This window comes from Microcaecilia unicolor, chromosome 1 (assembly GCF_901765095.1).
Source record: "Microcaecilia unicolor chromosome 1, aMicUni1.1, whole genome shotgun sequence".
Classification (NCBI taxonomy): domain Eukaryota; kingdom Metazoa; phylum Chordata; class Amphibia; order Gymnophiona; family Siphonopidae; genus Microcaecilia; species Microcaecilia unicolor.
Window position 1 is genome coordinate 750918252 of NC_044031.1, and position 72089 is coordinate 750990340.

Sequence of the window (72089 nt, forward strand, 5' to 3'; positions counted from 1 at the left end):
TTTACCCCTCGGTCATCCAGCGGCCCAACAGATTCTTTTGCCGACTTCCTGCTTTTTATTTTTTTTAATCATTTATTTATAATTTTTTCATTTTACAAGGATCACTTGCAAAACAGTAAAACAGAGATGATTGTACATTAAAACAATATTAGAAGAAAACAATCTCAACAAGATAAATGGATTTTATACAATCTTTCTCTTTCTTAGATCACAAAATAAATAGGGAGAGTGAAACAAGACAAGGAGATCAATTTAAACAACAACAAACAAAGAAAACGTGGTATTAACCCGATTATCCCCGGTTATTATTTATCTAAATCATTATTCCACATTGATCATCTGGTTGGTTTCTTCAAGACCATAACGGTGCATAGTCCATCAATTTCATTGGAAACATACTTATTGTCCAATATTAGTGAAAGTAATACACCTGATTTCATTTTTTTTCCCTTTTAAAACCAGAAATTGTTTAACAATACAAACCCTTGAATCTCCAATCCAATTCCCGCTGATTAAAGTAATCCCAGTCTCACAGGCTCCACTCCTTTTGAATTAATATATTAAGAGGAATCATTTCAGAGGAAAAAAAAACATTAGGAGTCATACCAGGAACTCTGGGAAAACAACAATCTCGATATTAATCATCTGTAACAATATTCATTTTGTTCAAATTTTTCTGGTCTTTTATCATTTTCAAATCTTAACCGTTTCCTACTTCAGTAGAACTTCATTTGCTGTATATTCTCAATGGATTCGATTAGATTATCCATGTGGCTCATTAACAAGACTATATCTGAAGCAAAGTCATTCTCTACCACCGTCAGGTCCTGGAGCACCCTCCAGATGACATTCAATGCAACCTCCACGGGAGCCAAAAACTCCAAGCTGATAACTCTTCAGGGTTTAGGAGTAGCACCGCCGACACGGGTTCAGCTGTAAACGACTTCCGTTTCAGCATACACTCCTGACTCACTCCTCCACTCCTTTGGGCATGGTGGTTAAATGATTTTTGAGCGATGAAGTTGTTTCCAGGTCCAAGAGCATCGACGCTCCTTCGTCGGCGCTAATCAAAGGACTCATCAACCCAATCATCTATGGGCAGCTCATCACACAGCGGTCCCACATTTGCTGCACAGGGGACAAAACGCTGGTCATCGGCGGCTGACCCCTTATTGTCCCCTTCCTCTGTTAAGGCAACTGCAATGCAGAGAGGAAATTTCAAGTGAACAAAAACTGAACTTCAGAGGACAGCTGGGCCGTTGAGTGTACGAGCTTCAGGTCACCATCTTTCCCCTCTCCCTAATTTGGGACACTCTTTGTCTGGTTTCTCCTCAGAGGCCTGTCTGATATGAGTAACCCTTCAGCATAGCCCTCTGAGTCATTGAAACACGGAAGCCCCTCCACCACTTACAAGGTGGTGTCCCTTCGGAGGGGCGGCTTCCTGCTTTTAATATACCGAAAAAATTTTTTACTATATTTTTTTGCCTCTAATGCTATCTTTTTTTCGTAATCCCTCTTGGCCTTCTTTATCTTCGCCTTGCATTTGATTCGATACTTCTTATGCTGCTGCTTGTTATTTTCAGACGGTTCCTTCTTCCATTTTCTGAAGGCGTTTCTTTTAGCTCTAATAGCTTCCTTCACCTCACTTTTCAAACAGGCCGGCTGTCTTTTGGACTTCCGTCTTTCTTTACTAATTCGCGGAATATGTATGGCCTGGGCCTCCAGGATGGTATTTTTGAACAGCGTCCACGCCTGTTGTACAGTTTTTACTCTCTCAGTTGCCCCCCTAAGTTTTTTTTTTTACCGTTCTTCTCATTTTATCATAGTCTCCTTTTTTAAAGTTAAACGCTAACGTATTTGACTTTCTGTGTACAATTACTTCAAGGTCGATATCAAAACTGATCGTATTATGATCACTGTTATGACCCTAAGTGTGGCTCCCTAACTCTTCGCTCAATGATCCATACATTCCCCTACCTAATTCAGAGGCTTTCTGCTAGTACCATCTCCAGAACAACTGATCTGTTTCATTCAGGACTGTGCACATACTACTACTACTACTTAGCATTTCTAGAGCGCTACTAGGGTTACGCAGCGCTGTATAGTTTAACAGAGAAGGACAGTCCCTGCTCAAGGAGCTTACAATCTAAAGGACAAATGTACAGTCAGTCAAATAGGGCAGTCAAATTGGGCCAGTCTAGATTTCCTGAATAGAGGCATAAAGGTTAGGTGCCGAAGGCGACATTGAAGAGGTGGGCTTCGAGCAAAGATTTGAAGATGGGCAGGGAGGGGGCTTGGCGAATGGGCTCAGGAAGTTTATTCCAAGCATAGGGTGAGGCGAGGCAGAAAGGGCGGAGACTGGAGTTGGCGGTGGTGGAGAAGGGTACTGAGAGGAGGGATTTGTCCCGTGAGCGGAGGTTTCGGGTGGGAACGTAAGGGGAGATGAGGATAGAGAGGTAATGAGGGGCTGTGGACTGAGTGCATTTGTAGGTTAGAAGACGAAGCTTGAACTGTATGCGGTACCTGATCAGGAGCCAGTGAAGTGATTTGAGGAGAGGGGTGATATGAGCATATCGGTCCAGGCAGAATATAAGACGTGCAGCAGAGTTCTGAACGGATTGAAGGGGGGATAGATGGTTAAGTGGGAGGCCAGTGAGGAGTAGGTTGCAGTAGTCAAGGCGAGAGGTAATGAGAGAGAGGACGAGAGTTCGGGTGGTGTGCTCAGAGAGGAAAGGGCGAATTTTGCTGATGTTAAAGAGAAAGAAGCGACAGGTCTTGGCTATCTGCTGGATATGCGCAGAGAAGGAGAGGGAGGAGTCGAAGATGACTCCGAGGTTGCGGGCAGATGAGACGGGGAAGATGAGGGTGTGGTCAACTGAGATAGAGAGTGGAAGAAGAGGAGAAGTGGTTTTGGTGGAAAGACGATAAGCTTGGTCTTGGCCATGTTCAGTTTCAGGTGGCGGTTGGATATCCAGGCAGCCACACTAGTCTCGCAAGGTTGTAAGAACAACAAAGGAATATAGACACCATGGGGGGGGAGGGGGGGAATTTGGTAAATGGTGCTCAAAGTTAGGTGCCGGGACGATCTGTGCTAAGATAGCATTCTGTGAAGAGCGATCCACACAGAGCACCCTTTGCTGAATACTAGCTTAGTGTCATTTCATATAGGCAGACGATGTCACAATATATATTCCTTACAAAACCAAACTGACAGAAATCACCAACGAAATCAAGCTCGGCCTGAACATCATGGATTCATGGGCAAATGCATTTCAACTAAAACTCAATAAAGAAAAAAACTCATTGTCTCATCCTCTCATCCCAACACAGCGCGGAGATCCCCACAAGTATCAGCAGCCCAGATCACACCCTTCCTATCTCAGACAGCTTGAAAATCCTCGGCGTTACAATGGACCGTAACTTAACACTAGTAACAGTAACATAGTAGATGACGGCAGAAAAAGACCTGCACGGTCCATCCAGTCTGCCCAACAAGATAAACTCATATGTGCTACTTTTTGTGTATACCCTACCCTGATTTGTACCTGTCCTCTTCAGGGCACAGACTGTATAAGTCTGCCCAGCACTATCCCCGCCTCCCAACCACCAGCCCTGCCTCCCACCACCGGCTCTGGCACAGACCGTATCCACAAGAAAGAAAATGTTCTACTCAATGTGGAAACTCAAACGTGTGAAACAATTCTTCCCAAGGGGAACATTTCGCAACGTGATACAATCAATGGTACTAAGCCATGTAGACTACTGCAATGGAATTTATGCAGGATGCAAAGAACAAACCTTAAAGAAACTTCAGACCGCTCAAAACACGGCAGCTAGGCTTATATTTGGTAAAACGTGATTTGAAAGCGCAATACCCCTCCACAAAAAACTACACTGGCTCCCAACCAAAGAACGCATCACCTTCAAAATCTGCACCCTGGTTCACAAAATCATCTACAGAGAAGCCCCAAGTTATCGACTTACCAATTAGAAATACATCCAAATCTACACGATCTTATCTAAATCTGCACTACCCAAGCTGCAAAGGACTTAAATACAAAACAACTTATGCATCTAGTTTTTCCTTCATAAGCACACAAATGTGGAACATATTACCAAAAGCCTTGAAAACGACGTAAGACTACCTAAACTTCCGGAAATCACTAAAAATCATCCTGTTAAAAGGCATACCCTACCGATCCAACTTAAATGCCTAATCTCTGCAACACAACCAAACTAAAGCACGTAATGGGCATAACACAACTCTTCCGTTCTCCGATTCCCTAATGTGGCTGTGCCACATGAACTTGATCTTACCACAACATCACCCTGTATTTGTTCACACCGGAGCCTGCAAAGGCCTCTCCTGTACAATGTAAGCCACACTGAGCATACAAATAGGTGGAAAAATGTGGGATACAAATGTAACAAATAAATAAAAATAAATAAATCTTGCTCGTAACTTTGGGCATGATACTTATTTCTGCTGAAACCTGGTGTAAATGCTGGTGCACAACAATCCAAATCAACGTGCCCAATGCTCAACTCAGTCCTTAATGTTTTTATTGTCAATATGTTCTTCATGATATCCAATAGACCGACGGTCTACCAGAAACATTATGAAATACAAAACCTGAAAAAATCCCAACTCAAAAATACATGTAGTAAGCCTACCATACAACAGTAGTACTAATTCCTATGATTCAAACAACATGAACCCTACTTAAGAACAGGCAGCACTACAAATATTACACAGGGTCCTAGAACACTAGTACACTTAATATTGGTAAAACAGAACAAGCGAGGCTGCTACAGAGTTCAACACAGAAAGTACATGCAAACCGAATACTGCACCTCAGTCACACGCAAAACACAGACAAATCCTCACCAAATAGAGAACAAGGGATCAGAAATTAGAAATAGAAATGTAAAGACAAAAATTGAGCTGGGAACCCTGAGATGTTACACTAGGCATGTACCACAACACAGGAGCAATAAAAACAGAAATGCATTTCTTCTTGTACTGAAAAAAATACAAAGACATCTGTGATGCACATTTACGAAAGCTAACATATTCCACATAATAAATTCAAAATTAAAATGACTTCCTTTCCACCTAATAAATTCAAAATTCAAAATCATGTCTTTTCTACCTTGGTTGTCTGCGCATTTTATTTTTCTAAGCGTGCTGGTACCAGTGTCTCTTTTCTGCTTTCCTGTCTTAGGTTCTCTTTCTAGTGGGTGTTGTCCATTTGTTCTTTCTCTACTTTCCTGCTCTCTTCTTCCATTCCCTCACTTCATCCACCTCTGACATGTTTCCCCTTCCTCTCTTTTCTGTCTGCACACTCAAATTTCACCCTCTCACTCTTCAGTCCTCTACCTATATTTCACTTACCTATCAACTTTCCATCTCTTCCTCTCACCTCATAGTTCCTCTATAGTGTCTTCCACGTGGTTTCACCATGCCAAGCATCTCCCCTCATACCCTTGTAGCCCAGCATCTCCTCTCTGTTTCTCCACCCACACTTGTATTATTTTATTATTTATTGCATTTGTATCCCACATTCCCCCACCTATTTGCCGGCTCAATGTGGCTTACATAGATTTGTTAACATTGTCATAGCAGGATATCAGATATATTTAGTAATGTGTAGCGATCAAGGAAGGGAAGGGAAGAAGGAGGGTAGTGCTTAGGATCATTGGAGCCGACTCTGTGGGTGCTGTGGGTGCTTGAGCACCCCCAATATTGAGAAAATTCCTTCTATGTGTCCAGGGAGGGGTTATTTTCATTGGGCTTAGCACCCCCAATAATTTTGAAAAGTTGGCTCCTATGCTTAGGATTGTTGTATAAGGTGCTCTTTCATGTTTGAATGGGTTGGTGAGGTGACTTAGTGAGGTTATAGGTGTTCTTTGTAGGCCTTGTGAAAGAAGAATGTTTTCAAAGATTTACGAAAGATAGTTGTTTCGTTGCAGCTGGGGTAGTGCAGGTTGAGAAATTTGTGAGATGATCTTGTGGCGTTTCTGGGAGGTAGGTCCACAAGGTTTACCATGTAGATTGGGGCGTCTGCATGAATGATTTTGTGTACAATCGTGCAGATCTTGAACGCAATACGTTCCTTCAGTGGGAGCCAGTGAAGTTTCTCTCTTAGTGGTTCTGCGCTTTCATATTGTAGTCCCCTCATGTCCCTGTCTCTCTCTTTCTTCCATCCCTATAATCTAGCATTTCCCTGTCCCCTTTCTCTTCCCCTCAACGCCTAGGATCCAGCAACTACCTGTCCAATCTCTTCCCCTCCACACCTATGGTCTAGCAATTCCCTGTCCCCTCCTGCTTCCCCTCCACCCTATGATGCAGCAACTCCCTACCCCCTCCCCCTCAAAAAGCGTGCAGCTTCAATGTTCAGCAGGGCACTGCTCAGAGGGGAGAGCGACCGCAGGAAACCCAGCCTGGTAGCAGGAGATACAGCTACATAAATCCCGATGCTGTGTTTCTTTCTGGGTTATGTAAATGGCAAAACATGTACCAGTAGTGAAAGCCTGCTGTATACAGTTTACTGCCTATAGAACCTGAGAAGGAGCCAGAGATGGGTAGTAACGACGTACTTGTACTTTGTTACAGTACGTAAGTAAACTGGCAGTACTTTTATCATACTTTTTACTTGGAATGAGTTACGTTTAAACTGTACTTTTGTATTTAGTAACAAAGTACAAATTTGGAAAGTAGTTTTTTAAAAAAGTATTTTCCATCCCTCTGCTTCTCCCCCTCTGCAGGCTTTCCGAGCGGTGTCAGACATGGCTAACAGCTGATTGGGCCCGAAGTTCTGGTCCCAAAAACAGCCGAGCTGGGTCCAGAAGTTTGACCCAATCAGATGCAAGCCAGAATCTGACATCTCCTGGAAACCCTAGTCCCCACCGTCTACACCTGCCCAGAACAGCTGTTGATTGGCTGTTACTTTGTTGTTGTTGTTGTCAGGCTCAGCTGCTTCCTCAACCTGAACTGCACCTTCACTGTGTGCAAGGCTCAATCCCTATCCCCTTCCATCCACCATGGTCCTACAGAACAGTATTTCTCCCTCCCTCCTACTGCATCTCTGCTGGGCTCACATTAAAACTACCATGGAAGATGCACAGGACCTGCCAGGCCCACCTCCTCTGATGTAAATTTCCAGGACTGGAGCAGGAAGCACTAGCGTTGCTGTAGAAAGCTGGGTCCCGCATGTTTCCCATGGTAGTCTATTAGTGCGGGCCTGGTGGAGGTGCATGGGAGAGAGGGAGGGAGACTGTACTGCAGGTCCGCAGTGGATGGGGGGGGGGGGAAGAAATAGGCAAGACTGGATGGGAGGGGAGGGAGAGAAAGAGAGTGACAGAGAGATGGGGTGATACTGGATAAAGGGAGGAGGAGACAGAGGCTATGGGCTGGGGACAGTGAGAGTAAGAGAAATTGGACAAGACTGGATAGGTGAGGCTATAGGAGTCAACTTTTCAAAATGATTAGGGATGCTAAAACCAAAATTATGCGGGACAGTGGCTTCTGGGTAGCAAGTGGCATAGTCCAAAAATAACCAGGATATATTTGTTGCCACAGATGGTGCATTCTAGGGGTCCCATGAAGTCCATCGATACTCAATGGAATGGGGTGTTGACAAAGGGCATTGGCACAAGAGGGGCAGGTGAAACCCTTGCAGAACTACTCAGCTGGCAGGTTGGGAAGGATTGACAGAAGAACTCAACTTGCTTGAATACGCCTGGCCAGAGAAACCAGGCCAAATTCCACTCTCAGATCTTCTCCTCCCTCAGGTGTCCTAACAGGTGACTGTGGATTAATTGCATGACCTGCCTACGGTAGGGTTGAGTGACTAACAGTTGCTCTACTTCTTCCCCCTTCAGGGTTCCCTTGGCCACCCTATAGAACAAGTCATTCTTTATTATAAAATGCGGGACTGTTACCTTAGTTGACCATAGGATTCCCATCTACCGTAACAACCCTAGCTCGTGCTGCTCTAAAGGACTCATCCTCTGACTGTGCTCTTTTAAAATTCCCTGTAGCTCTTTCATTAATCCATTCAGGTAGACCATCTAAAGGGTCTGGGATGTCTGGACCACCATCTTTCCCCGGCTCCAGATCTCCATCTACTGCAGCTCCTAGATTGGGCGAACGCGGTTTCTCTAACTGCCGCTGATGGCGGGGTTTAGGCAGTATTGCGTTTTTGGTATACAAATCAGGGTCCTCCAGTAGGAAGATTTCAGGGAAATACTCCTCCTCCTTCTTTGGGCCAGTGATCAGCTGGACACAGATGGCACCAAAATTTGTAAAATCCTGACCTAAAACTAGTGCGGGTAAGGTAGCCAAGGCAAGACTGCTACTTCCAGCTGAACTTGCTCTAGGGGTGTTTTAAAAGATACTTGAGCTGTCGGATACTGCCTCTGGTCACCATGTACACATGCTAAGGTCACAGTCTACTTGTAGTTCAATTGGAGATGGTTGAGTATCTCTTTCCGAAGAAGGGTCTTGACACTTCCGGATTCTACTAGTGCTTGGTATGAGTGTCCTTCCAGCTCCACTTATAACATGCAATTTCTGCTTTCTGAATGGAAAGCTTCCACAAAATTCAAGTCATGTGTGACTACCAAATTCATATCCATGGCATCTTCAGTAAGATCCTGGCAGTCCCTACCTATATAACATCTTCCCCCACACCTGAAACAGTTGGGGAAGTAAGGATCCTGTGACCAGACTAAGGGTACATGGTGCGTTTGTGGGATCAAGGGCTTCCATCACTTCAATCCCTTCCTTGGAGACCCCTTGCTGGGTGGTTTTCTGATCCCTCGAGTTATCCAGTCCAGCCTTTTCTCTTTTCCTCTCAGGACTTCCAACCACTTCTTCTCCTTGTAAAGTTCTGACTCTGGTTGTGCTTGGTAGCAGAGGTGTAGCTAGGTGGGTCACCAGGTGGGCTGCTAGGTAGTTGGGCTGCTCCACCAAATTGACTTCTGATGGCACCGGTGTCTATTTTTGACATGATCTGTCACATTTAAATTAAGCGCCGGTGCGTTGGCAGTCTGCTCTCATTCCCCCTATGCTCTCATGTTGGCTATGCTTGGTAGAAGGCTTTGGCCACTTCTAAAGCACTCTCTGTGGTCAATTTAGGGTGCTGCATCATCCACTGTTTCATAGGCGAAGATAGCCCCTCAAGGAACTGCTCCAGGAGGACGATTCTTGCTATCTCCAAGCCCATCTTTCCTTCATGTTGCAGCCCTCTCCAGGCCACTTACTTGAGTTGTTAGAAGAAACCTCAGGGGTTCTCTTTGACTTTCAGAGACCCATTCCAGAAATACTGTCAGTAGGCCTCTTGGATGCAGCCTGCCTTCTACAGAGCAACGATCTTTACTTCTGCATAAGTGGCCATCCCACTGGAGTTGACATCTTGAAACGCAGTTTGGCTGCTACCGGTCAGTAAGTTCCATAGATAAGCTGTTGATGATGTTTTTAGCCATCCAGAAAGGTGGGTGGTTCTTTCAAAATTGGTCAGAAAATAGTCTGGGTCATCCTCCAGTACCATCTTCGGCAACACCGGGGCCGAATCGTGTAACCTGGAAGTCTGCAAGTCTTGCATCACTTGGGTCAGGGAGCTCTGCTGAGCTTCCAGAGATCTCTGGGAGGCTTTCTGGTATTCCCATTGCCTCTGTACTACTTCTTACAGCTGTTGTTGGCCCTCCACTAAGGCCTGGAGTAGCCTTTCCATGCTTTTGTTGTAGCATTAGCTCCGAAAGCGAACAGTGCACAAGTAAACCAAAAATAAAACCTGCCTGTCCTGCACTAGCTATATTCCCCCCCCCCCCCCAACCCCTAACTAGGGCAGGGCTAACCCCTTTTGCCCAATGTCCTGGCGTTTTATCCTGAACAGGGCCAAAGCCGAAGAGGTCAAGGATCCCAGCTTCCTTGGGCAGGATAAGCTCCAGAATCCCACCACTGCCATGTGATACTGTGAGCAAGGGTTGAGGGTGGGCATTCAAATGACACAGCCAGACAAGGTTGCAAAATTAAGGTAAGCACTTTATTAATACGGAACCGAGGCCCTGTTATTTCACAGGGTCAGAAAAAATAAAGATGAAGGTCTCTTAAGTTCAAATGAAAAGGGATGACACGGTCCTGTGGCTGATAGGGCCCAAACCACAGTCTATATAGTCCTCCTCGTTCACTCTCGGGGTTGCCAGCCCTATTCTGGCTCCAGCCAGACCTCAAGAACAAGGTTTCACAAATTATCCAAATGAAAGTTTGGCTTACCCTAGCCAGGTCCTAGTAGCTAGACATAGGGGAAAGGGAATTGGGACTTGATATACTGCCTTTCTGAGGTTTTTGCAACTACATTCAAAGCGGTTTACATATATTCAGGTACTTATTTTTGTACCAGGGGCAATGGAGGGTTAAGTGACTTGCCCACAGTCACAAGGAGCTGCAGTGCGTAACGAACCCAGTTCCCCATGATCAAAGTCCACTGCACGAACCACTAGGCTACTCCTCCACTCCACATAGAAAGTGAAAGCATATGCTAGGGATTCACTTCTTCCTTCCCTGGGCCCCCTTATGTCCACTTTGACCCTGCCTTTCGTAGTTCTTGGTTCCTGCCCTTTTGGTTCTACCCCTCCCATCTCATTTCCTCTCTGGGTGGGACTAGGGGTTTTAAGGTGGGTAAGACTGAGGGACTATTCTTAAGGGTGAGGACAGTGTTCTATAAACCCCCTCACAATATCAAATATCTCAAATTTAAAAAAACAACAACATTTCAGCTGATATTCAAAGCGAGTTAATTGGCTGGGAATGGCCACCGACAGATTAACTCGTTTTCATGCGACTATCCGGTCATTTTCACCAACACTTAACTAGTTAGTGGTGCTGAAAATGATCGGTTAGTGCCGAAGTGGAAGCCGGAAATGTCAGGGTCATTCCAGGGGTGTTTCAGGGGCAGAACCAGGGCCGCTGAGAGACTGGGCCGGGCCCGGGACAAGGCCGCCCCTGGGCCTCGCCCCCACTGCCAACCCCAGGTGGTTGTCGCCCCCCCCCCCCCCCCGAGGGGAGCCCGGCGCCACAGTCCCACCCGCCTCCGCCACCGGGCCGGGTCCCTTCCACCCAAACCCCCGCCAGCAGAAGTGCTGTCTTCTGACTCCGGCGTGCGCGGCCCACACAGACGCGCTCCTCTCAGCTGATCTTCGCTGTACTCTGCAGGGCTTCTGTGCGTCTGACGTCCTGCATGTCAGACGCACAGAAGCCCTGCAGAGTACAGTGAAGATCAGCTGAGAGGAGCGCGTCTGTGTAGACCGCGCACGCTGGAGTCAGAACAGAAGACAGCACTTCTGCTGGTGGAGGTTCGGGTGGAAGGGGCCCGGTGGCGGGTGGGACTGCGGCGCTGGGCCCCCTTGGAGGCCTGGGCCCCGGGAATTTTGTCCCCCCTGTCCCCCCCTCTCGGCGGCCCTAGGCGGAGCCTGGTTACCTTCCAATAGTCAGAACTAAGCAGCCATGATTAGCGCATAAGTAAGACCACCTAAATAACTGTCCTGTCCTTATGCGCCAGCCTTGTGTTTCCAAGTCAGTTCTGGAGAACCCCCTTGTCAGTCAGGTTTTCAGGATATCCACAATGAATATGCTTAAAAGAAACTTGAATAGAATGGAGGCAGTGTATGCAAATGAAGTTCATGCATATTCATTATTCATATCCTGAAAACCTGACTGGCAAGGGAGGTTCTCCAGGACCGACTTGGGAAACACTGTGCTAGTCTATGGCCAGTTAAGTCCAAATATTGACTTAACTGGGCACGCGCTAGCTGGCTTTTAAAAACCGGAAATTCAGGGGCTCTTTTACAAAGGCACGCTAAAAAAAATGGCCTGCAGTAGTGTAGACGCATGTTTTGGGCGCACGCAGAATCATTTTTCAGTGCACATGTAAAAAAATGCCTTTTTTAAATTTTTGCCGAAAATGGACGACGTGCGGCTTAGTAAAAGCGCCAGTGGCAGACAAAAAAAAACCGCTGTTTGCCACCGGCTGAATATTGGCCAGAAAGTTCTTAATTTAAAAAGGTAATTTACAAAAGGTAGAATTTCTAGTGTAACCATTATATATGGCTTCCAAACTATTGATTTCAGTTCCCTTAATTTTTTTTTTTTAAATAACTTTTATCTTAAAAGTACTCTGGGACTCATTCCACGTCCCATGAGAGAGCAAAGCAGACAGTTGGACCGGGGGTTATTAATGAAGGGCTAAAGAAACCTATTGAAAATGGCTGATTTGTGGAAATGCATTGAGAAACTTGTCAAGTTGTCACGACTTTCAAAGCAAATACTCTGGACACAGTTTGAAAACAGGCTGACAGGTTATCCACTCTCTACAGTTTGCAGACATTAATAACACTGATTTGTCTTTTAGTAATGAACAGTTTAGCCACAGTATCAGCTGCCTGGCACATGTCTTTATCCGGCTACAGATGAAGACTCTTGCACCGAAGACACTCAATGTGAACTCTGAAAAATGGTTTAAGGTGACTGCAGAGACAGACTGAAAAAAGAACACAAGCATATCTCCACAGTCACTTGGCAGCTGCGGTTTTCCTTGCAGAAAGGAAGTGGAACTCCTGCAGTCCTTGTGCTGAGCTGATATGATGCGAGTCTAAGAAGTGATTGACTGGTGGTAGGTTCAACTGGTCAGCTGCTGTAAATAAAATACCATTTTAAACTACTAAAATATCACCAATCTGGGACGAGAGGCAGTGATTACGGCAATTGTAGCTGCAGGCTGCAGAGATACACCGCCCAGAACTAAATTCAGAAAAGCAGCACAAAGAGGGCCACTACATAAGAACATAAGTGTTGACAAACTGAGACGGACCGAAGGTCCATGAAGCCCAGCATCCTGTTTCCAACAGTGGCCAGTCCAGGTTACAAGTACCTGGCAAGATCCCAAAACAGTACAATATATTTTATGCTGCTTATCCTAGAAATAAGCAGTGAATTTTCCTCAAGTCCATCCTAATAATGGCTTATGCACTCTTGTTTTAGAAAGCTAGCCAAACATTTTTTAAAACCCTGCTATGCTAACTGCTTTTACTACATTCTCTGGCAATAAATTCCAGAGTTTAATTACATGTTGAAAGAAATATTTTCTCCTATTTGTTTTTAATTTACTACTTTGTAGCTTAATTACGTACCCCCTAGCCCTAGTATTTTTGGAAAGCATGATTCATGTCTACCCATTCCACTCCACTCACTCATTATTTTATAGACCTCTATCATATCTCCCCTCAGCTGTCTTTTCTCCGAGCTGAAGAGCCCTAGCCGCTTTAGCCTTTCCTCATAGGGAAGTCGTCCCATCCCCTTTATCATTTTTGTTGCCCTTCTCTGTACCTTTTCTAATTCTGTGGTGACCAGAATTGCACACAGTATTCGAGGTACAGTCGCACCATGGAGCAATACAAAGGCATCATAATGTCCTCATTCCCAATAATACCTAACATTCTATTTGCTTTCTTAGCCGCTGCCACACACTGAGCAGAGGGTTTCAACGTATCATCAACGATGACACCTAGATCCCTTTTCTGGTCAGTGACTCCTAATGTGGAACCTTGCATCACGCAACTATAGTTCAGGTTTCTCTTTCCCACATGCATCACTTTGCACTTATGTCATCTGCCATTTGGATGCCCAGCCTCGTAAGGTCCTCTTGTAATTTTTCACAGTCCTAGAACTGGTTGCCAAAATTCTGGTGCCTACTTTCCGCTTTTATTCCTGGTTACACTATTATTTCTTATATAGGATAGGCTCCCAAAAGGCACCCTATGCTTGGAACAACCTTCCTGAGCCCTTACGCCAAGCCCCCTCCCTGCCCATCTTCAACTCTTTGCTTAAAACCCACCTCTTCAATGCTGCATTCGGCACCTAACTCTTACCGTTCACTAAATCCTTGAGCAGGGACCGTCCCTCTATGTTAAATTGTACAGCGCTGCGTAACCCTAGTAGCGCTTTAGAAATGTTAAGTAGTAGTAGTATCAAATATAGACTATAGAATTCCCCTCTAAAATTATATTATGTGAATACACTGCCTGCATTTGTGCATCCCTGGAACACATAAATGTAGGGAAAATAGCAGGAAGTATTTTTTCACGGAGAGGGTGGTGGACATGTGGAATGCCCTTCCGCGGGAGGTGGTGGAGATGAAAATGGTAATGGAATTCAAACATGCATGGCATAAACACAAAGGAATCCTGTTTAGAAGGAATGGTTCCACGGAATCTTAGCGGAGATTGGGTGGCGACGCTGGAAATTGGGAAACAAAATGAGAGCTGGCCAGACTTCTACGGTCTATGCCCTGATCGTGACTGAATAGATAGGGATGGGCTGGAGTGTAAATTTTAAGGGGCTTCAATGTTAGCTCCAGAACTTAGTACAAGAACAGTACTGGACAGACTTCTACGGTCCGTGCCCTGAGAATGTCAAGGACAAATCAAACTCGGTATACATATAAAGTATCACATACCATGTAAAATGAGTTTATCTTGCTGGGCAGACTGGATGGACCATACAGGTCTTTATCTACTGTCATTTACTATGTTACTATCCAGCTTATTTTCGAAAGAGATCGCTGGCCATCTTCTGACACAAATCGGGAGATGGCCGGCGATCTCCTGAACCCGGCCAAATCGGTATAATCGAAAGCTGATTTTGACTGGTGCCAACTGCTTTCCGTCACGGAGCCAGCCAAACTTCAAGGGGACGTTTCGGCAGGGTACAGAAGGCAGGATGGGGGCGGGACGGGGGTATGGTTACGAGATGGCCAGCTTCGCCCGATAATGGAAAAAAGATGGCCGGCTCTGACGAGCATTTCGCCGGCTTCACTTGGTCCATTTATTTTTATGACCAAGCCTCAAAAAGTGCCCCAATTGACCAGATGACCACTGGAGGGAATAGGGGATGACCTCCCCTTACTCCCCCAGTGGTCACCAACCCCCTCCCACCCAAAAAAAATTACAATTTTTTGCCAGCCTCTATGCCAGCCTCAAATGTCATACCCAGGTATGCAGGTACCTGGAACAGTTTTATGTGGGTGCAGTGCACTTCAGGCAGGTGGACCCAGGCCCATCCCCCCCCCTACCTGTTACACTTGTGGTGGTAAATGGGAGCCCTCCAACCTCCCCCAAAACCCACTGTACCCACATGTAGGTGCCCCCCTTCACCCCTTAGGGCTATGGTAGTGTGTAGAGTTGTGGGGAGTGGGTTTTGGGGGTATTTGGGGGGCTCAGCACCCAAGGTAAGGGAGGTATGCACCTGGGAGCAATTAATGAAGTCCACTGCAGTGCTCCCTAGGGTGCCCGGTTGGTGTCCTGTAATGTGAGGAGGACCAGTGCACTAGAAATGCTGGTTCCTCACACGACCAAATACCTTGCATTTCGCCGGGTTTGAGATGGCCGGGCCCGGTTTCCATTATGGCTGAAAACCGAAGCTGGCCATGCTAAACCCGGCGAGCTCAACATTTCACCTAAATGTTGAGATTTAGCCGGCCCCAACCGTATTAGTGAAAGAAAAGATGACCGGCCATCTTTTTCGAAAATACAGTTGGCTCTGCCCCTTTGCTGAGCCAGCCCTGAAGATGGCCGGCCATCTATTTTGCCGGCGCTGTTCGATTATGCCCCATCCACGTTACTCACGTTAGCACTTAGGTGCCCTTAGAACTATTCTATAAGGGTGCATATAAGTGCTATTTCACGTTACTGCAAGAGGGTGTAGACAGGGGAGGTGCATGGGCGGGACATTGGTTTTTTTTCCCATTTACGTGATTAACTTACAGAATACTCTTATTTTTTTTTAAAGCAACCCTTAATTCTATCCACATTTGCAAAAATTACGTTTAGAGATGTGGGTGTGTGCCCAGTTTGCATGCACAATTTATGTTTACATTTCTTTATTCAGTCATCAATAGCAAGAAACACGATACATATGTTATTCATGTGTGCACGATTTGATTGGATAATGTGCTCTGTGCCAATAATTGGCTTTTTCACAAGCAATTATTGGCATTAATTAGATTTAATTGGTATCTACGTGCCAAAAATGTATGCATGGTCTGAAAAAGGGAGTGTGGAAATTGGAAGGTCATGGGCGTCATGGCGGTGTTCCTAAAATTAACACACATTTTATAGAATGACAGGGATATACACCCAATGGAGCTGCGTACATTTGTACCACGTTTCAGTTGGTGCAAATGGCCGCACCTAAAGTTAGACGTAATTCCTTGGTGTAAGCACTAGTCTATAAACTGCACCTAACTTTAAGCACTGCTTATAGAATAGCGCTTTTTTGGTGGCATATATAGAATCTACATAAGTACAATAATCAGCCCACATTAAGAAAATGATAGAAAAAGCAAATAAAAATCACAGAAAAATAAAAACTACATTTCACTATTTCATTATTTATTATTTATTTATTACATGTGTACCCCGCGCTTTCCCGCTCATGGCAGGTTCAATGCGGCTTACATAGTAGATAGGGTTTCAGTGTATTGCAGAGAGAATTACAAGCGGTAGTAAAGCTGTAGTAGCACCCAGTGGCGTAGCTGGGGGGGGGGGGGGCGCCAGGGGAGCGGCTGCTCCCCCAAATGCAGTTGTGCCAGCACCGGCGCCTATTTTCTTTCACTGTGTTGCATTGAAAATGTGCGCCGGCACTGGTGGAAGTCCGCGCTCGCTCCCCCCTGTGCCGTCAACCTGGCTCCGCTTCTAGTAACACCTGATTAGTACATAACATCTACCTGCTAATTCAAATTCATTTAACTCCTCTTTCTAATAACAATCCTTCCAACTGATATGGTTCAGAGAAAGTGTAACTAGAACCAGGAAAAATAATTAAACATTTGGAGGGACACAATATTCTTGCCGTATTGATGCATTGCAGTTACACCAGGTCTATGGCAGCGTTACCGCAGACATATTGATGCTGATTTACATCAAAATTCGACAATGGGACTTGGGCGCCCAGATGCTTTTCCAGAATGGGGGGGAATTCTATATATGGTGCCTTAAAAATTGGTGATGAAAAACCACACGGTTACCGTGATTCTATAAACTATGCCTAAATGTATGCGCAGTTTATAGAATGTGCTCACACATCGTTCTTGTGTCAAATTTAGGCCCACCCATTTAAGCCACTTAAAACCAGACCTAAGTATCTTTACCTATCCAGCTTATTTTCGAATGAGAAGGACAGCCATCTTCTGACACAAATTGGGATATGGCCGGCCATCTGCTGAAGCCGGCACAATCGGTATAATCGAAAGTCGATTTTCGCTGGCTTCAACTGCTTTCCATCGCAGGGCCAGCCAAACTTCAAGAGGGCGTTTCGGCAGGGTATGGAAGATGGGACGGGGGCGTGGTTACGAGATGGCAGGCTTCGGACGATAATGGAAAAAAGAAGGCTGGCTCTGACGAGCACTTTGCCGGCTTCACTTGGTCCATTTATTTTCAGGGCCAAACTTCAAAAAAGTGTCCAAACTGACCAGATGACCACCGGAGGGAATCGAGGATGACCTCCACGTACTCCCCTAGTGGTCACCAACTCCCTCCCACCCTAAAAAAAATTTAAAACATTTTTTTGCCAGCCTAGATGCCAGCCTCAAATGTCATGCCCAGCTCCATGACAGCAGTATGCAGGTCCCTGGAGCAGTTTTAGTGGGTGCAGTGCACTTCAGCCAGGCGGACCCAGGTCCATCCCCTCCCTACCTGTTACACTTGTGGTGGTAAGTGTTGAGCCATCCAACCCCCCCCCCCCAAAACCCACTGTACCCACATGTAGGTGCCCCCTTCACCCCTAAGGGCTATGGTAGTGGTGTATGGTTGTGGGTAGTGGGTTTTGGGGGGGATTTGGGGGGCTCAGCACCCAAGGTAAGGGAGGTATGCATCTGGGAGCAATTTCTGAAGTCCACTGCAGTGCCCCCTAGGGTGCCCGGTTGGTGTCCTGGCATGTGAGGGGGACCAGTGCACTACAAATGCTGGCTCCTTCCACGACCAAATGCCTAGGATTTGGCCAGGTTTGAGATGGCCGGCCTCGGTTTCCATTATCAGCGAAAACCGATGCCGGCCATCTGAAACCCGGCCATCTCTTACATTTGGCCGGCCCCAACCTTATTATCGAAATGAAAGATGGCCGGCCATCTTTTTCGATAATACGGTTCGGGACCACTGTTTGCGGCGCCGCCCATATAGATGGCCGCCCATAAAGATGGCCGGCACCGTTCGATTATGCCCCTCTATGTTAGGTATAGATCAAGTGTATTCTATAATAGTGTGTATAGTTTTTTAAATGCCCACAACCAGCGATAGTCCTGGAAGAGTAAGCGGTAAGCCCATGTTGGACTTACCACCGCTCTGTAAAAGGGCCCCTGATTTTCTTCTAATCGCCTGTCCTCGCCCGTATTTATCCTCTTGGATGATTCTTACATACGTCTATTAAATCCCTTATTCTTTAACAGGGTGCCCAAAGTTAAACGTATTTGGGGGGAATTGAAGAAATGGCTCTCAAACTTCAGCGTTGGGGAAAAAACTCTGCGCTAAGCACGATTCAATAAAGGACGCACACCTTTAGCGCCAATTCTTTGTTTAGTACCTAACTTTGGGCACCAGACTTAAGCCTGCTGAAACCCGATATAAATGCCGGTGCCCAAGTTATGCCCATTGCGGCAGTCTTCTGTAACTAAGCACACAACTATTCTGAACTCCCCTAACACGCTCCTTGCCACTTCCCATTTTGAGTTACGCACCAGGGGGTTCCTTCTACTAAGCTGCGGTAAAACGTGGCCTGTGGTAGTGTAGGCATGTGTTTTGGGCGCGCACTGGACCAGTTTTTACCGCGTCTGCAAAAATGGGCTTTTAAAAAAAATGGGACAGGAAAAAGGCATGCGCCTAAAACCGTCCTGAGCCCTTAATGCTACCCATTGATCTAGAGGTAAGGGCTCACGCGCTACACGTATGGTGAACAGTCAGCATTCGCCAACTGCCAGAAACACCGCGTGAGGGATGAATTTAATAAATAAATTACCTAGGCGTTATGAGTGCGTGGAAAATCGTAGAGTTAGACACCATGCCTTATAGAACAGTGGCAGCTAGATACTTGTGCAAATTTTAATGGGTGCCAATTAACTTTAATGATCGGTTGTTAGCACCCAATTATTGATGTGAGTTGGCTTGTTAGTCAATTAATTTGTGCATGCAATCCTAGGAATGCGCCCAAATTTTGGTGTGTAAATCTAGATGCAATATATAGAATCCGACGGATAGTGTGCATATGTTAGAGAATACTAGCACATATGATGTGCAGTTACATGTGTGTGTCCTACACCAATATTCTATAACATACATGCACAATATACTTAACACAGGTGTGAGGATGTTACAATGCCGTTGTATCAATCCATGGTGCTACCGCACCTTGAGTATTGTGTTCAATTCTGGTCGCCGCATCTCAAGAAAGATATAGTAGAATTGGAAAAGGTGCAGCGAAGGGCGACTAAAATGATAGCGGGGATGGGACGACTTCCCTATGAAGAAAGACTAAGGAGGCTAGGGCTTTTCAGCTTGGAGAAGAGACGGCTGAGGGGAGACATGATAGAGGTCTATAAAATAATGAGTGGAGTGGAACAGGTGGATGTGAAGCTTCTGTTCACGCTTTCCAAAAATACTAGGACTAGGGGGCATGCGATAAAACTACAGCGTAGTAAATTTAAAACAAATCGGAGAAAATGTTTCTTCACCCAACGCATAATTAAACTCTGGAATTCGTTGCCGGAGAACGTGGTGAAGGCGGTTAGCTTGGCAGAGTTTAAAAAGGGGTTTGATGGTTTCCTAAAGGACAAGTCCATAAACCGCTACTAAATGGACTTGGGAAAAATCCACAATTCCAGGAATAACATGTATAGAATGTTTGTACGTTTGGGAAGCTCGCCAGGTGCCCTTGGCCTGGATTGGCCGCTGTCGTGGACAGGATGCGGGGCTCGATGGACCCTTGGTCTTTTCCCAGTGTGGCATTACTTATGTACTTATGTACTAACACATGTGGATGGAATATGGGTGGGGCATGGGTATGTCTCCCACTTATGCATACAACTTACAGAGTGCTACATTTAGAGGTTTTTTTTTACTAAGCTGCGGTAGCATTTTTAGCGTCCACTAATGATTAGCACATACTAGATGCTCTAAGAAGGGCTTTTACTAAGACACGCCAGCGTTTTTAGCGCACGCTAAAAATAGGCACACGCTAAACGCTAGAGACGCCCACAGGAATACATTAGCATCTCTAGCGTTTAGCACGCACCTATTTTTAGCATGTGCTAAAAATGCTAGCACGCCTTAGTAAAAAAAAAACCTAAGTTGGCCCACATACACTGCATCTACCATTCTGGACGGACAGTTGAAAGGACTAAAAGAGTTTGCATAATTTTGAAGATGTCACTCATTGTTCTGTTCTGACCTAAAGACATCCCTGCTCCTCGCCATCCTGCTAAAAGATATGCATGCTCTGGAGAACAGGGCATCTAGTTTTGCTAATGTGCACACTGAAAAACCACTGTGCACTTATGAACGCAAAGTTTATTTATTTATTTATTTACTAGCCGTAGAGCCCATAAAAACGGGCTAGTATAGGAAAGGGGGGGTTGAAAGCCCCTTCCCGTCGCAGCTGCAAGGCCCCTCCCGCTGCCGAGCTCGCCCCCCCCCGAGTCACTGGCACCCCTCCACCCGGCAGGGCCCTCGCTCCGCTATTGAAACAGCGAGGGAACGCAGCACACAGCTCTGCTGAGCTGCCATCGGCCTTCCTTCTTCTTCTCTGCCTGTGTCCCGCCCTCCTGTGATGTAACGTCGTCGAGGGCGGGACACAGGCAGAGAAGAAGAAGGAAGGACGGCAGCTCAGCAGAGCTGTGTGCTGCGTTCCCTCGCTGTTTCAATAGCGGAGCGAGGGCCCGGCTGGGTGGAGGGTGGGTGGCGGTGGCGACTCCAGGTGGGGGAGAGCGTTAGCGACGGCGATTTCTTCCCTCTCAAATGCGCAGTAGAAACCCTCTCTGTTCCGCCCCCATCATCACGTATTGACGCGGGGGCGGGGCATAGAGGGTCTCTACTGCACATTTGCGAGTGAGTATGACACTCGCCATTTATATGTTTGATAGCATTTATACTCCGCTCTTTCCCGCTCGATAGCAGGCTCAGTGCGGCTTACAATGTATAAGTACAGAGTCTCACAGGGATAACACAATTTGAGGGTACAAAGTATCAAAGAGGTAATACAATGTATCACTTCGATAACACAGTTGTGTAGAGAAGGGTAAAAGGAAGAGATGTGGGGGAAGGATTGAGGTATGTTTAATGTTAGTGGTGTGGGTCAGAGTTGCACTCATTTAATGTGAAGGTGTCAGGAAAACCCTCATGCTCCTGTAGCAGTTTGCCGGCTGCCTTGTGACGAGATCACGGCTCAACGGTTCAAGCACAGCGAGGGCTCTTGAAAAAGCCTGAGCGAAACGGGTCCGTCGGGACTTCAGAGGCTGATTTGCCAGCAGAAACGAAGCAGTTCAGATAACAGCTTCTTTTCTCGTTTCATATATCAATTAGCCCAGGAAGGGGTTGATGATTGAACACTGTTGGAAGTTTTTTTTTTTTTTTTTTTTTACCAATGATTACTTTTTAACTATGAGCTGTAAGCAATTTCTAGCTGAGTAGCGTTCCGGTTTAAAGAACCGCGTTGAGCTGCAGTAGTATGAGGTTTTTCCTCCCACCGTCTCATTAAATGAGTGCAATTTTGCGTTCATAAGAGCACAGTGATTTTTCAGTGTGCATATGCATGATTTACAGTGGGTTTTATTGAACACCCGGTTTGAAGAGTGAATCTGGTATATTATAATTATTATTATTTGTAGCATTTGTATCCCACATTTTCCCACCAATTTGCAGGCTCAATGTGGCTTACATTTGCCGTAATGGCGGTTGCCATTTCCGGGTAACAGAATTGCAAATGTTATTGCGTTACAGTGCATACATGCATGATAACATACATGGAACATAACATATATGGAATAGATCATGGTATATATATATATACCATGTGCGTACATTCATGGTAGAGAAGAATAATTATGGTATTGCATGAAGGTTTCTGAGTGATGAATTGCATTATAATCTACATTAGGTCATCGACTGTAGAGAGACCCTGTTTTACATAAGGTTGAGGGCGGTGGTGTCTGTCATGTGATAAGATTTCGGCTTTGTTTTCACTTGCTAACTGGATTGCTTTGAAAATACAGTAGTCGTCCTCCCCAGGTCTAAACTTCTACATTTTCTCTTCTTTCATAATACGATCAATTTCATGATTTCTTTGATGAAAACCAGTAAATTTGAGGTGGAATGCTGGGGATGGTTTAAAAGCGTGACGCTCGGTCCTTCTACATCTGTGATGTTAAAAGTAACCTTGAAATCAAACACACTCATACTTTCTCCTTGAATACGTGAGGCTTTGCTCTTCTGTCCAGAAATCACAGCTCTGACTCTTCCTGCCCCCTCTCACTTCCGAAGCTTTTGAAGAAATGTTTTGAAGTACATTTGATTGAGCGTTTCTCACTCGCTCTCTAAAAAACATTGTGCATCAATCTATCGAAAACCATCTATTTGTGCTCTCAAGTATTTCAATAAAATCTTCACTGCTGTATGATAGGGGAAAAAAAAGCCTTTCAAAATAATTCTATTTGAAATGTGGGGTCTTTGGTGGTGGTGTTGGAGGTGGGGGAAGAGGAGGAGGGAAGAGACCATAAAGATCACAGAAAAGCCAGGAGGGATCTATTGCCAGTAAATTCAAGTACATTAAATAGCATTTGAAATCTGAACATTAAAACAAAACAGAGAAGAAGAATACCCTTACATATCATAACTAAGTGTATAACATTACTCCTCAGGCTATTCAGTGGCCATAATGAAAAGACGACGACAGGATATTTCATTGAAGCATCTAGTAAGGCCTTGATTACCTCACATTCTTTGTACAAGATACTAATTCATGAAGTGTTTTTAATATATATTATCCTTGCAGTATAACTAATATTTAACTCTTTGCTGTTATCAATTGCTGCAGCTATGCCTGCAGTCTAAACCTAGGGGGCAATTCTATAACTGAGCACCACAACGTAGGCAACTGCCTACATTTTCTCTGGGTTTTTTTTACATGGGCTACGAGCCTATTCTGTGATAGTCCTTGTCCCCCTAATTCTATAAAAGTCACTAAAAATTGTGCGTGGAAATGTGGGCGCGTGCCCAATTTGCGAGCGCAATTTAATCGAATAACGAGCCAATTAGTGCCAATAATTGGCTTTTTAACAGGCAACTCTTGGTGCTAATTGAAATCAATGAACATATACGTACGTAAAATTTAGGCATTTGACCCACTCTTAAATTTTACGTGCATCCTGGAAAGAGGGCGCAGAAATGGGAGGGTTGTGGGTGTTTCAGGGCAGAGAATGGATATGGATTCCAGTTGCATGTGGAATCAAACATATAAATGGCGAGTGTCGTACTCACTCGCAAATGCGCAGTAGAGACCCTCTCTGCCCCGCCCCCGCGTCAATATGTTATGATGGGGCGGAACAGAGAGGGTCTCTACTGCGCATTTGCGAGGGACGAAACCGCCATCGCTAACGCTCCCCCCACCCTCCACCCGGCCGGGCCCTCGCTCCGCTATTGAAACAGCGAGGGAACGCAGCACACAGCTCTGCTGAGCTGCAGTCCTTCCTTCTTCTCTGCCTGTGTCCCGCCCTCGACGACGTTACATCACACGAGGGCGGGACACAGGCAGAGAAGAAGAAGGAAGGCCGACGGCAGCTCAGCAGAGCTGTGTGCTGCGTTCCCTCGCTGTTTCAATAGCGGAGCAAGGGCCCGGGCCGGATGGAGGGGTGGCGGCGACTCGGGGGGGGGCAAGCTCGGCGGCGGGGGGGCCTTGCAGCGGTGACAGGAAGGGGCTTTCAACCCCCCCTTCCTATACTAGCCCATTTTTACAGGCTCAACGGCTAGTTATAGTATAAGAGGAGGAAAGGCTAAAGAGGTTAGGGCTCGTCAACATGGAAAAGAGACGGATGAGGGGAGATATGATTGAGGTCTACAAAATCCTGAGTGATGTAGAATGAGTGGAAGTAAATCGATTTTTTACTCGTTCCAAAAGTACAAAGACTAGGGGACACTTGAGGAAGTTACATGGAAATACTTTTAAAACAAATAGGAGGAAATATTTTTTTCACTCAACGAATAGTTAAGCTCTGGAACTCTTTGACCGGCCCGGGTGTCAGCCGCCCTCGCTACGGCACTGGCCAGAGGATGTGGTAACAGTGGTTAGGGTATCAAAAGGTTTGGACAAATTCCTGGAGAAAAAGTCCATAGTCTGCTATTGATACAGACATGGGAAGCAACTGCCTGCCCTGGGATTTGTAGTATGGAATGTTGCTACTGTGAGATTCTGAATGGAATCTTGTCACTCTTTAGGATTCCAGAATCTTGCTATCCTTTGGGGTTCTACATGGAATGTTGCTTCTATTTGAGTTTCTGCATGGAATCTTGCTATTCTTTGGGGTTCTACATGGAATGTTGCTACTCTTTGAGATTCTGCAGGGAATCTTGTCACTCTTTAGGATTCCAGAATCTTGCTATCCTTTGGGGTTCTACATGGAATGTTGCTTCTATTTGAGTTTCTGCATGGAATCTTGCTATTCTTTGGGGTTCTACATGGAATGTTGCTACTCTTTGAGATTCTGCAGGGAATCTTGTCACTCTTTAGGATTCCAGAATCTTGCTATCCTTTGGGGTTCTACATGGAATGTTGCTTCTATTTGAGTTTCTGCATGGAATCTTGCTATTCTTTGGGGTTCTACATGGAATGTTGCTACTCTTTGAGATTCTGCAGGGAATCTTGTCACTCTTTAGGATTCCAGAATCTTGCTATCCTTTGGGGTTCTACATGGAATGTTGCTACGATTTGGGTTTCTGCCAGGTACTTGTGATTTGACTTGGCCACTGTTTGAAAAACCGGATACTGGGCTAGATGGACCATTGGTCTGACCCAGTGTGGCTACTCTTATGTTCTTAGCACGTAAATATAAAATAGCAGTTCAGCGCACTACTGCCATTTATGCATGAAAGCGTACACTTAAGTGCATAAATGCTAGTATTCTATAACAGGCTTTAACTTTAGGCAACCTGTTATAGAATGAGGGGGATACTATCTATCAGTGATAGTGAACCCTAATATCTGAGTACCATGAACACATCTGCTTTTCAGAAAAGCCAGGAAAGGAATTTCCTAGGTCAGTGGTTCCCAAACCTGATCCTGGAGGCACCCCAGTCAGTCAGGTTTTTGGGATATCCACAATGAATTTTCAAGAGAGAGATCTGCATGAAGTGGAGGCAGTGCATGCAGATATCTCTCATGAATATTCATTGTAGATATTCCAAAAGCCTGACTGGCTGAGGTGCCTCCGGGATTAGGTTTGGGAACCACTGGCCTAGATAAATCTTATGGGTGAAAAGTGTTGTTTTCAGACATGTGTATGTTTAAGCACACCTGAAATGGACTGACATGGGGGTAGGGTTAGGATAGGGGAGGCAAAATATGTATGCATACCGTCGGCAAATTGAACATAAAAGTCTACAATTTGACAAGTGGTTCTGATGCAGCTTTGGCGAAACGGGGGCCAACGTTGACCACGGTCAATGAGAAGAGACAGGAAACGGCGTGCTTCAAAGTTTCAAGCTAAGTACCTTTGGTTGAGACTATATACCCTTATTAATTTAAAGCAGGAAGTTTTTTTTGCCTATGATGAAGAAGTCCTAGCTCTCTTTTACACAGACGTGAATTGAAGAGGAGATTCTTGAGGCTTTTTCCTCCTTACTCTATATATGCTTCCATCAGATGGAGTTTTCCTAAACTTATACTATATGTTAACTACTGGTGGATTCTCTTTCCTCTATTTGAAGATTTAGTTCATACTACTTACTTAACATTTCTAAAGCGCTAGTAGGGTTACGCAGCGCTGTACAATTTAACATAGAAGGACAGTCCCTGCTCAAGGAACTTACAATCTAAAGGACTAATGTACAGATAATCAAATAGGGGCAGTCAAATTGGGGCAGTCTATACATTCCACCTCCACTTATGTTCATGTCAGTAATAAGGAAACGGAGCGGCACTTGTCAAGGAGATCTAGCACTTCACTGAAAAGAGCTTGAGCACATGATGAGGACAAGAGCTGTGAAAACAACCTACGACCCTCTAAACTTCAGGAAATCACTAAAAAACAACCCGTTCAAAAAGGCATACCCTACCGACCCAACATAAATGCATACACTCTGCAACACAGCAAAACCAAAGCTCGTAATGGACACTATCCAGCTTATTTTCGAAAGAGATCGCCGGCCATCTTCAGACACAAATCGGGAGATGGCCGGCCATCTCCTGAAGCCAGCCAAATTGGTATAATGGAAAGCCGATTTTGGTCGGCTCCAACTGCTTTCCGTCGCAGAGCCGGCCAAACTTCAAGGGGGCACTTTGGCAGGGTAGCGAAGGCAGGATGGGGGTGGGACGGGGCGTGGTTACGAGATGGCCGGCTTCAGCTGATAATGGAAAAAAAGATGGCCGGCTCTGACAAACATTTCGCCGGCTTCACTTGGTCCATTTATTTTCAGGACCAAGTCTCATAAAAGTGCCCCAATTGACCAGATGACCACCGGAGGGAATCGGGGATCACCTCCCCTTACTCCCCCCCAGTGGTTCATCATTAAATACTGTACATAGGAAGAATTATGCTATTAGTTCACAACATTATTTGACTCACGGCAACTCTCTGTTCTATAATTTCCCTTATTCTTCTGCCTGGTCCACGGATTCAATTCTCAGTTCTGCTGTGACCATTCTGTACCCAGGTCACTTTTGCTCCCAATTCATAATGTCATATTTCAACAGATAGTGCAGTCGGAAAGAATGTGTGTTTTCCATTGTTTGAGCCTAGCTGGAAGGTGAAAGGTGTAGGGCCCAGGTCTTTGAGGGCTGCAAACAGGCCTGGTTTTTCAGGGTATCACAATAAAACACTCCTTAGGCATGTTTGCATAGGTTTGTTTATCTCTTTCTTCCATTTGTGTTCTTCAATCCAGGCTTTTTTTGATTAGACAACCAGGTTAATTTGCATTGCCATGATACTTGGAAAATCAGACCTGTTTGTGACCCTGAAGAATTAGGGTTGCGTTACCCCTGTTAAGGTAGTTTCAGATGCATGCCTCAGCCGGAGTTTTAGAATTCCGTTTTGGTTTCTGCCTCTCATATGTATGAAAAAAAAAAAAACCTGCAGCAATTTTCTGCTTGAATTTCCCTCTGACTAAATCCATTGATCATCCTTTCTGTCTGGGAGAGGGGAGTGTGTTTTTCCTTTAATAACTCCGCTCCCTCTCCCTGACATTTTTTTTTTTCGTTGTTTGTGTTGTTTGGTCAGTCCTCTTCACTATTCCTCGGAGAGATAGAGAGAGAGAGCGCAGAATTGAAGTTATTTTATGCTTGGGCTCCCTCAGTCCCAATTTTCAAATCTTCATGTCAATTTTCACCCATCAGTGTCATGTGGTGAATGTTATGGAACTTTCACTGAGGTCCTTGGGAGGCAATTTAGACATGACCCCTAGCTCTGCTGTATTGGCCTGTCTTTTTCTCTGCATAAGTGGATTTATAATTAATGTGGATTTTAAACTACATTCACTTTTCTCACGGTGAGCTTTACATGCCGCAATTCCAGTAACTGATTTTATGCCTTTTCTGTTTATTTATTTTGTTTTCTCTGTCTCTCAGCAAAGATCTTCTGATTACATGATAGAGCTATATAAAATAATGAGTGGAGTGGAACAGGTGGATGTGAAGCGTCTGTTCACACTTTCCAAAAATACTAGGACTAGGGGGCATGCGATGAAACTACAGTGTAGTAAATATAAAACAAATCGGAGAAAATATTTCTTCACCCAATGCATAATTAAACTCTGGAATTTGTTGCCGGAGAACGTGGTGAAGGCGGTTAGCTTAGCAGTTTAAAAAGGGGTTAGACGTTTTCCTAAAGGACAAGTCCATAAACCACTACTAAATGGACTTGGGAAAAATTCACAATTCCAGGAATAACATGTATAGAATGTTTGTATGTTTGGGAAGCTCGCCAGGTGCCCTTGGCCTGGATTGGCTGCTGTCATGGACAGGATGCTGGGCTCGATGGACCCTTGGTCTTTTCCCAGTGTGGCATTACTTATGTACTCATGGTCAGGACCACATCCATTTGTAAAAGCACAAGAAATAGATTATTAAATTATCATTACTTGCACAGAACCCTCAAGGGCCCCTTTCACTAAACTGTACTAAAGTTTTGCACTTACCAAGCAAGATGGAAAACTTAGGGCTAGATTCCATATATGTCCCCACCCCAAAAAAAAAAAAATCAGTGCTGAAAAAAAGTGTTATTCTATAATCCGTGCTTAAAGTCAGGCATGGCTTATAGAATAGTGCTTATGCCCAGGAATCATACCTAACTTTAGGCGCGGCCATTGGAATCAACAAATGTGGTACACATGCACACGCCTACATTAAGTGCATATCCCCATTATTCTCTAACAATGTGCATTAATTTTAGGAACGCCCATGACCCTCCCCTTTCTGCGCCCTCTTTTCATATCACGCATAAATGCTAATTAAATCTAATTAGTACCAATAATTGCTTCTTAAAAAGCCAATTATTGGTGCTAATTAGCTTGTTATTTAAATTACACACAGAAATTGGGCACACACCTAAATTTGTGCATGCCATTTTCAGTGGCTTTTTTTAGAATTAAGGGGTTAATGTAAGGCAATCTCAAAGCTTGTGTGTTAACTGTTGCGGGGGGGGGGGGGGATTAACGGCATCCTCATTTAGGGGTCATTTTACTAAGCTGTGGAGAAAAGGGCCCTGCGGTAGCAGCAGGGGCCGCTTTTCCCGCACAAGGGCCCTTTTAGATGCGTGTCAAAAATGGAATTACCGCCCAGGGCACACGGTAGCCAGGCAGTACTACTACTACTACTTAACATTTCTAGAGCGCTACTAGGGTTACGCAGCGCTGTACGCTCCAATTTGATGTGCTTTGCATGCTCGTAAGCGCCTATGCGCCTTAGCGAAAAGGCCCCTAAGCCAATTACATTATGTGCATTGTTACAGAATATGTCTGGATTTCAGCACAGCTCTCTAGGTGGTCCTTTTTCTAAGGTGCATCAAAAAATGGCCTTTGCTGCTGTAGACGCACGTATTGGATGTGCGCAGGTCCATTTTTCAACACGCCTGCAAAAAAGGCCTTTTTTGGCTGAAAATGGATGTGCGGCAAAATAAAAATTGCCGCACGTCCATTTTGGGCCTGAGACCTTAATGCCACCCATTGGCTTATCAGTAAGGTCTCACTTGTTAACCGGGCGGTAATCGTTAGCGTGTGTACAATGCCGATTACTGCCTGGCTAGCGCCACGCGGTAGAAGATAAAAAATATTTTCAGCCACACGTATCAGATGCGCGTAAAAAATGGGGCTCGCAGTAGCCAGGCGGTAGTTCCAAATTGACGTACAGGTCCAAAGCGGATAACATAACATAACAAATTGAATCTTGTAAACAGAGTATAAAAAGGAAAAAACAATATAAAACAATGTATGTTTGAAACTTAATAAAAGAAGAAATTTTCAAACTAATAAGCTTTTAAATGCTTATGAAATAGTAATTATGAAGGAACTGTTTCATAGGGAAAGAACACCATACTGAGACTTAAGGATAAGAAAGTAACGTGGTTTTTTGCACATAATTTCCACAAAAGAGGGATAATAGATAAGACGAGATTCTATGGCTCGGCTCGTCATGAGGAGAGAGATAAAGGAAAAGAAAATAAGGACATAAGATACTCTGGGCATATACCTCCAAACACCATATAAACCCAACATTCTAATTAAAAAAGGGAGGCTTTAATAGGCAGCCAGTGAAGTCCCATCAAAGTAGGAGTAACATGATATGACCTCTTTTTGTCAGTGTTGCTCTACTCATATTAGCCCTCGCCTCAATCACTTAATTGGCTCTCTATCCATTTCCATATACATTCAAACTCCTCTTATTGACTTACTAGTGCATTCACTCTGCAGCTCCTCAGTTCCTCTCCACTCTTATCTCTCCTTACACTCCTCTCTGGTAACTCTGTTCGCTAGGTAAATCTCTCTTATCTGCACCCTTCTCCTCCACTGCTAACTCCAGACTCCTTTCCTTTTGTCTTGCTGCACCATATGCCTGGAATAGACTTCCTGAGCTGGTACATCGAGCTCCTTCTCTGGCCATCTTCAAATCTAGGCTAAAAATCCACCTTTTTGATGCTGCTTTTAATTCCTAACCCTTATTCACTTGTTCAGAACCCTTATTTTATCATCCTCACTTTAATATTCCCTTATCTCTTGTTTGTCCTGTTTGTCTGTCCTAATTAGATTGTAAGCTCTGTGGAGCAGGGACTGTCTCTTCATGTTCAAGTGTACAGCGCTGCGTACGTCTAGTAACGCTATAGAAATGATAAGTAGTAGTAGTAGTAGTCTTTGGGATTCCGGAATCTTGCTACTCTTTGGGATTCCGCACAGAATCTTGCTACTGTGGGATTCCGGAATCGTCGTACTCTTTGGGATTCCGGAATCGTCGTACTCTTTGGGATTCTGCACAGAATGTTGCTACTCTTTGGGATTCCGGAATCTGGTTACTCTTTGTCCTTATCTCTTATTTGTCCTGTTTGTCTGTCCTAATTAGATTGTAAGCTCTGTGGAGCAGGGACTGTCTCTTCATGTTCAAGTGTACAGCGCTGCATACGTCTAGTAGCTCTACAGAAATGATAAGTAGTAGTAGTAGAAGTAGTAGTAATAGTAGTAGTATTGTATGAATTGCACACTCAAATTCCAGAGTATGCAACTGCAAGGGGGCATGGACTTGGGAGGCGGTTGGGCGGGCCAGGGGCATGTCAGGCAGTTACGCATGTGGATTATAGAATACTAAAATTTAAATGACATGAACTGAGGTTGCAGGGTGGTAGACTTAGGAGTAACAGCAGGAAATTCTTTTTCACGGAGAGAGTGGTCGATGCCTGGAATGCTGTCCCGAGGGAGATGGTAGAGACAAAAACAGTGACAGAATTCAAAAAGGTGTGGGATGAACACAGAGGAACTCTATTTAGAAAACAGATGGTATGAAGCAAACATTGAGCCCATATGCCAAGCCCCCTCCCTGCCCATCTTCAAATCCTTGCTCAAAGCCCACCTCTTCAATGTCGCCTTCGGCACCTAACCTTTTACCTGTACTCAGGAAATCTAGACTGCCCAGCTTGACATTTCGTCCTTTAGATTGTAAGCTCCTTTGAGCAGGGACTGTCCTTCTTTGTTAAACTGTACAGCGCTGCGTAACCCTAGTAGCACTTTAGAAATGTTAAGTAGTAGTAGTAGTAGTGGAGGAGTAGCAGCCTAGTGGTTAGTGCAGTGGAACATGGAATGTTGCTATTACTTGAGATTCTACATGGAATGTTGCTACTATTTGACATTCTACATGGAATGTTGCTATTCCACTAGCAACATTCCATATTTAGATTGTAAGCTCCTTTGAGCAGGGACTGTCCTTCTTTGTTAAACTGTACAGCGCTGCGTAACCCTAGTAGCGCTCTAGAAATGTTAAGTAATAGTAGTAGTAGTAGTAGTAGTGGAGGAGTAGCAGCCTAGTGGTTAGTGCAGTGGAACATGGAATGTTGCTATTACTTGAGATTCTACATGGAATGTTGCTACTATTTGACATTCTACATGGAATGTTGCTATTCCACTAGCAACATTCCATATTTAGATTGTAAGCTCCTTTGAGCAGGGACTGTCCTTCTTTGTTAAACTGTACAGCGCTGCGTAACCCTAGTAGCGCTCTAGAAATGTTAAGTAGTAGTAGTAGTAGTAGTAGTAGTAGTAGTAGTGGAGGAGTAGCAGCCTAGTGGTTAGTGCAGTGGAACATGGAATGTTGCTATTACTTGAGATTCTACATGGAATGTTGCTACTATTAGACATTCTACATGGAATGTTGCTATTCCACTAGCAACATTCCATATTTAGATTGTAAGCTCCTTTGAGCAGGGACTGTCCTTCTTTGTTAAACTGTACAGCGCTGCGTAACCCTGGTAGCGCTCTAGAAATGTTAAGTAGTAGTAGTAGTATTTAGAAAACAGATGGAATAAAGCAAACATTAAAAAAAATCTTAAATGGCTGCAGGTGGGTGGATATGTGTGTGACGCTTGGATGGCGACTCTGGCTGTGAAGAACTAAAGGCCGGTGCCAGGCAGACTTTGTAAGTCTGTTTCTGTACAATGATACCTATAATCCGTCCGAAAACAATCGGCAAAATCCGAAACCAATGAAAACCGAGGCAATTATTTCCATATGAATCAATGTAAATCCAATTAATTTGTTCTAGACACTCCAAAAAACATACCAAAAACACATTTTATAGAGAATATAGTGTTTAATAATAAAAACAGTAAGAAATTAGTATAAAATGAATATAAAAGACTAATGTAAAGAATAAATGAACATTTAACATGGAATTGTTTGGCTAGACGCGCGGGGTGATGCTCACACAACGAGAAACAACGCCACACTGAGCAGAAGAACGTGTGGGTCGCCCTTTGTTTTCGCAAAATTAGCAGCGAGGTCACGTGGGCACGCCGACGAAATCCGAGGCAACCGACGAAGGAAAGCGGTGCAAAGAAAAGCTACGAGAATGGTATGGGATTTGCGTTCCAAGACGTATGAGGAGAGACTTGCTGACCTGAACATGTACACCCTGGAGGAAAGGAGGAACAGGGGTGATATGATACAGACGTTCAAATACTTGAAAGGTATTAATCCGCAAAAGAATCTTTTCCGGAGATGGGAAGGCGGTAGAACGAGAGGGCATGAAATGAGATTGAAGGGGGGCAGACTCAAAAAAGATGTCAGGAAGTATTTTTTCACGGAGAGGGTGGTGGATGCTTGGAATGCCCTCCCGCGGGAGGTGGTGGAGATGAAAACGGTAACGGAATTCAAACATGCGTGGGATAGGCATAAAGGAATCCTGTGCAGCAGGAATGGATCCTCAGGAGCTTAGCTGAAATTAGGTGGCGGAGCAGGTGGAGGGAAGAGGGGTTGGTGGTTGGGAGGCTGGGATAGGGGAGGGCAGACTTATACGGTCTGTACCAGAGCCGGTGATGGGAGACGGGACTGGTGGTTGGGAGGCGGGAAATACTGCTGGGCAGACTTATACGGTCTGTGCCCTGAAAAAGACAGGTACAAATTCAAGATATGAGTTTATCTTGGGCAGACTAGATGGACCATGCAGGTCTTTTTCTGCCGTCATCTACTATGTTACTAAGTCCGAGACAAATTTTTCGCGGACAAAATCGACGAGAACCGAAACCGATGATAACCGAAGTCAACGAAAACTGAGGTATTACTGTATATGGCATTCTAGTTTAGGATAGGCTGGAAAGGGCTTCAATAGCTGGAACCGAGGACAGGGGTCCCACAAATGACAAGATGTATTCAGATAGGCTGGAGTGGGCTTTGACGGCAACTCAGTAGGTGAAACATAAGGACAGAGCTGGGCGGACTTTTACAGTCTATGTTTCAGAAACACCAAAGAAAGAGTTGCGATAAATTATATAATTCCACGTTCATTGTTGAGTTAATCACGAATTGTTAATGAGTGTGTGCAGACTGGATGGACCGTTCAGGTCTTTAACTGCCATCACACTTATTATGTTACTAGCCTAGTCGCTTACAGTTATGCACGAACATTTACACTAGCCATTTGGCTAGCCTAAATGCTTGTGCCTACCTCTGTAACTGTCATTTTAGAATCTTCACTTAACACACATCATCCCGGTGCATAACTTTAGGTGACCTTTTGAGAATCACTCCTTCTGTGCATGAATCAGCACGTGCTGTCTTGCCAGCGTGGTAACAGATCACTGCACTCGTCTGCCGACGGTGCGTGCTAAACCCTGTGCTAGTTGCTTAATTATAATTACAATTAGGGATGCATTTAGCAGACAGTTTTCAAACAGCCTATATTGGAACAAAATCATTAGGTACGTTTAATTGCTGACTTTGACCCAGTAAGGGGCAAATATATATCTTACACCTGTGGGCATTTGCTGCCAAGTGACAGGATCACCAAAGTCACTCATCAGCAAGTTTTTTCATCACACTCTATGGATAATTTCCTTGCCTATATGAAGCCTCTTTTCTAAAGATAAGTATTTCAGACCTTTTCTTGCTATTGCATATTGAACACATTTTGGCTCCGTTAGCTGCATTATTAGTATGATAAACGTGATGAAGAATGTATACGTCATCTAAACAATGCCAGTTTGCGAGTGACAACATTATATCTGAGCACGTATCACTCATTATAGTTTGATATTAATAAGTAATCAATTAACTTAATTTTGTTACTTGATTTTTAATTTTAGTTTGTTGTTTTTCAACAGTAATTTTTTCTACTTTATATTTTTTGTATTTGGTGAGGGAAATTTCCCAAAATCCTGCTCAAAGACACATATAGGATTTTGGAAAAAAAAAAAAAAGAAAGCAGATTGTAAAAAATTCCAAAAATGTCCACTTCATTCACTCACCGCTAAAATAATAAATGCATAAATAATTAAAATCCTGACAAGGCCATGTTTCACCCCCTCAAAGGGATGCATCAGGGGCTTGGAACAGAACTGTCAATGAAGATATAAAAACATATTATATACATGATAACATCATAAAAATCTAAATTATCATTTTAAATGCAGACCATATATTAGGGGCGGGCTGACTGTGCTCTGGGTCCCCAGGCAGTAAAGGTCATTGGGACCCCCAGGTACTGCCTAATCCCCCCCCCCCCATCCGCACACCGTTGCCCCTGTAACCAGGTACCTCTAGGTACAGCCAAGGATAGAACAATCTCCTCCAGCCACAGGCTCCCGGTACAGTCAAGAAATAAATGTCCACCAGCAACTTAAGGACTTTATTCCATGCAGGTTTCTAGTAGACCTGATACATAGTTCCAACAGCAGCATTCACCTTCCATCTTAAGCACATATAAGTCACCTGAAAGTGTGTGGCAAATAGTCCCCTTTAAGCAGTAAGCTATCAGCACATACCAGGATTCAATACAGGCTTACAGTCAACTCCAGTCTGGGCTCTTTATCCAGTGCACAATAAACAGTAGTTCAATTCCAAATAGAAACAGTTCATTCAGTTCATCATCACAGTTAAATCACAAAGCAGCAGTTTCTACCTTCTAGTCTCTTTACCTTTAGGAGGGGCTCCATACTTTAGGGATTTCTTATACCCCAAGGGATTCCCCTTTACATCGGCTTCACTGGTAGATTCAATACTTTAGGGACCTCTATTACCCAAGGGTTTTCAGCCTGCAAATACTTTTGGGACTTTCTCACACCCAAGGGATTTCACCCTGCATCTGCTTCACTCTACCCTCTTCTCTCCTTCTGCTTCTCTCTCCCCTGGGACTCCTTCCCACCTGCCTAATCAATCCCTGGCTTCTGCTCTCACAACCAATCATTCTCCTTCCATTAGCTTCCCCCACACCCATACCAGCTGAGTTAAGCATTAGACTAATGATGAGCTCCTGCACACAGGGTTTCCTATCTCTCTTTCCCCCTACTGGCAGCCAATCTACACGCCCTGCCAGCTTACACCCATGTCTTCCCCTATTGCAGCTAGGAGTCTAGTCCGGGTTCTTCATCTCACCCCCTGGCTCCTTGCCTGCAATGCCTTCTGGGACTTGTATTTCAGACTGAAACTGCCTTAACCCAACTATCCTGGATGTGACTCTATCACACCCCGCACACTAGTGTGCCCTCCTCTGTTCTACATTGAAGGGCCCTGGTGGTTTAGTGGCCTCTTCTGGAGCAGGAAAGAACTCTTTCTTGTCCACTACTGCTGCTGCTCTGCCTGGTATCACTGTGTTTTCAAAATGGCTGCCGAGACTTCCTGTGGTAGTCTTGTGAGTCTTGGCAGAGATTGCCACAGGGAAGTCTCAGCAGTCATTTTGAAAATGCAGCAGCGCCAGGCAGAGTAGCAGCAGCGGGCAGGAAAGATGGGGTTATTTTCTGCCCCCCCCCCCCCCCGAAGAGGCCACTAGATCACCAGGGCCCTTCAAGCTGGGACCAAGGAGATCCCAATGAGGCTCAGGGGGGCTGTAGCTTATTATGGGGGGGGGGGAGAGCCTCTGGGCTCTTGGGCACTGCCCAGTTGCCCATATGGTCAGTCTGCCCCTGCCATATATAAAAACACAGATAATTGTTAACCATCCATATTTGTGAAATACAAGAGATAATATCCATAAGTATAACAAACTGTATATACCCCAGTTGTGTTGATAAAATGTCTCACCTACTGGTTTTAACCACTGAAAAAAAGACAGAATTTGAATTTATGGGTCTCTGGTTATATAACAAATTACACTTAAATAGTATGTGTGATGAAACAGTGGTTTTCTAAGCCTGTGAACTGTATTAATTATTTCTTGAAGTGTATTTCCCCGAATTGGCTAGCAGATAGCATGTGTTTTGTGTTTTAAAGCTGTTGCAGAAAAATAATTTTTCTTTTTCCAGATTAAGCTTGATAATCTGCAGTATCATTGGCCAGATACTTTCAAAGTTGGTGCCCTAGGCTCTGATTGGCCCTGGAGTTCAAATCTAGCCAGAAGGTAATGATTTTCTTTAGACTCAGCTTGGGGGTGCAAAGCTCTGTCCTGAGACCCTGTTCAAAACTTGTGAGCAGTTAATTTCCTGAAACTCCCCAGGGTCTACCCAGGTAGTAACAAAGTGTTTAGATAGTTTTAATGTTGATCCTTATTCAGTTACCTGTTATTGCTTGTTGCTTTTCCATCTGTTTTATTTTGTTCACTGTTCAAATTTTTTATGATAATAAATCAATTAATTTATTAGCTCTGTTAGTCCTGGACTGACTAAGAATCCTGGTGGTTTGTGGTTTGGGTCTGTAGGTGGTTTCTAGGAACTGTGAGACCCCTGGAAGTGTGGCCTCAGTGTCATAGAAATCACTGGGCAATAGCTTGGGAGTGGGAGACTCGTCTAGAGGCAAGTGAGACCCAGTTGGTGGGGTGGAGGGTGATAGTTTAGAGCACGTGCCCAGGTACAGGAGGGTCTGAGCAGTGCTGGGGACAGACTTTCCAGGTGGCCACAGGGTTAACACCAGGCAGATGTTAGGCATTCTATGACAGACCCCATTCTTTTTTGGTGCCAGCGTGGTGGGATTGTCAAGGTGAGGGTTACCATCCACTGAGTTTTTTTTACCTGTAACCACCAAACACAGAGCACAGTGAAAGAGTGCAGCAGTAACAGGGTCTCTTCCCCGTTCAGGTTTTTTTTTTTTTTTGGTATTATTAGGAGATTAGCAGCATGCTGATGGTGACTGGTAGCAGCCCTCAGATACCAGATATGCCTGATCTAACACAAGAGCAACCGTTTGACCTCAGCGGGGAGGAGCTGCAGGATCCACATGCACAGTGTTCTCCTGAGGGGAGAGCAGACCCTTTATGGGCAGAGGCCCGTGAGTTGGCAGGGCCAGATAAGACACCAGCTGAGATCCAGCAGATCTACTGCAAGAGTGACAGTGGCTAGACCAACAGCAGCTGCAGTGAGAGGAACAGAAAAATCGATAGCAGTGAGAGGAACGGGAACAGCGACAGCAGCGTGAGGAGCGGGAGTTGGAACTGCAAAAATTAAAGATGGAGATAGAAATGTCTTGTATCCAAAGCTCCAGCCCAAACCCTGCACCAAGGCAGGATGCATAGCCCGGATCCAGCCCAACTTGTTTGTGCAGTTTGATGAGGTGAAATTGATGGATATCTAACTGCCTTTGAAAAATTTGCCACCTCAATGAGATTCCTCAGAAATACTGGATGTGCTATCTGGGAGGAAAGCTCACTAGTAGAGCACTTGAGGCATTCCAGGGACTGTCTATGGAGACGTGTTCCCAGTTTGAGGAGGTGCGCAAGTGCCATTACCACCTATAGACTAAATTCCGGACTTTGCAAAAGGGGGCAGATGATACTCACAGCAAAAAAAAAGATGTTCTTTGGATGTATGTCCATCCTTTTATCTTCCATCTATTCAATCTTCAATATTACTTTGACTTACTGCACTTAACCCTCCATTGCCCCATGTAAGCCGCATTGAGCCTGCCATGAGTGGGAAAGCGCAGGGTACAAATGTAACAAAAATAAAATAGATACTATTGGAGATTCTACATGGAATGTTGCTAGTATTGGAGATTCTACATGGAATGTTGCTATTCCACTAGCAACATTCCATGTAGAAGGCTGCGCAGGCTTCTGTTTCTGTGAGTATGTGCAGGACGTCAGACTCACAGAAGCAGAAGCCTGCGTGGCCACATTGGTGATCTGCAAGTGGAATAGCAACATTCCATGTAGAATCTCAAATAGGAGGCACAGTGGAGGAGTGGCCTAGTGGTTAGGGTGGTGGACTTTGGTCCTGGGGAACTGAGGAACTGAGTTCGATTCCCACTTCAGGCACAGGCAGCTTCTTGTGACTCTGGGCAAGTCACTTAACCCTCCATTGCCCCATGTAAGCCACATTGAGCCTGCCATGAGTGGGAAAGTGCGGGGTACAAATGTAACAAAACAATATGTTAATTGAAGGAATTTACACCAAAGAAATATCTTCTACTATACCAAAAAGCTTAGATGGAGACCTTACAAAAGTAGAGAATTTTAGACCAGTGGCCAGCATACCCTGACTGGCAAAGTTGTTGGAATTTGTGGTAACATCACAATTCTCATTATTTCTGGAGGACTCCATCTATTTACATTCTTCTCAGCATGGATTCTGCCCAATGCACAGTACTGAGACAATGCTTATAACATTAGCAACTGAAATAAAACGATATCTAGTCAAAGGAACTGAAGTTGTACTCTTACAATTCAATATATCAGTAGTTTCTGATGCCATTGATCATGATCTCTTGATGTTTAGATTAAGTGAAATGGGAATAGGAGGTACAGTTCTGAAATGGCTTTTATCATTTCTAAGCATAAGAAGGTACAGTGTGTTAAAAGATAGAATAACATCTAACAGTTGGAGATCAAATTGTGCATTTTCCTTAAGGACCTCCACTGTCACCGCATCTTTTCAATATCTATTTGTGCCAGCTGGGGGGTTATTTGCAATCACTGAATATATTTTCGCTGTCATATGAGGATGACATTTTTGTCTTACGTCCGGTACAGGAATCATTCGAGTGCACTTTTTTGTTGATTAAAAAATACATAAAAATTAGTTGAATATTGGTCAACTGCAAACTTTCAAAACTAAACGCTCAAAAAAACAAACTAGTATGTTTTGGAAATTATCACAAAGTATCTACTGAAACAATTACATTTGTTACATTTGTACCCCACATTTTCCCACCTATTTGCAGGTTCAATGTGGCTTACGTAGTACCGTCAAGGCATTCGCCAGCTCGGTTGATAACAAATACAAGGTTATATAGCGATTGAATGAGGTAGTTGTAAAGGGTCAAAAGGAATGAAGATTATATACTGTCCGGTACGATCATTGGTCATGCTGTGTTGCTGGGTGAAGAGGTTTACGTTGGGTCGTTGGGGTAGGCCTTTTTGAAGAGGTTGGTTTTTAGTGATTTCCTGAAGTTCAGGTGGTCATGGATTGTTTTCACAGCTTTAGGGAGTCCGTTCCATAGTTGTGTGCTTATGTAGGAGAAACCGGATGCGTAAGTTGTTTTGTATTTCAGTCCTTTGCAGTTTGGGCAATGTAGGTTTAGGTAGGATCGTGATGATCCGATACTGTTTCTTAATGGTAGATCTATAAGGTCTATCATGTGTCCTGGGACTATGCCATATATAATTTTGTGGACCAAAGTGCAGATTTTGAAGATGATCCGTTCTTTGATTGGGAGCCAATGCAGCTTTTCTCGGAGGGGTTTGGCACTTTCGAATCGGGTTTTACTATAAATCAGTCTGGCTGCTGTGTTTTGGGCGGTCTGGAGTTTTTTTGTGAGTTGTTCCCTGCATCCCGCATACTTTCTTCAGATATATCCTTGAAGATACAGTCAAATCTAGGGTTCTAGGTGTAATCCTAGGGCCCTGTTTACTAAGCCGCGCTGTAGATATGCAAACATTTTAGTGAGTGCTAAAAATGAACACACTAATGATAGAGACACCCGTATGAATATAATGGGTGTCTCTATTGTTAGCGAATGTTAATCTTTAGCACACGCTAAAAAGTTAGTGCGCTTACAGCACAGCTTAGTAAACAGGGTCCATAGTAACTACAGCAATGAACGTTTACGAGCAATGTCTGGAAAAAATCAGATTAGAACCCTGCATTCCCTGAACTAAAACACTGCATGCTGTACCAGTAATCCAAAAGGACGCTCAAACTGACAGTAAACAGCAGTAACAAAAGGGTTCGTTCTAGGACTGCAAAAAACACTGGGGCCCTTTTATTAAGCCATGTAGATTCCTTCGCACATCCAACGTGTGTCAAATTGGAGTTACCACCTAGTTATCGCATGGCCCTTGCGTTAATTTCAATTTTGGCACATGTCCGCTACGTGCATCTGAAACATATTTTTTATTTTCTGACGTGCGGCAGCTACGTGCGTCAAGTGGAATTTCATGCGCATATAGACCATTACCGCCCGTTTACCACGTGAGACCTTACTGCTAGGTCAATGGCATGCGGTAAGGTGTCAGACCCAAAATGGATGTGTGGCAATTTTCTTCTTGCCGTACGTCCATTTTTGGCAAAAATCTTTAAAAAGCATTTTTTGTAGGTGCGCTAAAAAATAATTCTGTGCGCGCCCAAAACACCGTCTACACTACCGCAGGCCATTTTTCAGTGCACCTTAGTAAAAGGACCCCACTGTTTGGTTAAGGGAGAGCCACATGGTTTCAGAACGAAAGAAGACCTACTCCATTGACTGCTGGAAATCTTTGAGAACGGTGCCTGCTCTGCCATGCCCTGTCAATTTGCTTTGTGTTGTTTTGGTTTGCAGGTGGAAGATAAGAATGAAGAGTCCTTACTGACATTGAAGGAATATATCTTTATTTCCCAGTGAAGCACTTGCTTATAGTCAGTAGAATGATGAATGGAAAGGATAGGTAGAAAATTAACAGGTAGAAAATTGTATTTATTGACTCAGCAGGACGTTGAAGTGTGACAGATTGCAGTCTGGGTTTAATTTTTGGAAGAAAACTAAAAAAAAATGCAACAAGGTAGTCTTACTCTATTTTATTATTTAATATACAGGTGCCCTTAATACAGTTACAGTTATTTTATTTATAGTCCGCAAAGCCGACAGAGCAGTTCAAAGTGGATTACATAAGTAAAATACTAGATTAAAAGGAATAATAAAATAATCAATTACTTTATCAGAACATACTTCCAAAATAAATTGTTTATAACCCTTTTTTTAAACATTTTAATACTAAACACATAGGGGGATCATTTTCGAAAGAGAAAAACGTGTAAAAAGTGTCATAAAGCAGCATTTGGACATATTCAAACAAGGTCCAAATCGGTAATTTTGAAACCTATTTTGCAGACGTTGATCTATGCAATTTGTCTGCAGTACATCCGAATCACAAGGGGGCGTGTTGGGGTGTTTCAAAGGTGGGCTTAGGACATGCCTAACACTTGAACGTTTTATAGCCATAATGGAACAAAACAAAACTTCAACATTTTGATCTAGACCTGTTTTTAGAACAAATAAGGCACAGAAGGTTGCCCTAACTGACCAGATGAATACTGGAGGGAATCATGGATGACCCACCACTTCCTCCCTCAGTGGTCACTGACCCCATCCCGCTCCCAAAGATGTGAATAAAAATAGTACTTACCAGCCTCTATGACAGATTCAGATGTTACAGCCAGTTCTATTAGAGAAGCAAGCAGGTCCCTGGAATAGACTAGTGGTCGGTGCAGTGGACTGTAGAGAAGGGGACCCAGGCCCATATCTCACTCTACCTGCCACACTTGTGGTGGAAAATGTGAGCCCTCCAAAACTTACCAAAAATCTACTGTACCCATATACAGGTTTCCCCTTCACCCGAAAGAGATATTGTAGTGGTGTACAGTTGGGGGAAGGTGGACTTTGAAGGGCTCAGCATACAAGGTGAGAAGGTAATGGAGAGATGTGTACCTGGAAGGCGGTTAGCTTGGCAGAGTTTAAAAAGGAGTTGGATGGTTTCCTAAAGGACAAGTCCATAGACCACTACTAAATGGACTTGGGAAAAATCCACAATTTTGGGAATAACTTGTATAAAATGTTTGTACATTTGGGTAGCTTGCCAGGTGCCCTTGACCTGGATTGACCGCTGTTGGGGTCAGGATGCCGGGCTCGATGGAACTTTGGTCTTTTCCCAGTATGCCATTACTTATGTACTTATGTACTTGAGCTTTTATATGAAGTGCACAGTAGTGCTCCATAGGGTCCCCCATTGCTTTCCTGGGATGTCTGTGTATCAAGTCTACTAAGATTGATGGCTCCTCCTACACCCCAATGGCTTGATTTTGTGCATTTTGATCTTGGACCTTTTTTTTTTTTTTTCCCAAAAATGTACCCAAAAGATAAACACACACAGCACAAATCTATCTAGCATGTGGCCATTTTCAGAAAAAAAAAGATAGTCATTATGCTGTTTTGAAAATGGCTATATTTCCTATTTGGATTTGAAACATTTAGGACTAGATTCTATTTATCATACTAAAAAATCAGCACCAAAGTAAAATACAGCAAGGCGTCTTCTATAATATGCCTAAATGTAGGTGTACTATCACGGTCGTCAACGTCCGTGCCTTGCTCGTCAGTGCTTTGCTTCATCTAGACCCATTAGATTTACCTGCAGTTCTTGCCAGTGACTTGTGGGGTCACAGTGGAGTGATGGAAGCTAGGCTGGTGATGACATCAGTGCTGAGCCCTTCTTAAGCTGGCCTCTGTGTGCACTCGGTGTTCTGGCAATAATCCCTGATTGAGCTCAGGTCTCCCTGAGGCTCTGCTAGGTTCATCTGCTGTTTCTTTGTCAGGCCGTGGCCTGAAGCATTGCTGCAGCTTCTTCTTCTTGCTCTGTTCCAGTGAAGCCTGCTTCCTTGCCTTGAAGTCCTGAGAGCTACTTGCCCTTCAGCTGAGTCCCCAGTCGTCCGCCAGTGAGTCCCTAGTCGCTGGCTGCAGTGAGTAGGCTCTGTGGTGAGTTTTGGACTGTGTGTGCTGGAAGCTTGGAGGGATCCACGTAGGCTGTTCCTGGTTCCTGTTTGCTGCACTATGCCTGTGTGTGTCTTTTGCACTGGGTGCATTCGGCTCAAGCATTTCAGAGACTATTACTGACCTGTCTGCCCTGGGAGCATCGGCTCGGGCATTGCTTTGCTCAAACCCTTTTACCCTAGGAGCATTGGCTAGGGCATTGCTTTGCTTAAACCCCTTTTGCCTTGGGAGCATGGGCTTGGGCATTGTTTGCTAAAACTTGTTTGCCCTGGGAGCATTCGGCTCGGGCGCCTCGGTGATTGTTTGTTTTCTTCTTTGCCTTCAGCGAGCGGAATGGACCGCTCAAGTTTCATACCCGTGGAGCGGGTCTTCAAGAGCCTACTTTTCCTTTGCCCTGCTGCTGCTCATCTCCTGCTTCTGTGAGAGCTTGACACAGAGGTCCCACAGCTTACAGGAGTAGACTACCCGAGCCTGTATGTCTAGCCCCGTCTTTGGCCATTTTCAAGTCCAAACTTAAAGCCCACCTCTTCACCACTGCTTTTGACTCCTAACCACTACTCACTTGCCCTGTCCTTTATCCTCACCTCTTTATTTCCTTACCCTTATTGTTCTGTCTCTTTACCTGTCTTATCTAGATTGTAAGCTCTTTGAGCAGGGACTGTCTTTTTGTGTATGGTGTACAGCGCTGCGTATGCCTTGTAGCACTATAGAAATGATAAGTAGTAGTAGTAGTAGTAGTATTGGGTTCCCTGGGAAACAGTGATCATAAAATGATCAAGTTTGAGCTATCTGGAATGAAGCCACAAAGAAAATCTACTGTAGCTGCATTTAATTTTCGAAAGGGTGACTATAATAAAATGAGGAAAATGGTTAAAAAGAAGCTACAAGGATTGGCTGCAAAGGTAAGAACACTAACTCAGGCATAGACGTTATTCAAAAATACCATCTTGGAAGTGCAGACCAGCTGCATTCCACGTTGTTATGATTGTGGTCAGAACCCCTCTCAAACTTACCTTTTTCCTGGGGGTCAGCTTCTTAGCTGGCTTCTGTTTCCTTTGTCTGTCCTTTCTGAGCTAGCTCTCTCTCTCTCTATGCTGGCAGCTTCCAGCAGCATGACTCTAATTGTTTCACTTTACTACGGCTATGTGTGTGGACTGAGTTAGCTCTACCTCTCTTTGGGTGTACTGGCTTCAAGTGCTTCACAGTGCTGCATTGGTGCAGGTTGGGCCTCTCTGGGTTTCAGTGTGCTGTCTGCCTGGGTCTAGGGAGTGTGACATCATCAGGGAGGGCCTTGATAAGGAAGTGGTGTTTTTCCCTTCAGGGCCTTTGCAACGTTTGCTTTTGCTACTTGCTTTAGGTCCAGGTTAGTGTTAGTGCAGTGTGCACTTGTGACTGTGTGTTTAGCTTTCCTGCTTTTCCCTTGTGGCTCCCCTGCTTTCCCTTTTGGTGCTTTTTGAAGCACTTCTGGGTTTGGTGCTTTAGAAACATTTCTTTGTTTGGGGCTTTGGAAGCTCTGTTGTGTTTAGTGCTTTGGAAGCACTGTTGTCTTCTGTGTTTAGCTTCCCTGTTTTTTCCCTTTTGGCTCCCCTGTCTTCCCTTTTAGTGCTAGGAGCTCTGCTGGTAGTTTGGTGCTTAGGAGCACCGTAGTTAGTTTAGGGTTTTAGAGCTATTGTGCTTGGTGCTTGGAGCACCTGTGCTAGTTTATGTGTTTAGGTTCCCTGCTCTTTCCCTGTGGCTCCCCTGCTTTTCCTAGTGGTGCTATTGGTAGCACTTCTGTTAGTATAGGGCTTAGGAAGTCCTTTTGTTGGTTTATTGTTAGGAACACTTTTGTTGGTTTCTGTTTGGAGTTCTTCTGTTGGTTAGGGCTTGGGAGCACTTATATCAGTTTAGGATTTAGGAGTACTACTGTTTCCAGCTTGTTCTAGTTCTGGTCCCTGTGTCATCCAACTTCCGGTAAGTCCTGCCGGCCACTCGAACCCAGGGGCTCAACCATTGGGGGCAGTGGCTAAGTGCAGGTGAAGCTGTACGGACCAGTTCAGTGTGTTCCAGTCCGGTGTGTTCCAGTCCAGTGTTCCAGTCCTGTGTCCTCCAGTCTGGGGGATTCCAGTCCAGTGTTCCAGTCCTGTGTCCTCCAGTCCAGGGGATTCCAGTCCAGTGTTCTAGTCTGTGTCCTCCAGTCCGGGGGATTCCAGTCCGTGTGTTCTGGCTCGCTGGGCAGTGCCTGCAGTCCTGCCGGTGCCGGTGTGCTTGCCCAGCTTTGGTTGGTGGGTTTTGCCTGCTGCTGTCGCTCCTCGTCAGCGGCCCAAGGGCTCACGTTTGCTCCAGAGCCCGGCCCTGCGGGCTCTGAACCTGAGAACCTGACACACATATTTACAAAGGTGGAAAGAAGAGAAAACGACAGCCAGCATGGTTAAAAGAGGCTATTTTAGTAAAAAGAATGTCCTTCAAAGAATGGAAAAAGGACTCAAATGAAGAAAATAAGAAGCAACATAACCACTGGCAAGTCAGATGCTTCTGGGTTGGCCGACAACGTAAGCTAATTGGACATGAATCACACAGCGCCCTTAAGTGGTGTAAGTTAGGACTGCTTGTTATGCACTGAATATGGCCTGTGTCTGCATAACTGCTGGCTCCTCTTTGATCCACCCCCAGACCACTCAGGTTCTGCCCGAGTTGACATCAGAATATTCACTGGCACTGCCTGTCTAAGTGGTGTTGACTCTCCATGGGGATGAAGAAAAGCTACTTGATAAGACAACTCCTTGACACTGTATACTCAGAAATTGTGGTTTGGTCATCCTCTTTTTTTTTTATTTATATTTTCAACATAATTACATATCGATGCTCATACATTGAAATGTATAGATTTAGAACATAACTACAAGTATTTATATTACAAACAAAATCTTATCATATTTGTCCACAACAAGAGGATCCAAGATTAGGAAATTCTAAATAAAACAACTCATAATGAGACTTTTATCACAACTGAACTAGAAGGACGTTGGGAACTTGCAGCCTAGACAGTACAGCTATATAGGAACGGCCATCACAGGCGGGTCACGTATAACCTCCTTAGCTAAAACAAAATCTTTTAATTTAATAGGACAGAAAAAAAGATAGTGTACCCCATTTAAAGAAATCATACCTAAGGGTAAAAGTTCCTCCCAGGGAAAGGATTCTCGGTCTAAGTGCCAATAACTCCCTTCTCCTGGCCTGAGTTTCTTTAGCTAAGTCTGGAAAAATACGTATTTTCCCACCCATAAAATTAACATTCATTTTCCTGAAATAAGAACGCAGAATTAAGTTTGGTCATCCTCTTTTGGCCCTTCTGTTAAAATAAAAACTACTCCGATGCTCTCCCTGCCATTTTATATGAAGAATGAAAAGGGTGGATCAGCCTGGTGGGTCTGTGGCTTCCAGGCAGACTTCATTGAATCTACCCCTATATCATAATGAGCCATGTGGACAGAAAGCATTAATGGAGGCTCTTTTAGGTTAGGAAAGAACATAAAAAGTACGCGTGGTTGGGAGGCAGGGCTGGTGGTTGGGAGGCGGGGATAGTGCTGGGTAGACTTATACGGTCTGTGCCCTGAAGAGCATAGGTACAAATCAAAGTAGGGTATACACAAAAAGTAGCACACATGAGTTGTCTTGTTGGGCAGACTGGATGGACCTTGCAGGTCTTTTTCGGCCGTCATCTACAATGTTACTATGTTAATATATTTCTCAACTACCCACACCCATCCTGTTAGACTATCAATTAAATGAAATGCTTTGATGTACCCATGCATACATCCTACTCACCCCCACCTTGCTAGACTGTCATTGAAATGCTTTGAAGCTTCACTTATATATACTATCAGCTAACACATTTGCTTATTTCCGATCTGATGAACAAGGGCAACCTTCGAAAGCTAATCAAGAAATGTATTAAGTTATATCCAATAAAAAAAAGGTATCATCTTATTTTCTTTTCCATGTTTTATTTTGTTTGATTTCTATTGATAACCTTTAAGAGTGGACTAACACGGCTACCACACCTCTCTACTATGTAACTGAGAAGATCATTTTTTTCTCTCTCTAAATAGTCGTTTAAGTATACGGGGCTGGATTCTCATTTGTGACATGGCTTTATCTCATCAGTAAGGAACAGCTCTAGACTTCTATGATGTACTTGATTTAATAATATTTGCTTGCATAAAATGAACAGAATCGAGTTAAAGCGACTGGAATGTGGAAAGTTGATACTGCCAACAGCTCCGACAAAAGCAAGTAAGGGCAACAGTTTTGCTTTGGAAAGTTCTGCTCCCTTACCTCCACCTCATTTGAGAGCAGACAGAGAAATAAACAGCACACCTCCCAATGGCTGGAGCATCTCTCCGACTTCTCACTTGGCTTGTTGACACTATCCATCAACACGTACCTGAATCAAACGCAGTTAATTGGAAGGTGATGACAGCCAGGCTTGGTGTTTGATTCTCACTAACTTGGCTGCTTTCACGTCTGCTGGCAAAGGAACAGGTAAGATGAGAACTGACCTCGTTGGCCATCCAAGGAGGTAACCACATCATGAAAAGAAATCTTGGCTTTGGTTTATAATATGCCTCCTTAGAGCACAAAATAATTGGCCAGGAAATGTACACTTTTAATTGTATTTATTATTCTTATTGCTATATTGTTATTCTTGATAGTTTAGTGTTTCATGTTGTAATTGTACGCAACAGTCTGACTTGGGGTGAAAAGGCTCTCCTGTGGGTCCTGTGGGTCCTGTGCGTTACTGTATTTGAGGTCATTCATGTATTTTTGAGCCACTGAGCAAAAAGGTACCAACAGTGGAGATACAAATAGCAGAGATGAAAGCAATAAAAACTTGGAGGGGTAAAATTGGCCAGTTTTCATCTTTGAAAGTTTTGTGTACTATAGGTTCAGCAGAAAGGGACTATGTGATTTTTTTCCCCCCTATGCATTACAGAACTTCAGGCACAGGCAGCTCCTTGTGACTCTGGGCAAGTCACTTAACCCTCCATTGCCCCATGTAAGCCGCATTGAGCCTGCCATGAGTGGGAAAGCGCAGGGTACAAATGTAACAAAAATAAAATAGATACTATTGGAGATTCTACATGGAATGTTGCTACTATTTGAGATTCTACATGGAATGTTGCTATTCCACTAGCAACATTCCATGTAGAAGGCTGCGCAGGCTTCTGTTTCTGTGAGTCTGACGTCCCGCACGTATGTGCAGGACGTCAGACTCACAGAAGCCTGCGCGGCCACATTGGTGATCTGCAAGGGCCAACTTCTACATGGAATGTTGCTAGTGGAATAGCAACATTCCATGTAGAATCTCAAATAGTAGCACCAGTGGAGGAGTGGCCTAGTGGTTAGGGTGGTGGACTTTGGTCCTGAGAAACTGAGTTCGTTTCCCACTTTAGGCACAGGTAGCTCCTTGTGACTCTGGGCAAGTCACTTAACCCTCCATTGCCACATTGAGCCTGCTATGAGTGGGAAAGCATGGGGTACAAATGTAATAAATATATATGTTTTAAGTTTTCTATTTTTCACTTGCTTATTTTCTGAAAAAAACATTTCTAATTTTTGTTTTTAAAGATTACTCTATACCTAAGGGTGAAATTTTGCAGGATTATGCAGTTGATATCCCTCTACCCTGTGGTATAAATAAGTCACATACCCCACTTTTGGTACCTTTCGCTCTGCGGATCACATGTTATTTAAGGCTTGAGGATAAATGCCCAGCTCTTGTCTGATACACTAAGGTAGAGCTATTCTCCCACATTTTAAACTTACATGGCCTATATATATTTTTTTCTAATCAATAACTTCCCTTCCCACTCTAAATCTCCCAGTTGTTTCCTTTTAGTGTCAGCAGCACACAGATGCAGACACACAGAAATATAACCTCCCCTCAAGTTGATGCTCTTAAACCATTACTTGAAACTAAAGTCACAGTTGACAAGTGCTACTTCAGTCTCTAATAGCTACGTCTGAAGTGCTGGCAGCGTCTGGGCTCTTACTGCTCTGGCCCAGGGCTCTAGGAATTCTTTACAGGTCACTTAGAATCATCCATCTGATGTGTTGCAAGACCAGTCAGTCAATCTTTCAGCAGATCTGTTTCCCTTTCTGTCTCTTGTTGTGAAGTCTCCTATTCCTTATTTCAAGATCATGTAGCGAGCGAGCAAAGGTGACTCTGTAGATTGATACTATGACTGTCAGAATTGACGCCTGGATCTTGAATTATAAAAAGCAATGAAACTAAATATTGTAACAAAGGCGACGGGAGAGGCACCTGTTTTTTTTTTTTTTTTTAAACACAATGCTTCAAATTAAAAACTGATCCTAGTGTATTAAAGATGCTCAGTGCCAGGGTCATGATCCAACATTGTTAATGCAAATATTTAGAGCAATTATTACTTGGAGAAGAGACGGCTGAGGGGGGAGACATGATAGAGGTGTATAAAATAAGGAGTGGAGTGGAACAGGTGGATGTGAAGCGTCTGTTCACGCTTTCCAAAAATACTAGGACTAGGGGGCATGCGATGAAACTACAGTGTAGTAAATTGAAAACAAATCGGAGAAAAAGCTTCTTCACCCAACGCATAATTAAACTCTGGAATTTGTTGCCGGAGAATGTGGTGAAGGCGGTTAGCTTAGCAGAGTTTAAAAAGGGTTAGACAGTTTCCTAAAGGACAAGTCCATAAACCGCTACTAAATGGACTTGGGAAAAGTCCACAATTCTAGGAATAACATGCATAGAATGTTTGTACGTTTGGGAAGCTTGCCAGGTGCCCTTGGCCTGGATTGGCCGCTGTCGTGGACAGGATGCTGGGCTCGATGGACCCTTGGTGTGGTGATGGTCCCAGTGTGGCATTACTTATATGTACTTATATAAAAATGTAGGGGTCAGTTTTTACAAGGGTTTGGTTCCTAACAGGCATAGTTACTAAAATGCATAAAGTCACATGAGTTTGCTTTGCGGTATCACAATTAACATGCAAACTATCAAGAAAAGGACATCTTCATAGTAAAATAAGTTGAACATGTTTTTCATTTTTTTTTCAGTGCAACATATATTGCCTTCGGTCACCTTCTACAAGTTGCACTAAAATACTTTGTATTATCTTATTTTCACATTTCTTGCATTATTTAGGGACCCTTTTACTACGACGCGTTCAAGGCACGTCAAATTGGAACTACTGCCCGGCTACCACGTGGCGCTTACCCGATGGTATTCAGCACTTATGATTACCGCCCGGTTAATGCGCAAGACCTTACCGCTAAGTCAACAGGTGACAGTAAGGTCTCACGCCAAAAATGGACGCGTGCTGGTTTTAATTTTGCCACACGTCCATTTACAGCCACAAAAAGGCCTCTTTTGCAGGCACGCTGAAAAATGGACCTACGTGCGTCCAAAACACGTGCCCACACCAGCACAAGCCATTTTTCAGCATACCTTAGTAAAAGGGCCCCATAATACGCACTGCAAAAGGTCATGCTCTGTTCTACCCCAATGCAAGCCCAATTAAGATAGCAGGAGCAGGTTCTCATTGTCACCGCTATTAGTCATAGAGGGGCATAATTGAAAGGCGAAATAGCTGGCCGGCCGTTTCCGGCGACGCAAGCAGGCGGAGCCAACCGTATTTTCGAAAAAGATGGCCGGCCATCTTTTTCTTCGCTAATACGGTTGGGCCCGGCCAAATGTCAGAGTTCTCTGGGGTTGAAATGGCCGGCCTCGGTTTTCGGCCATAATGGAAAAAATCCGGCGAAATCCAAGGCATTTGGTTGTGGGAGGAGCCAGCATTTGTAGTGCACTGGTCCCCCTGACATGCCAGGACACCAACCGAACACCCGAGGGGGCACTTCTAAAAATAAAAAAATAAAAACAGCTCCCAGATGCATAGCTCCCTTCCCTTGGCTGTTTAGCCCCCCCCCCCCCCCCCAAACCCACTCTCCACAGCTCTACACCATTACCATAGCCCTAAGGGGTGAAGGAGGGCACCTACATGTGGGTACAGTGGGTTTTGGGTGGGTTTTGGAGGGCTCCCATTAACCACCACAAGTGGAACAGGTGGGGGGGGGGGATGGGCCTGGGTCCACCTGTCTGAAGTGCACTGCACCCACTAAAAACTGCTCTAGGGACTTGCATACTGCTGTCAGGGAGCTGGGTATGACATTTGAGGCTGGCAAAAAAGTTTTTTTTGGTTTTTTTTTGGGTGGGAGGGGGTTGGTGACCACTGGGGGAGTAAGGGGAGGTGATCCCCGATTCCCTCCAGTGGTCATTTGGTCAGTTGGGGCCCCTTTTTGAAGCTTGGTCGTGAAAAAATAGGGACCAAGTAAAGCCAGCGAAATGCTCGTCAAGCCTGGCATTTTTTTTCCATTATCAGGCGAAGCCGGCCATCTCGTGAGCACGCCCCCGTCCCACCTCCGTCCCGCCTTCACTACCCTGCCCACACGCCCCCTTGATGTTTTGCCGGCTCCGCGATGGAAAGCAGTTGAACCCGGCCAAAATCGGCTTTCGATTATACCGATTTGGCCAGGTTCAGGAGATCGCCGGCCATCTCCCGATTTGTGTCGGAAGATGGCCGGCGATCACTTTCGAAAATAAGCATGAAAGTTACCTGATGCTAGGGTCCACCTTAAGAGTCATCACTCAAGAAAAAGATCTGGGTGCCATTGTAGACAATAAGCTAAAATATTCTGCCTAAACAGGATGCTAGGAATTATTACGAAAGAGATGCAAAATAAGACAAGAATATTATAATGCTCTGTATCGTTCCATGGTGCAACCTCACCTTGAGTATTATGTTCAATTCTGGTTGCTGTATCTGAAAAAATAAATAGTGGAATTAGAAAAGGTTCAAAAAAGAGTGAGCAAAATGATACAGGGGATGAACTCTTCTCATATAAGGAAAGGCTAAAGAGGTTAGGCCCCTTGAGTTTGGAAAAGAGACAGCTGAGGGGGGAAATGACTGAGGTGTGCAAAATCCTGAGTGCTGTAGAACAGGTAAACGTAAATCGATTTTTCACTCTTTCAAAAAGCACAAAGACCAGGGGACACAATGAAATTACATGGAAATACTTTAAAGACAAATAGGAGAAAATATTTTTTTCAGTCAACGAATGGTTAAGCTCTGGAACTCATTGCCAGAGGATCTGGTAACAGCGATGAGCATATCTGGGTTTAAAAAAAGGTTTGGACAAGTTCCTGTTATTGAGATGGACATGGGGGAAGCCACTGCTTGCCCTGGGGATTGGTAGCATGGAATGTTGCGGAATGTTGCTACGAATTGGGTTTCTACCAGGTACTTGTGACATGGATTGGCCACTGTTGGAAGCAGGATACTGGGCTAGATGGGTCATTGGTCTGACAAAGTATGGATATTTGTATGTTCTTATGGCAGGTACTGGACTCAAGAATAGTAGATGGTTATTGCTAGAGATGGAAGAGAGGAATCATTTCCCGGTTTATCTCTTTTTGGACAGTATTCTCAGTTTGATTGAATTGTTTTCCATTTCCCCTTGTCTTTTGTTCCTTTTTGTGAGCTTTAGCTGTGTCTATTAGTGTTTAGAGATTGACAGAGAGGAGTGGAAGAACTTGAGAGGTGAAATAATAGAATATAGAAGCAGCCAGGTGAGTGGGGTGAGTCATGGTAGGGAATATAATGGCCAGGAAAGGAGGGAGAGAAGGGTTGAATAAGGGCAAAGGGAAGGGCTAGAGATATTTTGCCTTACTGCTGTAAACCACACAGTAGCCACTTTGGACCCCGTGCAGTATAACAAGTGTCAACAATTCAAAAAGATTGTGGGTCCCAAGCAGAATACAAAATTGCCCCTCCCTGGACGCAGTGGAGGTGCTTACTCATTATTGGTGTGCTCAGCACCTACAGAGCTGGTTACTATGCTTGAGGTAGAAGTGACTGGAGGCAGTGCAGAGCATGTCCGCCAGCAACTTTAGGGATGAAGAACTCAAGCCCCCGGAAATAGCATGTGCTCAGGGTGGGACTACCGCCGGTGGCTATGCTGGGCTGGTGGTAGTCCCAGAAGAGCAAGCAGTAAATCCGCATTGGGCTTACTGTCGCTCTTTAAAAGGGCCCTTTAATGAGCAACCCATATGCGCCTTTAGATGGGGCAAGACCATTAGTGAATTTGTTGCCTACACTTTTGTGTAGGCAGCAATTGAGTATTGAGGAGGATTCGGCCTGCACCTTCAGCTAGGTAGCAATATTTTAAACAATTGGAGGAAATATCTTTTCACTCAATGAATAGTTAAACTGAAACTCTTTGCCAGAGGATGTAGTAACAGCGGTTAGCATATCTGCATATAAAAAAGGTTTAGACAGGATTCCGGAGAAAAAGCCTATAGTCTGCTATTGAGACGGACAAGGGGAAGCTACTGCTTACCCTGAATTGATAGAATGGAATGTTGCCACTATTTGGGTTTCTGCCAGGTACTTGTGACCTGGCTTGACCACTGTTGAAAACAGGATACTGGGCTAGATGGACCATTGGTCTGACCCAGTATCCAGCTTATAATTGAAAAAGAAAAACGCCTATATTGCGACCCAAATCGGGAGATAGACGTTTATCTCACAAAAACGAATAAAGCGGTATAATCGAAAGCCGAATTTGGACGTTTTCAACTGCACTCCGTCGCGGATGCGGACAAAGTTGATGGGGGCGTGTCGAAGGCGTAGTGAAGGCGGAACTGGGGCGTGGTTATTGGGCGATCAGAGATGGGCGCCTTTCGCCGATAATGGAAGAAAAATATGCGTTTTTAGCGAGAATTTAGGGCACTTTTCCTGGACCCTGTTTTTCCACGAATAAGGCCCCAAAAAGTGCCCTAAATGACCAGATGACCACTGGAGGGAATCGGGGATGACCTCCCCTGACTCCCCCAGTGGTCACAAACCCCCTCCCACCACAAAATATGCCGTTTCACAACTTTTTATTTTCACCCTCAAATGTCATACCCACCTCCCTGGCAGCAGTATGCAGGTCACTGGAGCAGTTATTAGGGGGTGCAGTGGACTTCAGGCAGGTGGACCCAGGCCCATCCCCCCTACCTGTTACAACTGTGCTGCTTAATGCTTATTAGTCGTCCAACCCCCCCAAACCCACTGTACCCACATGTAGATGCCCCCCTTCACCCCTCCCTCACCCCTTAGGGCTATAGTAATGGGGTAGACTTGTGGGCAGTGGGTTTTGAGGGGGATTTGGGGGGGCTCAACACACAAGGGAAGGGTGCTATGCACCTGGGAGCTCTTTTACCTTTTTTTTTTTTTTTTGTAAAAGTGCCCCCTAGGGTGCCCGGTTGGTGTCCTGGCATGTGAGGGGGACCAGTGCACTACGACTCCTGGCCCCTCCCACGAACACATGCCTTGGATTTATTCGTTTTTGAGCTGGGCGCTTTCATTTTCCATTATCACTGAAAAACAAAAACGCCCAGCTCACAAATTGTCGAATAAAACATGGACGTCTATTTTTTTCAAAAATACGGTTCGGTCCACCCCTTCACGGACCCGTTCTCGGAGATAAACGCCCATGGAGATAGACGTTTTTGTTCAATTATGCCCCTCCATGGCTACTCTTATGTTCTTATGACATACAAGAGAATTGATTATTTTGAACAAGATGACACAACATTGGGACAGTTAAATGTAATAATTGTTAGTGGTGCTCTTTAACGATTGAAGGCATTGAATGGACTCATCTCAACAGCAAATTATAGCACGTTCAAATACCTCTTGCATGTCTAAAAATATTGTATATATTATAATGTGTCTCTGCTCACTAGTATATGTGGGACAATCTGCAAGATCAGTTAAAACTCGTCTAAGAGAACATAGATCTCAAATTGTGAATGACATTGTATCAGCTCCCCTGGTACAGCATTGGATGGAATGTAACCATTCGTGGGAAGATTTTCGCTGGATAATCATTGACAATATACAAGTAGGGTGGGAGGGTGGAAACATTGAGTGTTTATTGAATTATAAAGAGCAATGTTGGATATTTCAGCTGAATGCAATTCAACCCAATGGGCTTCATGAGTTTATCCAATCAGGCTGTGCCTGTTATCACAGGATCAATACTTAAGACAGTGACCAAATACTGGCACCATCTTTGAACAATGAAGATACTGAATAGTAGGATTGGCTCTATGAGCTGTTTGAATGTTGTTTGAGGAACACTACAGGGTACTAATTTTTACTTTTATGTTTTAGAAGAATGAATAGACCGCTTCCCTGATAGTGTGAAAACACCAGCCATGTCGGCAGTGGTTCCGGCTACTGCAAAGTAAATAAATAATTATTTAATGTGTGAAATGAAATATACACTTTTCTAATATATAACTTGAGGACCGATGAAGACCTGAAGCGACTATAGAGCAGTCCAAAAAAGTATCTGAAATAAAAATGTAAAAATTGTTCAAATCTTTATGACTGTAGGAATGACTGTTGATGCAATTACCCAACTTTACGGCTAGCTGGCAATATTCAGCCATGATCTACAGTATATGATCAACAATGACCAAGTGCCATAAAGTCAAGGACATTTACAAGCAACCATATAGATTGACTTTCTTCGGCTTTTCTCTGAAGGCTGATGAATGAGATATTCAATAGTCAATTGATTCAATTATCTTGCTTCCAGTCTTCTTTCAACCTTGCCAAGCATAACACTCCTCTTTCTAAGGAATCTGGTCATCATATGATCCCCTGATTCTACATATATGGCACTCATAATTGGGCACCGATATTTGGGTGCCAATCCAAGATGTGTGCTGTACGAGTATTTACCTGTGATCTCACCTTTACTGGTTTTGACCTATACAAGCCAAACCATTCTAACAATATGGATACTTCTGCCTGTGGCCTACATGCATCTGTAACCATCAGAAACCAGTTTTGCTACAAAAGGAAAATGACTTAATCCAAGGACATATTATTTGTTGCAAACTAGCCCAGTTATCTCCTGGGAAGAATGGAGGAGAGAGACACACATGGCTCCAGGAGTATGGGATCCGACAGGGAGGTTTGCATGCCATCGATAACAGTTTCATTGCTGTAACAAAGGCCTCTCTTCATGACCATGAAGCTGGCTGGACATTATTACACCTTCTGTGATTGATCCACAGGTATCATCTGACCCTTGGATGCCAATGTGGGCAGAAGGGAGAGGACCAGAAGATTGCAGGAGGATAGAAGGCTCTGAGAGACCAAGAGACTGATTTCCTAAACAGCAGTGAACTGCATACCTTGTAACAAACTCACAAGGTTAGCTCAGCTACAATATACGGCCTGAAAATGGCAGATACAAATCAAGGTAAGGTATACACAAGAAGTAGCACATATGAGTTTATCTTGTTGGGCAGACTAGATGGACCATGCAGGTCTTTTTCTGCCGTCATCTACTATGTTACTATATGTTACTTACCTAAAGACTGTGCCATCTGCATCCAGAATACAGATCTCGGACTTTATTTCTGGACTGAGAGACTCGCTGAGGCTTCAGCTTGAGTCTCAGATGAGGAATCCGCTTCTTTACCATTGGAAGTCTGCCACAGACTGCAGGGTGAGATAACAGGATTTGCTACCTATTAGTTAGGGGATAACTAGTTCTTGGCTTTTGTCTGAGACAGATGGGTTTTTCGTCATGACTTATGGACTGTGAATTTAGCTGCTAACTGTGTGTTTTGCATAAGAGGTATGGTGTAAGTTCTCATAATAATCATTAGGATATAAGTATTGTGATTGGTTGTGTAATCACTCATTTAGTTAGTCCATTAGGATAATCATATATCATTATCTATATTTTGTTGTTAATCTATTTTTATAGCAAGTTATTTTGTATTTTGCTTGGCATTTTGCTTCAGAACTATTTATATATATATATTTCTTTACTTAATAAATAATATATATTCCATCTGTGGCATTGTTCCTTTTTCCAGCACAGCTAGCTAGCCATAGGGCCAAAGAGGTACGCTTCCCCTAGACACAAGTCAAAAATAATTGCTATTTAGTAGTGTTCTGTCAGCTAAGTACCTCAGGATATATATATATATATATATATATATATATATATATATATATATATATATATATATATATATATACTAGTAAAAGAGGCTTGTTTCTGAGCAAATGAAACAGGCGCTAGCAAGGTTTTCGTCGCCAACACCCCCGCCGCCCAACCCCTTCGTTGTTCTGCCATTGCTCCGCCCTCAACATCATGACGTTTGACGCAAGGGCGGGGCCCGGAGCGATTTCGCACCCCCCGCCTCCCTCCCTGTGAACCCCTTTGTTGTTCTGCCATCAAGGTTTTCGTCGGCAACACCCCCCCCCCCTCCCTGCCTGCCAACCCCTTCGTTGTTCTTGTTGGAATGTAATTGTATTTTACATGCATTGCCTGTCACCTATTATTTCTCTGTGATTACTCTGTGACCTCTGATGTGAATTACTTAGAGAGGTCACACAGCTATGCAACTTCCTGTGGGGGATAGATGCAGCACATGCAGCACATGGAGCACATGGAGCTCATGATCTCTCCTAACCTGAGAGGATCTATGGTGGTGTGAGCATCCATTACCATCTAAGCACATGGAAGGAGCTGATAATACAAATGTATAGTAATATGTATATATAAGCCTGTCTGATTATAATCTAACTACAAACTGTGAGTAAACAGATGTTTTGTTACTTCAACTTTAAAGTGACTCAGCAGTGAATTATTCAGGGGTGAATGAGAGAGAGATGAAGAAAGAAATTAACATTTCTAAAGCTGAAGCTGTGTGTACTAAAATCTGCTAATTATTTACTACAAATAATCCAACAAAAGGGTTATGGGCCCAGGGCTCAGGAATTGAAAAAGAAGAGAAATATTACCAGGCAGAAAAAAAGGCCACATTTTTCTCTTAAGTTTTAAAGGAAAGATTCAGTCTGTCTCTCTCTCCCCCCACACAGCAGACAGAAGGCTAAGAAAATGGCTGAGGGAAGAAGTTCACCATTGTTCTATTCTCTCAAGGTGCCTAAATTAACTGAGTTTAATTATCAGCAGTGGGAATTAAGATTCATATGTCTCCTTCGAGCAAAAGGATTAGATATATGCTTAGACCAAGACAGAACAGCTGAAAATATGGCTGAATGGGACAATGCAAACTATTATGTGAAGTGCATGCTTTTGGAAGCTCTCTCAGAGAAACAAGCCATATTAGTGGAGGGAAAAGATACACCAAAGGACATTTTATATAAACTGAGAACTATGTATGCAACTACATATGCAAAGCAGCAACCAATTTGGTTGGCAGAGTTGAATGAAACCAAATTAAGGGATAAAAGTAAATGTAATGATCACATTATGTATCTTATGTCTTCATTTCAAAAGCTAGAACTTTCTGGAATTCCCATGTGTGATGCATTGAAAAGAGCATTTCTTTTTACCTCACTATCAAAGAAGTTTGATGTTTTTAGGTCTGTAAATGAGGCCATTGAAGGGCAATCTTTTGAACAGGCAACATCAAAACTAAGGCAGGAATGCATAATAAATGATTCTGAGGAGATGTGTTCTCAAAGTCAGTCAGAGAGAAATGAAACAAATTTCTTGGCAAAGAACAGAGGAAGGCGGAGCTATGGGAAAACTCCACCCAAGGGCAAGCTGATTTGCTACTCATGTGGAAAGGAGGGACATGTATCTAAATGGTGTAAGGAAACACAAAACACTCCCTCTAGCTCACCTAAGCCAATGGAACTAAAGAATTTTCAAACCAGGAAATGTATGAAGGACAAAGATAAACACAAGGGCTTTCTAATGGCAGAAAAATCTTTGACTATGGTAAATAATAATTCAAATGAAAGTACTTGGATTTTGGATTCAGGGAGCACATGCCATTTAACCAATTCTAAAGATTTCTTTCAGGAAATGTGTCCAGAGGAAGGTATTCTTAAAACTGCAAACGCAGGGACTGCTAAGATCCAAGCAAAAGGTATTGGATTCTTAAAATGCAAAGTGTCTAATGAAGTTAAAGAAATTCCTGTAAGTGATGTCTTGTATATTCCCCAAGCAGTTTGTAATATGCTTAGTGTATCTACATTAGATAAGAAGGGATTTGTGATTCATTTTGAAAACAGTAAGTGCACAATCTCTAAAAATGATGAAGTGTATGCTGAAGCTTTTATGCATAATGATGTTTATAAACTGAGCATTTCAGGTGAAGCCTCACATATGGTGCAAGTAAGGAAGAATGATGGTAAATGTAGTCTGGAAATCTGGCATCGCCGCCTGGGACATCGTGATTCTAAGGTGATCCAGGATCTTTACAGTAAGCAACTGGCCACCGGCATTCAGATAAGTGCAGATGCTGGTAAAATGGAGAAATGCATAGACTGTGTTACTCAAAAAGGTGTGAGACCCTCATTTCCTGCATACACAGGAAATAGGAGTAATAAAGTACTGGACTTAATACACAGTGACTTATGTGGACCGTTTAATATCCCATCATTGGGAAATAACAGATTTGTGCTAATATTCTTGGATGATTTCTCTAGATATTGTGTGGCCTATTTGCTGAAAGAGAAAAGTCAAGTCACAGACATGCTGAAGAAATACGTAGCCATGGTGAGCAATAAATTTGAAAGAAAACCAAAGGTTCTTCAGACCGACAATGGTGGTGAGTTCACTTCACAAAGCATGCGCACATTTCTAGAACAAGAAGGCATTCAGCATATCACAACAGTAGCTTATACACCAGAGCAAAATTCTGTTGCAGAGAGAAAATTTAGGTCACTTGTGGAAATGACCAGGTGTATGCTGTCAGATAGCAATCTCCCTAAAAGACTATGGGGGGAAGCCATTCTCACAGCAGTGTACCTACAAAACAGAATGCCAACTAAAGGCGCTGAGCGCACACCACATGAGACATGGCATGGTAGGAAGCCAAACCTGTCACATATAAGAACATTTGGAAGTACAGCATATGCTCATATACCAAAGCAAAGAAGGCATAAGCTGGATTCCACAACAGAAAGGGGCATTTTAGTTGGCTATGCTCCAGGACACAAAGGATATAGAATTTTGAATCTGAAAACTGGCATTGTTGGCATAAGACATGTTACATATTTTGATGAAAACAAAAGGGTTGATAAAGGCTGGATTATCCCAGATGAGCCTTATCATCCAGAATATGAAACTAGAACCATAATAGACATGCCAGTGTATATAAATGCCATACCAAGGCAGATGTCTGAAAGCAACTCACCTGTATCTAACGAGGAACAGGCAGAGGAAGCAGACACAGAAAGGATCATTGAAGAAGACAGTACAGTTGGAGAAGGGGAATCAATTGGAGAAGAACTCTCAGATTTTGAGGATGCGGAAAGGTCAGACCAACCTGTTGTCAGACGCTCATCCAGGGAAAAAAAAGGTGTTCCACCCCCAAGACTGTCTTACTTAACAAAGTCAGCAGAAGCTCAAGAGCCCTTAACATGGGATGAGATTGAGAAAATGCCAGCAGAAGAAGCTGCTGAATGGCATAAAGCAGCACAAGAAGAAATTGATGCATTGGATAAAAATAATACTTGGATTCTTACAAAATTACCTCCTGGCAAGAAAGCTATAGGATGCAAATGGGTATTCAAGTTAAAAAGGAATGCACAAGGAAAAGTGGAAAGGTATAAAGCAAGATTAGTGGCAAAGGGATATCTTCAAAATTATGGAGAAGATTTTGATGAAGTGTTTGCACCTGTAGTGAAACACACGACAATAAGAACACTTCTGAGCATTGCAGTCTCAAAAGGCATGCAAGTCAACCACATTGATGTGAAAACAGCATTTCTTCACGGAGATATAACTGAAGACTTGTACATGGAACAACCAACAGGTTTCATAAATACAAAACAAAGACAGCTAGTGTGTAAATTAAACAAAGGTCTTTATGGATTAAAGCAAAGTGCAAAATGTTGGAATGAAAAATTGCATGAAATATTGACAAATTTAGGATTTAAGCAAGGTGAAGCAGATAAATGCTTGTACACTAGGTGCACAAATGGACAATATGCATACATTTTAGCTTTTGTTGATGATCTGCTCATTGCAAGCAAAAGTGAGCAAGAGTACAAGGACATTGTAAAGTGTTTAAACCACAATGTTGAGATAAAAGAACTTGGAAATGTGTCATACTATCTTGGTATAGAAATTGAGAAACAAAATGATGGTTCTTATCTTCTAAGCCAGAAGCAGAAAATAAATGAGCTTATTGAAAGTTTAGGTATGCAAGATGCCCAAGTTGTAAGCACTCCCATGATCACTGATTTTCTGAAGGATGAAACAGTAAGAGAACCTTTACCAGATAACATCCAATATAGATCAGCCATAGGTAAGCTTTTATATCTAGCTACCACATACAGGGCTGATATAGCAAATGCAGTAGGAATTTTGAGCAGAAGGGTCAGCTCACCTACCAAATCAGATTGGACTGCAGTTAAAAGGATGGTAAGGTATTTAAAAGGTACCATTGATTGTAAATTAAAGATTTCAGCCAATAGTAATCCAAAACTAATATGTTACTGTGATTCAGATTGGGCAGGGGATCATTCTAATTATAAATCCACAAGTGGATATGTGTTTATGTATGGAAATGTACAAATTTCATGGGCCAGTCATAAACAAAGTATTGTGAGTCTGTCTTCTACAGAAGCTGAATACGTGGCCGTATCGGAAGCGTGCAGAGAACTGATGTGGATTGAAAAACTTTTGCTGGATTTCGGAATAGCTGAACAGAGACCAATCCAGATAATGGAAGATAATCAGAGCTGCATCCGACTGTCACAGAATGACAAGGTTCAGTCACGCACCAAGCACATCGCAACGAAATACCACAACGTGCGAGAGTTGGTGAAAGAAGGGGTCATCAGTCTACACTATTGTCACACCAGTGAGATGACAGCTGACATCATGACCAAACCGTTACCCAGAGAACATTTTGTGAATCTGCGTATAAAGCTTGGACTTTGTATGAATAAATAATTGCATGACAGTTATGCATGAGAAGGGGTTTGTTGGAATGTAATTGTATTTTACATGCATTGCCTGTCACCTATTATTTCTCTGTGATTACTCTGTGACCTCTGATGTGAATTACTTAGAGAGGTCACACAGCTATGCAACTTCCTGTGGGGGATAGATGCAGCACATGCAGCACATGGAGCACATGGAGCTCATGATCTCTCCTAACCTGAGAGGATCTATGGTGGTGTGAGCATCCATTACCATCTAAGCACATGGAAGGAGCTGATAATACAAATGTATAGTAATATGTATATATAAGCCTGTCTGATTATAATCTAACTACAAACTGTGAGTAAACAGATGTTTTGTTACTTCAACTTTAAAGTGACTCAGCAGTGAATTATTCAGGGGTGAATGAGAGAGAGATGAAGAAAGAAATTAACATTTCTAAAGCTGAAGCTGTGTGTACTAAAATCTGCTAATTATTTACTACAAATAATCCAACAGTTCTGGCATTACTCCACCCTCAACGTCATGACGTTTGACGCAAGGGCGAGGCCCGGAGCGATTTCCCACCCCCACCTCCCTGCCTCCCTCCCTGCCAACCCCATCGTTGTTCTGCCATTGCTCCGCCCTCGAGGGTGGGGCCCAGAGCAATTTTGGTGGCTTCACCACCACGAATCTTCGAACCTTTTTGAAGGAAGTCAGGGCTTAGCTTCACTGACGTCACTGTCTTCAGAACGTCGAGGGTGAGTTTTATATATATAGATTAGGGAAGGAAAGGGAAATGGGACTTTCTGTGGTATTTTGCAACTACATTCAAAGCGGTTTACATATATTCAGGTACTTATTTGTACCAGGGACAATGGAGGGTTAAGTGACTTGCCCACAGTCACAAGGAGCTGCAGTGGGAATTCAACCCAGTTCCCCAGGATCAAAGTCTGCTGCACTGACCACTAGGATACTCCTCCACTTAGGAGTTGTCCTCCTGAATATATACTCCTACAGTGCCCAACTAAATTGGCTAATGGTGTTAATTGGCACCATTTTGAATTTGCATGCACATCTTGCTGCATGCTATTCTGTAACAATATGAACCAAATCCCATAGCGTGCAACCCTAAAGGGGGCGTGGGCATGGGAGGTGCATGGGTGGGTCAAGGGCATTCCTAAAATTTGCACACAGTGTCATAAGTACATAAGTATCCTGTCCCTGACAGCAGCCAATCCAGGTCAAGGACACCTAGCAAGCTACCCAAAAGTGCAAACATTTTATACAAGTTATTCCCGAAATTGTGAATTTTTCCCAAGTCAATTTAGTAGCGGTCTATGGACTTGTCCATTAGGAAACCGTCCAACCCCTTTTTAAACTCTGCCAAGCTAACCGCCTTCACTACGTTCTCCGGCAATGAATTCCAGAGTTTAATTATGCGTTGGGTGAAGAAATATTTTCTCCTATTTGTTTTAAATTGCAGGGATGTGTGCCCAAATTGGGCACTGGGAATTACACCTGGTTTAAGCAGGCATAAGTCCTGGCACTCAAATTTGGAAGCCTAAATTGGCACGCAATGCTATTCTATAATGGGCACTCATCTTTGAGTGCCCATTATAAAAACAGCATTGAGTGCCAATTTCTTTCCAAGCCATGTACTAAATCTAGCCCAATAGGTCCAAAACATGATAGTTTCAATCTGGTTTTTAGGGCCTCAAGTGAGAGTTCAGGTTTGATCTGGTCCGGGACCCCTTTTTAACTGTTCATAGAATTCACATGATTCATCTCCAGCACCATATCTCAGAAGCATAAATACTTTTTTTCAGAAAAAAACACATCTGTAAAATGTTCACTTAAAATTCCCATGCAATCACTTCAGCATTACAAAAATATATATAAATGCAAATGTTTGTGAGAAAACGATCTCAGGCATCTATGGTGAGCTGTAAGATGCTCTTCCTGAGACTTGAATGTCATTTATTGGTTAAAAACCTCAATAATTTTAATTTCTTTAAATTTTTAATGACGTGCACAAAACGTATGTCTCGAAATTATAGGCTGTATAACTGTCAGAAAAAAATAAACTAAACTGTTTGGCTTGAAGCTTAAGAGAGAAAGAGATCAGATGGTATCCAGCAAAAGTTAACTAGCCAGGAATGGCCGTCAACTGTTTAACTCATACCTCGGCAGATAACCAGGCATTTTGTGCGGCATTTAACCGGTTATCACCACTGAATAGTACCAGTTGGCACTAAAATTAAAGCTGGTGATGTTTGGGCATTCCAGGGGGTGTGAACGGTTAAGTTCTGATAGCGTGGAGGGGCATTTTCGAACGGGGATGCCCATCTCTAAGGGCGCCCATCTCCGGGGGCGTCCCCGTGAAGAGGCGGGGCGACCCGTATTATCGAAACGAGATGGGCGTCCATCTTTTGTTTCGATAATACGGTCGGGGACGCCCAAATCTCAACATTTAGGTCAACATTAGAGATGGTCGACCTAAATGCTGAGATCGCCGGCTGTAGAGATGGGCGCCCTCGGCTTTCGGCCATAATGGAAAACGAGGGCGCCCATCTCAAAAACGAACAACTCCAAGGCATTTGGTCGTGGGAGGGGTCAGGATTCGTAGTGCACTGGTCCCCCTCACATGCCAGGACACCAACCGGGCACCCTAGGGGACACTGCAGTGGACTTCAAAAATTACTCCCAGGTACATAGCTCCCTTACCTGCGGTGCTGAGCCCCCCAACCCCCCCCCCAAAACCCACTTCCCACAACTATACACCACTACCATAGCGCTAAGGGGTGAAGGGGGGCACCCACATGTGGGTACAGTGGGTTTCGGGTGGGTTTTGAAGGGCTCCCATTTTCCACCACAAGTGTAACAGGTGGGGGGGGGGATGGGCCTGGGTCTGCCTGCCTGAAGTCCACTGCACCCACTAAAAAGTGCTCCAGGGACCTGCATACTGCTGTGATGGACTGGAGTATGACATTTGAGGTTGGCATAGAGGCTGGCAAAAAAAGTTTTTTAAGTTTTGTTTTTGAGGGTGGGAGGGGGTTAGTGACCACTGGGGGAGTCAGGGGAGGTCATCCCCGATTCCCTCCGGTGGTCATCTGGGCAGTTCAGGCACATTTTTGGGACTTGGACCTAAAAAAATGGGACCAAATAAAGCGGACCAAATTCTCGCCAGGGACGTCCTTCTTTTTTCCATTATCGGCCGAGGATGACCATCTCTCCTCGGCCAATAAACACGCCCCAGTCCCGCCTTCACTACACCTCTGACACGCCCCCGTGAACTTTGTTCTTCCTCGCGACGGACTGCAGTTGGGGGCGCCCAAAATCGGCTTTCGATTATACCAATTTGGGCGCCCTTCTCCTTCCGATTATACTGCGGTTAGTGGCCAAATTAGACTGCAAAAAAGCAGGCCTATCTTTACCTGCTAACCCCATGGCCAGCTAAGCCTAAATATCAACTTAACCAGTTATGTGCTAGTCTGTATTGAAAAACCTGGATATTCAATGCCGGTTGCTGGAAGCGGCCTGGCACTTTAAAAAGGTGACTGCATGTTTGACCAATGTAAACATGAAAAAACATGGCGTCTCTGTTTAAGGAAATCCTGTGCAGTAGGAATGGATCCTCAGAAGCTTAGCCGAAATTGGGTGGCGGAGCAGGTGGGGGAAGAGAGGTTGGTGGTTGGGAGGCGAGGATAGTGGAGGGCAGACTTATACGGTGTGTGCCAGAGCCGGTGATGGGAGGCGGGACTGGTGGTTGGGAGGCGGGAAATACTCCTGGGCAGACTTGGATGGTCTGTACCCTGAAAAAAGCAGGTGCAAATCAAGGTAAGGTATACACATATGAGTTTATCTTGTTGGGCAGACTGGATGGACCATGCAGGTCTTTTTCTGCCGTCATCTACTATGTTACTATACTGTATGTCATCATGTCATGCAGAAAATAAACAGTGACATCATAAGTCAATACTACAGAGTTTTCACTCTGAACATTGTGTGACCAAACAGTTGGATATGGGAGGGGCGCTTGATGTGGTATACTTGGATTTCAGCAAAGCCTTTGACACGGTTCCGCACAGGCGACTGATAAATAAACTGAGTGCCCTTGATGTGGGACCTAGAGTAACTGATTGGGTAAAAAACTGGTTGAATGGTAGGAGACAGAGGGTGGTCGTAAACGGAGCTTGCTCTGAAGAAAAGGAGGTCGTCAGTGGAGTACTGCAGGGATCGGTCCTAGGGCCGGCTCTTTTTAACGTCTTTTTGAGCGATATTGTGGAAGGGCTGTCTGGTAAGGTTTGTCTCTTTGCGGATGATACTAAACTCTGCAACAGGGTGGACACCCTGGAGGGTGTGAATGACATGAGGAAGGACCTAGCGAAGCTAGAGGAATGGGCCGATATTTGGCAACTAAGGTTTAAAATGCAGGGTCATCACTTGGGTCGTAAAAATCCGAGGGAACGGTACAGTATAGGGGGTGAAGTGCTTCAGTGTGCAAAGGAAGAGTGGGACTTGGGGGTGATTGTGTCTGATGACCTTAAAGCTTTCAAACAGGTAGAAAAAGCGACGGCCAAAGCCAGAAGGATGGTTGGGTGCATAAAGAGAGGCATGACCAGCAGGAAAAAGGAGGTGATAGTGCCGTTGTATAAGTCTCTGGTGAGGTCTCATTTGGAGCTACTGCTCACACATTTTGGAGTTACTGTAGGAATCCTGAATGCGTCCCACGGTACTCCATTTTTGCTGTGTTAGGCGTGTTTTAGCACGTAACGCAGCTTAGTAAAAGGGCCCCAGATTGAGCAAAAGATAGCAATACTAGGAAATAAAAAGGGGATCTGAAAAGGCATGCCAACGATAGACTGAATGGGAAAAGATTTTGGATTTAGCTCATGCTTTAAGAAGTTACTCGTAGCGAGTTACATTCTGGAATGGGTGACATTCCCCTGTCCCTTACAATCTAAGGGGTCCATTTACTAAGGTGCGTTGAAAAATGGCCTGCGCTGGTGTAGACACGTGTATTGGACTTGCGTAGGTCCATTTTTCAGCACACATGCAAAAAAGGCCTTTTTTTGCCGAAAATGGACATGTGACAGTGGTATCCATGCACATTTATCTCCTGCATATTCATTAATACAAATCACTATTTGAGTATGCCTCTTCCACTCTAGTTACAATATCAAATATCACCTATCTAGTAATTACCACACATTGATTAGAAAATGTCAAAGCCTTCTTTATTGAAAACTTTCCATTACAAACTATAATAAAACCTTTCCTAACATCAAAATAATATTAACCCATCACGCCACTTCATTCTCACCAATCATTCATTCCACATTCTCACTATCGCCCTACATGCGCATAACCTTTGTTCATGACTTTATTTCTAGGTATGTAAGTATGGAGTAAAACGCGGGTTATAACATAGTAACATAGTAAATGACGGCAGAAAAAGACCTGCACGGTCCATCCCGTCTGCCCAACAAGACAAACTCATATGTGCTACTTTTTGTGTATACCCTGCTTTGATTTGTACCTGTCCTCTTCAGGGCACAGACCGTATAAGTCTGTCCAGCACTATCCCCGCCTCCCAACCACCAGCCCCGCCTCCCACCACTGGCTCTGGCACAGACCGTATAAGTCTGCCCAGCACTATCCCCGCCTCCCGCCACCGGCTCTGCCACCCAATCTCGGCTAAGCTCCTTAGGATCCATTCCTTCTGAATAGGATTCCTTTATGTTTATCCCACGCGTGTTTGAATTCTGTTACCGTTTTCATTTCCACCACCTCCCGCGGGAGGGCATTCCAAGCATCCACTACTCTCTCCGTGAAAAAATACTTCCTGACATTTTTCTTGAGTCTGCCCCCCTTCAATCTCATTTCATGTCCTCTCGTTCTACTGCCTTTGCACCTCCGGAAAAGGTTCGTTTGCGGATTAATACTTTTCAAATATTTGAACGTCTGTATCATATCACCCCTGTTTCTCCTTTCTTCCAGAGTATACATGTTCAGGTCATCAAGTCTCTCCTCATACCTTTACCATTCTTGTAGCTTTTCTTTGCACCGCTTCAATTCTTTTTACATCCTTCGCAAGGTGTGGCCTCCAAAACTGAACATGAGCATGCACGTCCATTTTGGGCCTGAGACCTTACCGCCACCCATTAACTTAGCGGTAAGGTCTCGCATGTTAACCAGTCGGTAATTTTCAGCGCACGTACACTGCCGATTAACACCCGGTTAGCGCTACACGGTAGAAAATAAAATATATTTTCTGCCATGCAACTGGAATTGGAGTGGAGCAGTGGCCGAGTGGTTAGAGCACCGGTCTTGCAATCCAGAGGTGGCTGGTTCAGATCCCACTGCTGCTTCTTGTGATCTTGGGAAGTTACTTAACCCTTCATTCTCTCAGGTACAAACTTAGGTTGTGAGCCCTCCTGGAACAGAGAAATATCCAGTATACCTGAATGTAACTCACCTTGAGCTACTACTGAAAAAGGTGTGAGCAAAATCTAAATAAATAAATTACTGCCAGGGGCATGCGCTAGCTCCAAACTGACGTGTGTTGGATGCACATAGGCGCCTACGTGCCTTAGTAAAAGGCCTCTAAGTTTATTTGAAGCAATGGAGAGTTAAGTGACTGGCGACTTGCCCAAGGTCAAGGTGCATCAACAGGGTGTATACCCTGTCTTTCTTGATTCTCAACCTGTAGCTACGACCATTAGGCTACTCCTCCACTGAAATTTATGGGAATGGGATGGGGAGAGAGAAAGGGGAGGCTAGTAAAAGGCCTCTAAGTTTATTTGAAGCAATGGAGGGTTAAGTGACTGGTGACTTGCCCAAGGTCAAGGTGCATCAGCAGGGTGTATACCCTGTCTTTCCTGATTCTCAACCTGTAGCTACGACCATTAGGCTACTCCTCCACTGAAATGTAAGGGAATGGGATGGGGGGAGAGAAGGGAGAGGCTTATGGATGATCAGAAAGTAACAGTTGATAAATCTCTCTTACCCGTCCCTTTCTCCTCTACTGCTAATTCAAGACTCCGTTCCTTTTATCTCGCTGCACCTCAAACCTGGAATAGACTTCCTGAGCCTGTACGTCTAGCCCCGTCTTTAGCCGTTTTCAAGTCCAAACTCAAAACCCACCTCTTTACCACTGCTCTTGACTCCTAACTCACTTGCCCTGTCCTTTTATCCTCACCTCTTTATTCCCTTACCCTTAATTGTCCTGTCTGTTTACCTGTCTTATCAAGATTGTAAGCTCTTTGAGCAGGGACTGTCCTCTGTGTATGGTGTACAGCGTTGCGTATGCCTTGTAGCGCTACAGAAATGATAAGTAGATAGATATAGAACAGTCAATAGAGTTTTATGGCTCATAATATGCTAAAAAGCCCAAATCTCTCTTAAGCCCTTTCTTGCCAGTTCCAAAGTGTCATCAAGGAGTTTTATGCTCAAAAGTAATCTTGCTTTCCTGGCTGTAGTCTCATCATTTGCAAAGTCATGTTCTTGTTTTCATCTCATTCTGCTTTAGCAGCCCTTTCAATCAGTTAACTATAGGCTTCGTGTAGCGCGATTTTATCTGGAGATGGTGGAAAACAGCTGCTGCTTTTTTGACGAGTTTGCCTATTTCCCCGTTTTACGTCTCTGCAAGATGTTAGAACGTTCAGACCAGACGTGACAGACAGCAGCCAAAAAAATTCCGAAGCAAAATAAAAATTAAGGAGCAGAAATTCACAGAAGAATCCCCCTTATTTTTCTTCAGTAACGCTGAAATTTGCCCTTTACTGCATCACCTCCGTTCCTTTGCATCTGCATCTGTGCCAGTGAATGAAAAGCAATGAAATCTTTAACACCTGCCTTTGATAAATGAACTTTAAAAGGTCAATAATAATATATTCACAGCGACGACAAAAAAAAAAATAGCTGGAAAATAATCAATTAGCTAGAAGTATCTACTAAGTCTGATTAATTTCTCCCCTCTCCCCTCTGTCTTTGCACTGATCTGTTTCAATCACCCGTTCTCCAGAAGCTGGAAGCCATTGAACAGCAGTGCTCTAAGTTATTATAGAAATGTGTTATTGTCACAGGTTACAATTGATTACGTTGGATAGTCTGAACCACAGTTTTGAAGAAGCATATAACAGCTGCCAACAAAAGGGGGGAAACGTTGAATGGGGGGATGCCAAGGGTTTGAACAAAGCTTCTTCACTATTTATTTGTTGCATTGGTATCCCACATTTTCTCACACATTGGCAGGCTCAATGTGGCTTACATTTTGCCGCAATGGCGATGACCATTAACGGAATGATAATATAGAGAAGAATTACAATTAAGGTATAGAAGAATATCAAACAAATTATATGTTAAAGAATAAAATATCAAGTTAATTAGAAGTAAATAAATAAACAATTCACAACATGTATATAAGAACAAGGGCAATATGAAACGTTCAGTAATATCAATGTAATTAAAGTATCCAGATTGAAGGAATTAATGTTGCTTTGTTCTGGTGCATTATTGGTGTCAAGTCTCTTATGAAGGATTCTTGTTATAAGTCTCTTTGAATAAGTTTGTCTTAAGTAACTTCCGGAAGGTTAATAGATCGTGCGTTGTCTTTATGGCAGTCGGAAGGAACCCTTTTACAAAGGTGCACCAAAAAGTGGCCTGTGGTAGTGTGGGCATGTGTACTAGACGCACGCTGGACCATTTGTCCACCGCATCTGGAAAAGAAGGAGATTTGGGGGGAAATGGACGTGTGGCAAAATGAAAACCAGCATGTGTCTATTTATGATCTGAGCCCTTAACGCCACCCATTGACTTAGTGGTAAGGGCTCACACATTATCCCCAGGGCAACCATCCAGCATGCGCCAACTGCCAATTACTGCTGGGAACACCCCCGCGGTAGAAAGTAGAAAACTATTTTCTACCACGTATTTTCGGCACGCGCCAAATTTGGAATTATCACCCGGGGGAACATGGTAGCTGGGTGGTAATGCCAATTTGGCATGACCTAGACGCATGTAGGTCCTTACATGCCTTTGTGGAAGGGCCCCTAAACTTTATATGAATTTAGTCCTCCCCCACCAAAAGAAATATAAGTATATTTTGGGTCAGGTAGTTCATATATATATTTTCTTCTCTAATCCTATAATAGTTGCAAAATGCCAACTAACGCAACAGTTCTGATTACCCAATATGTGACTGTCTCTGGGAAAAGATGACTAAAGTCCCAGATCCAAAATGTTGGTGTGCAGGCCTCTAAGACTTGTTGCTATAAGTCCGATATCCCGCTGTACAACCTTGGCACACAAGTTCACACCAGGAGACTCTGTTTGGGAGGCTAAAGGGGGCGGGGTTAGGGGTGGGGCCAGGGGTGGAGCTTAAATCCATAATTGTCTGATAACACGCAGAAAAAAAATAAATAAATAAAAATAAAAGTCACAATTAATACCTTTTATTAAATTTAGATATTAGATATGTATCATATGTCAAAGAATAAAGTGGTTGCTCAAAGCATATTCTAACCACAATCGCTCAACTGCAAAACACTATGCACAACTTTGTGCAAAAACACAATCAGAACCTTACTGTACCATAAATATTACACTGGCCAGATCTAATACACCAATATACCACCCATACGGAAAATGCAGACCGTCAACAATATGAAACAAGGGATCATATCATCACA